The sequence below is a fragment of the Caenorhabditis remanei genome, chromosome IV, assembly GCF_010183535.1.
Source record: "Caenorhabditis remanei strain PX506 chromosome IV, whole genome shotgun sequence".
Classification (NCBI taxonomy): domain Eukaryota; kingdom Metazoa; phylum Nematoda; class Chromadorea; order Rhabditida; family Rhabditidae; genus Caenorhabditis; species Caenorhabditis remanei.
In genome coordinates, this window is record NC_071331.1 from 711,254 (window position 1) to 765,927 (window position 54,674).

The 54,674-nt window shown below is 37.5% G+C and overlaps 12 protein-coding genes across 12 annotated transcripts; 6 read left to right on the plus strand and 6 right to left on the minus strand.

Annotated features, from left to right (window-relative positions):
- Positions 1–1,975: 1,975 nt before the first annotated feature.
- On the plus strand, positions 1,976–4,253 carry GCK72_012111 (uncharacterized protein; the record flags this gene model as incomplete). The annotated part of the gene is made up of 4 exons (XM_053728852.1): positions 1,976–2,027; positions 2,076–3,123; positions 3,318–3,523; positions 3,787–4,253. 4 exons carry the CDS (start codon positions 1,976–1,978, stop codon positions 4,251–4,253), a joined length of 1,773 nt encoding a protein of 590 aa, XP_053583624.1.
- A 1,880-nt stretch (positions 4,254–6,133) lies between these two features.
- Positions 6,134–9,614, plus strand: GCK72_012112 (uncharacterized protein; the record flags this gene model as incomplete). Its single annotated transcript, XM_053728853.1, has 5 exons — positions 6,134–6,376; positions 7,583–7,752; positions 7,863–8,006; positions 8,960–9,411; positions 9,493–9,614. 5 exons carry the CDS (start codon positions 6,134–6,136, stop codon positions 9,612–9,614), a joined length of 1,131 nt encoding a protein of 376 aa, XP_053583625.1.
- A 2,860-nt stretch (positions 9,615–12,474) lies between these two features.
- GCK72_012113 (uncharacterized protein) lies at positions 12,475–14,056 on the plus strand (the record flags this gene model as incomplete). The annotated part of the gene is made up of 4 exons (XM_053728854.1): positions 12,475–12,562; positions 12,753–13,291; positions 13,607–13,876; positions 13,925–14,056. 4 exons carry the CDS (start codon positions 12,475–12,477, stop codon positions 14,054–14,056), a joined length of 1,029 nt encoding a protein of 342 aa, XP_053583626.1.
- Positions 14,057–14,600: 544 nt separating this feature from the next.
- Positions 14,601–16,303, plus strand: GCK72_012114 (uncharacterized protein; the record flags this gene model as incomplete). Its single annotated transcript, XM_003105329.2, has 4 exons — positions 14,601–14,649; positions 14,834–15,357; positions 15,830–16,099; positions 16,145–16,303. The coding sequence occupies 4 exons, from the start codon at positions 14,601–14,603 to the stop codon at positions 16,301–16,303; spliced, it is 1,002 nt and encodes a 333-aa protein (XP_003105377.2).
- A 1,054-nt stretch (positions 16,304–17,357) lies between these two features.
- GCK72_012115 (uncharacterized protein) lies at positions 17,358–18,045 on the plus strand (the record flags this gene model as incomplete). Its single annotated transcript, XM_053728855.1, has 4 exons — positions 17,358–17,403; positions 17,457–17,590; positions 17,637–17,851; positions 17,901–18,045. The coding sequence occupies 4 exons, from the start codon at positions 17,358–17,360 to the stop codon at positions 18,043–18,045; spliced, it is 540 nt and encodes a 179-aa protein (XP_053583627.1).
- An 11,841-nt stretch (positions 18,046–29,886) lies between these two features.
- On the minus strand, positions 29,887–31,044 carry GCK72_012116 (uncharacterized protein; the record flags this gene model as incomplete). The annotated part of the gene is made up of 4 exons (XM_003105337.2): positions 29,887–30,015; positions 30,062–30,358; positions 30,407–30,927; positions 30,981–31,044. 4 exons carry the CDS (start codon positions 31,042–31,044, stop codon positions 29,887–29,889), a joined length of 1,011 nt encoding a protein of 336 aa, XP_003105385.2.
- Positions 31,045–31,711: 667 nt separating this feature from the next.
- On the minus strand, positions 31,712–32,385 carry GCK72_012117 (uncharacterized protein; the record flags this gene model as incomplete). Its single annotated transcript, XM_003105320.2, has 4 exons — positions 31,712–31,811; positions 31,855–32,123; positions 32,170–32,303; positions 32,349–32,385. 4 exons carry the CDS (start codon positions 32,383–32,385, stop codon positions 31,712–31,714), a joined length of 540 nt encoding a protein of 179 aa, XP_003105368.2.
- Positions 32,386–33,151: 766 nt separating this feature from the next.
- Positions 33,152–34,421, minus strand: GCK72_012118 (uncharacterized protein; the record flags this gene model as incomplete). Its single annotated transcript, XM_053728856.1, has 4 exons — positions 33,152–33,346; positions 33,394–33,660; positions 33,715–34,244; positions 34,328–34,421. 4 exons carry the CDS (start codon positions 34,419–34,421, stop codon positions 33,152–33,154), a joined length of 1,086 nt encoding a protein of 361 aa, XP_053583628.1.
- Positions 34,422–35,524: 1,103 nt separating this feature from the next.
- GCK72_012119 (uncharacterized protein) lies at positions 35,525–36,679 on the minus strand (the record flags this gene model as incomplete). Its single annotated transcript, XM_003105395.2, has 4 exons — positions 35,525–35,653; positions 35,701–35,997; positions 36,043–36,563; positions 36,616–36,679. The coding sequence occupies 4 exons, from the start codon at positions 36,677–36,679 to the stop codon at positions 35,525–35,527; spliced, it is 1,011 nt and encodes a 336-aa protein (XP_003105443.2).
- Positions 36,680–37,251: 572 nt separating this feature from the next.
- GCK72_012120 (uncharacterized protein) lies at positions 37,252–38,423 on the plus strand (the record flags this gene model as incomplete). The annotated part of the gene is made up of 4 exons (XM_003105390.2): positions 37,252–37,297; positions 37,347–37,891; positions 37,939–38,238; positions 38,283–38,423. The coding sequence occupies 4 exons, from the start codon at positions 37,252–37,254 to the stop codon at positions 38,421–38,423; spliced, it is 1,032 nt and encodes a 343-aa protein (XP_003105438.2).
- Positions 38,424–39,034: 611 nt separating this feature from the next.
- Positions 39,035–39,949, minus strand: GCK72_012121 (uncharacterized protein; the record flags this gene model as incomplete). Its single annotated transcript, XM_053728857.1, has 3 exons — positions 39,035–39,151; positions 39,198–39,497; positions 39,545–39,949. 3 exons carry the CDS (start codon positions 39,947–39,949, stop codon positions 39,035–39,037), a joined length of 822 nt encoding a protein of 273 aa, XP_053583629.1.
- A 993-nt stretch (positions 39,950–40,942) lies between these two features.
- Positions 40,943–41,905, minus strand: GCK72_012122 (uncharacterized protein; the record flags this gene model as incomplete). The annotated part of the gene is made up of 3 exons (XM_053728858.1): positions 40,943–41,101; positions 41,148–41,447; positions 41,495–41,905. The coding sequence occupies 3 exons, from the start codon at positions 41,903–41,905 to the stop codon at positions 40,943–40,945; spliced, it is 870 nt and encodes a 289-aa protein (XP_053583630.1).
- Positions 41,906–54,674: the final 12,769 nt, after the last annotated feature.

Consider the following 54,674-nt stretch of genomic DNA (forward strand, 5'->3'; position numbering starts at 1 on the left):
GTATCAATTTTTGAGTGGTTAGACCGGAGATCTTATCCGGAGTAAGGTCGTCTTCTTGTTTCTCGGGGGGACGAACGACACAGGAAAATGAAGAAATAGGGAGTTCTATAGTCAATGTTTCAGATTACACCAATATTTTTATTAATTCGGGGGGAGGGGGGGATTGGAATTTGTGGAAATTATGTTATATTGTCAAGAATCAGAAACAGTAAAATTCAGTTGATTTTCAACTATGAAAAAAGGTGTTTCTATACACTTAATTTGTTTCTGACTACACTCCCAAATTTCAAAAGAAGATAACTTTATATTTTGTTTTGTGTCAAGATGGAGAGAAATACAACACAATTGTATTGGGATTGAATAGAATCGGAAATGTTATCTCCGGATAGAAATTGTGGGAGAGAAAAAGAGAAGTGGATTCAACTCTTTAGTTATAACTCAATGTATTGTTATATGTATGTACTTATTTTGTATCAGTTAAGGTGAACATTTCAGCGTTACCCAATGCGTATTAAAATATTTTAATTACTTTAATCCAGTTTTTCCTTCTTTTGTTTTGGCATATTTTGGAACTGACAAGCTCATGACTCCAGAATGAATAAGGTTGAAAACAGAGACTATGTAGTAATAACAAACCACAAATACTACCCGAGATTTCCAAAAACTTTTATGTTTCGAATCTTCTTCAAACACTGATTAATTAGTTTTCAGTAATTTATCACTGGAAGTGTTCATATTGCTAACTTATATGTATATATTATATGTTGGTGTATGTTATGTATATGGCAGTCTGATTAAAGCAAAAAGCTATCACGTATTTTACTGACACTTTGAAACACGTAAATTTCAATACTAAAAACCGGAGTTCAGGTTGAATTGGACTATTAGAGCTAATTAATGTATGAGTGAAAAAAACGATAAACCCAATTATGCTGAAAGTCATTAGCCAAAAATGTGTATGACCAATTTCATAAACAGTTTGAAACTAAAAGTAGTTTTTTAAAATTGAATTCACAATACTTGAAAAAAGTGAGAATCGCCATTGATTTGTAGCCAAAAATGAAGAAGAAAAATAAATATTCATTAAAAAACATAGTGAAGCAGTAAAGATTTAAATAGATTATATAAAATGTCAAGATAAGTTTTAAAGAAATATTATTATTCGAGTCTGCTTCAAATATTGGTCAATCAATTTTTAGCAGTATACATACCACTGGAAGAGTATAATTAGCATGCATATCTAAATTTGAGTTTTAAAAAGTGTGGTTTAGGTCGAATTGGACTGCCAGAACCAATTTAAAAATGTATGAGTGAGAAAAACGATGTACCCAAATATGCACTGGCGGAAAAGAAAAAATATTCAAATTTTGACAGTTTAGCCGATTCTCCGAAAAAAGTATTTATGAATGTTTCATAAAATTCATATTTAACATCTCAAATCACACCCACTAATTAATTCATAACGAAACGAGGATAAATAACGAAACTGCACAGCTCCAACATTTGATATGAACCTAATCAAATTCAAAGTCAGAACACCTGAAAATAAGAATTTGAAACGGTAATACAGCACGTGGTCATAAATAATGCTACACTTGCAGTTTTTAGTTAGAAATGGTCCACTTTGTAGGTGTGTCACGGTATCACTAATAGTCCCACAATGTCAACTCTATATGGATTGCAGAAATCAAAAGTAGAGCTTTATTTTTGTATTTGACAATTTTTTTATACGGACACACGCTAGCAAGTTATTGATTGTTACAGTCCTAAAAGGAGAAAAATCAATGAAGAATGAGCGTAGGAAATTGTAGACTTGTCATTTTCTCCGATTTTCTGCTCTGGGTGGGTAGATCAAAATTTGTATATGAGTCTGTGGCTGCCAAAACAATACAGGTGTTCAGAAAACTTTATTTTTTCTTATTGTTCCACTTGCTCTTTCATTCTCTGTACTCCTCATTCTCTTGTACTTGGAATCATGTCGGATTATTACTACGGAAGCGATGAAAACGACTGGAACGACGGATGTGGTAAGTTATTTCTGAATAATATTGAAACTTTAGTTGTGTTTATTTCAGATTTCTTCAACGAGGAGGTCGTTCTCAAAAAACGGAGTGAGGAAGAAAAGGGGAAGGTGTTCGATTTGGATCAATATCTGGAGTCATCGGAACCGATCTATGACGACGATGGAGATATTGACTGGTTACTTCCTCAAGAAGAGGAAATTGATATTTCGAGTCCAACTCGCTTTGTGTCAAATGAACGAGTGCCAGAGTCAACTACTCAGCAAGAGGCTCAACTAGGAAGTTATGGCTCAGCGGACTGGGAAAGCCAAGTCAACTTTACCATGCAGTATCCAGATGGAAATTCCTATTCAGGGGACTGCTACTTAGCTCCAAGCCGTGATGTCTATGATGTTTCTCTATGGGAAGAAAAGGAAATTCTTATTTCGAGTCCAACTCGTTTTGTGTCAAATGATCGAGTGTCAGAGCCAATCGCTCAGCAAAAGGAGTTCGAGCATTACGAAAAATCCCGGAAACAACAGGAGTACGCAGTCCAGCAGTATCCAGTAGGATGTCAGGGCTCAGCGGCATGGGAACGCCTGGACAACTTCACCATGCAGTATCAAGATGGAAATTCCTATTGGGGGGACAGCTACCCAGCTCCAATCTATGATGTCCAATGCGTCCAGGTTCAAAATCAGGATTACCCTGTGCCTTCTATTCCTACTGCAGAGAATTTGTACTCAGAGAACCGAGAACCTGCTCCAAACCATGATCATCTTGATCTCCCAATAGCCCCTTGTCCAAGTCAACCTCTTGCACCGCTGAAGCAACCTAGATTCATCCTTGTCAGCCCCAAGTCAAGACGACGACTTCAAGCCGTCCGGAAGTCTAGGTCACTATACACAATCCCTTTACGGACAACTCAAAAACGAGCGAGACGAAATCTCCCCCCGGTTACAGAATCCACTGTGGAAGTGACGATTTGGAGAAACGAGAATGGTAAAATGCAAAAAGAATTACCGGTTCGACCACCCTTTTCATATCGGACACTCGCTAACTTGGTGTGTCTCAACTCGCCGAGCAGAAGTGTGTCTCTCCAAGAAGCATACTCCTTTGTCTTGTAAGTTTTTTTCTATTTTGTGATTATTTCTATTATCTCAACACAGCACTTACAACTTCGCTCTACCGAAACTCTCTTGAGAAATGTCTCTTTTTCTCTGACTCTCTCAATTTCGTGCACAATTTTCTTCTGTTTCGGTAGAGCGCGGTTGTAAGAAACATGCCGTGCCAATACTATTAAAGTATTTTTTACAGACACCACTTCCCTTATTATCGATTCATTGAACAAAACTCGTGGAAAAGTACGTTGCGGAAGATTATGTGTAGAGGGGAACTATTCGTGAGAGTGTTCAAAGATGACTCCAGGGAGGTGTTGTACGAAATGAAAAACAAGAATGTGGATGGTGTTGGATATACAGACTATGAGATGGAATGGATCAATCAGGATCGAAGAGACATAGGTGAGTTTTTGAAGGAGATCAAGGATGTGCGAAAAAAACTGTATCGTAAATTGGTTGGAAAACTTTTTTTTTAATTTTTGACCGAAAAATTTAAATAATTCAAACAAAAACTATTTTTGTTACTAATTTTTGAAAATTTCAGCAGAAATTTAATGATTTTTTCGAACTGTTTTTTCTAAAGCTATCCGAAAATTTTTTGCCGTAAATATTTCGTACAGCCCTGAGCGACATGATAAATTTGGAATCTGATTTCCCTATTTCAGATTTCTTCCGCAGAATGCAACGTGGACAACTCGGACTTCCACGACAACTATTCTACAGCGTGATCGGCCTCGGGTGCCCAAAATTGGCAGGACCAGAGAATTCTGCGCTGTTCTACCATCTTTGGTCCCTCGGACATCGCTTCGACAACATCACGAATCTATTCAAAAGCCATAAGACGGAGTTCACTGGGGAGGAGCCAGTATTCGATGAAGAGCGTGTCTTCCTTAATCTGACGAACAATCATAGAATACATGTGGACAAGAAATGGGGATACGGTGTGAATATGGAGGATGGACTGGAATGGTCAGAGAGGGACAGTGCTCTGTTCTTCAAGAATATTTTATGGTATTTCAACGAACAAAAAGAAATGAAACGAAGGAATCTGCCGAATTGGGCGACGCCTTCATTAGTGAGAGAAAATATTCCAAGAGATCAGAATGTGGATCTAAATACTGTAAACATGTAATTATTATTGTCAAATAATGTATCTGAATGAATAACGTTTTTATTCCACAATTTTAGTCTCTTTATACTAGCGTCCTGTTATAGTCCGGTCCAGGGGTCTTACAACGAAGCGAGTAAGAGACAACTCATCTAATTCTAACCGTTTCAGCCATACCAAAAAAGTAATAGTAGCAATTGTACTCTACTCCGGCCTCGAATATTGATTGGTATTTCTGTGTTTCTAATTAGTTAATGAAAAAAATACGTACTGTCGGGTGAACATTTTTGGTGCTGCTACTGTAAAAGAATAAAAGTTTCGACAAGGATTTTCAAAAAAAATTTCTCGGGCTGACTGCGGCAGGGGATCGTAGGCGGAGCTCAAATTGCATGCGGAGCAGATGAAATTCAAGCAGATTTTTAACAAGCAACATTGAATTTCAAGATAAATTTGCATTTTAATCTATGTTTTCAACGTGTTTTGCTGTATGATTGCATATTTTTCAAGTTCAATCGATTAAAGCCGCACTTGGAATTCAGACGGCGATTTTTTTTGAAAAGAACTATAAGTTAAATTTATTCATGTAGATTTTAGTAAATTAAAACCGTATTAGTGGAGAAATAATATTTTTCTTGAGAAGTAAATTTAAGTGTGGGTGTTCCTCAAATACGTTTTGATCAGAACAGTGATTTTTCGAAATTTCATTTTGGAACTTCAGGTGTTCATAGCAATCATCACATTATGTTTCAACGTTTCCATAAAACTTTTCCACTTTTCAAGTCTTGATTCCATGGGATAAGGAACAACACATCAAGCCAGTCGAAAAATTGTATAAGATATTATCACTCGTCTAAAAACAAAGTTGGATAAGGTATGAGAATATTAACTTAATGAAACAGATTGTCTATGCCTACTGCCACGTGGATAAATTGAACTGTTTCACAAGTTTTTATTATTGTGGCCATTGGACCGTTTACTACTGTGTGGTGTAGCAAGATAACTACCATTACAGATCATTTTTCCAAATTTGAGCGAAGGACTCTTTGCGGGTCCTATAGCATCGAACTTCAGAATTTGTGCGAAATTGAAATTTAGTGATGTGAAACATATATTGTTTTTCTGGTTAAACTTTTCCTCCACATCCTTACCATTTCAATTCAGCAATTCCGTCATTTATCAGGAATATCTTTGACTTATCTTTTCAACTTATTAGAAAGTACAAAAAAACATGTACTCCGTACAGATTTGAGACTGTGAGACAATTAGATTTTACCGGGATACGTTTATGAAGTTCAACGTTTTCAGCTATAACCATCGACGTTTAAATAATTAATTAGGTAAATGTTCTTTATGAAACATTATATTTTAAATTTCTGCTCTCGTCGTCATGCTCACTGAAAACTGTCAGCTATGACGTGGAAACAAACCAACTTGTGCTTCCGGAATTTCTGCTCATGTTCAAACTAAATAATCGCAATAGAAACTGCAAATTTCGCATTCTTCATTTTTGAACGGTGTGGATAAAAAATGGGAGATGCGCTTGTTACGTGCAAGATGAGCCAGAATTTCTATCAATCTGTATTTTGATGAACAAAATAATATAAGAAGGCAGACTTTGGTCAACTGGGAGACGCCGTAATAAAGAATATTGGAAGCGCCCGATTTGGGCATCCAAACGCTTGATCCATCCATCAATTCAAATTCAGAATTACATTGACTTCCCTAACACTCTTATAATAAATTGCACTTATCTCTTCTCATTAAACTCTTTTTCCTCTTTCCCTTCTTCTGAAGAATTGTTATCCCTCCCAATGGACCACCCTCCCCCCACTCAATACTGTCTACCTACCATCCCAATAACAAAAAACTCATAACAATCCCCCTCTTCTTTTTCTCAAATCACAATGCCTTGCTCTCAAGTCTCGTGGCGTTTCCCCTCGTTCATTCCAGAGCTGATGTCGTCGCCGAGGTGTCTACAACATGTATACCAGTCATCGTGCACATTCATTTCCTTATTCTTAAACACTTTTTTGATTTATCTCATTTCCTATAAGTCGCCGAAGAAACTTGGAGATTATAAATATCTCATGATTTATACAGCCGTGTTTGAGCAGTTTTATACTGTAGTGGATTTGCTCACAGAGCCGGTATGTTGAAATCTTTTTTAGCTCTGAATTTGTCGACAGACATGAAGAGAACGTTGCACTAGTTAAATTTCCGTATAGTCAAGTTATTTTTGGCATGAAACCGCGTAGAAATTGTTATTGTTTATGTACAGGAGGACCCCCAGGGAGAGTCGGGGTCTCGAATTTTCTTGTCTAGTCTTTTTACGCAGTAGATAATAAGTTGAAGTACTTAAGAAATCAGACACCTAAGTTATTTTAAGTTGAAGATTGTTAAGCTTACCATTCTTACTAGGGAATGGTCAGGACTGACTTTGGAGTTCAGCAACGAGACCTAGCAGAATCGATAGACAATCAAATTTTAATGAGAAATCAGTTTTCAAAAATTGCTGACCCTCCAGAATCCAGATATTCAGGTCTGAAAATCCAAATTTAATACATGTGATTTACTCAATTAGTTAGTTTTTTATGAATTTCACAGAAATTTCTAATCGGTACAACCACGTTTTCTAATAAAGTTATAAACAAATAGAAAAGCAAAAACTTACAAAGGAATGCTCCAGACGTATCTAGGCTTTACAAATTGGCACATATTCTATTAAGTACTTCTCAACACGAAATATAAGTATTTTAGGTCACTTTAGGGCAAAAATTGAATTTTTCGAAATACTCAAAATCAATTTTATATCCAATGTTTCCCTTTTTTTTCTTTTCTTTATACAACAAGTGTAAATCAAGAATGAAAAAGCGAACTGACAAAGTTTTTACCACATTAATGTGTTTCAAGTGAAGCATGATTTCCAATGTGTCAAAACCATACTGGTAAGCTATCGCTTAAGTCGTTTTTAAATTTACATATTTCCTGAAAAATATGTAGACTAAAATGTAGATATTGGCGAGTTCTATGTATGTGGCCTACTACGGACCCGATGGGGAAAAATTAAAAATGGCCGCGGTCTATATTTTGGTATAGTATTCAGCTCATTAAAAAAAATTTCAAGAGAGTTATGCGGCGGTTTGCCAGTATGGTTTTGACACATTGGAAATCATGTTTCACTTAAAACAAAAAAACAAAGGTACCACAAATGTTTTGATACTTGTGAGATGTCGTAATCAAGTAAGTTTTTAAATCAATAGAATTTTTTAAATATATTTTTTTACAGTTGTAGAATTCTTTTAATAGATACCAAAGTTTTCTTTTTTTAGTCGTATATCACAAAAACATTCCAGACCGCGTACTCCTACGGCTACTCCTTTGTAGTATTCCGTCGGTACAATGCCACGTGGACAAATGCAGAAGAGTCACAAGTTCTTATAGTTGCCTGGTGTGGACTATTCGGATCATCCATGGCAGTCTTCGGAGTTCATTTTGTGTATAGATTCGCTTCAGTGCATCCGAGGTAAGCGAATTTCACAAAAGTCTTATGACGAGATACATAACGGGAAAATGATTTATCACAAATTGATAAGCCAGTCCTGAAACATTGATTAAACTTTACGTCTATTCCAGCAACTCTGTTATCTGTACTAAAATCCAATCTATCGGCAGGAATGTTCTTGTTTTATTCGCGATACCAGTTGTCTATGGTGTCTGGTGGACTTTTGTATGTATTGTCTACTGTCGGTATTCTCATGAGACATATCATTATATCAGGTATATAGTTTGCTCAAAAGGGAAATCTTTGGAGACGCGGCTTTTAAACGATCTATAAATTTGGATATAGGTACCATAGTTGTCCGGAATCCGGATTCCGGAATTCCGGAAAATCTGAATTCTCATTCCGGTTCCGGATTCCGGATTCCGGAAATAAAAAATCTCATTCCGGTTCCGGATTCCGTATTCCGGAAACTGAAAAATCGCATTCCGTTCAACTCTGATAGATACTTTCGACCATACTTGTCAACCGGGCCGAAACATGCCAACACGGGCCGGCGCGTAACTCGCGTCAAACTAAGTTTTGTGAGCTGAAAATATACCAAAATGTAGATCTCAACGTGTCCGTGGCCTACTACGGGCCGGATGGCTATTCGTTAAAAAGCCATTCTAGCCCGGCCCGCGGCACATTAACGAATAGACATCCGACCCGTAGTAGGTCACGGACATAGAACTCGTTGAGATCTACATTTTGGTATATTTTCAGCTCACAAAACTTAGTTTGACGCGAGTTACGCGCCGGCCCGTGTTGGCATGTTTCGGCCCGGTTGACAAGTATGCTTTCGAAAAAAGGGAGATCATTTCCGCCATCAAAACCGGCTAAATGTCTCCGCGAGCCGTGTTATGAGCTCTCAAACTTTGCTTTTTCAAATGGAATTCCAATAGGCCGCAAGCTATATATGTGTTCCCCAGTGGTTTTCCTGTGCTCGTACATTAAAAAATAAAAACATCTTTGCGTTTCCAAGTGAAAAAGCTTTCGAAAAGTTATACATTTAGCCAGTTTTAATGGCAGAAATGGACTTCCCATAGTCAAAGTACCAAATTTATAGATCGTTTGAAATCCGCGCCTCCAAAGATTTCCATTTTTAGCTTTGTCAAGTGTCTGTTTCAACTTTCCCATAATTTGTTTACTGAACATCTGTTGTTCATTGAGTAATTGCGCTTTGTTCCAGAAACGTTACCAAATCCCTTTACAACCTAAACATCGAAGATATCAGTTACATCTCCGCTGTCTTCTACGTCGACAATCCTCTAGATGGCTCCATCCACCTCAACATTGGCAGCTGGATAGCCCTCTGTCAGTTCTCCACTATGGTCGGCTCCTCCATGTTTTGTGTCAGCTACCTTGGCTATCGATGTTATTCCGAGTTATCAAATCAACTGTCCATGACTTCTACTCAATCGAATTCTCTTCAAAAACAACTATATTTTGCATTAGTTGGTCAAACAGTGATCCCAATTGCCTTAATGTATTTCCCTATCTGTGTATTTGTGTTTGGACCAGTTTTTATGGTAGAAATTGGAGTTGTGAGCACATTTTTGACACATGCGGTGACTCTATACCCAGTTCTGGACCCTCTCCCAAACATGTTTATTATCAAAAGTTATCGGAACACTATCATGAGTAAGTTATTTATTTCTGTCTTACTAAATCAATAAGAGATATTCCACTATATTGTTACGTTTCATTAGCGATATGTTTCAGCAATGTGGCAAAATCTGAAAAACGGGACTTTCTGCTCATCCAACAAGCATCGGATTACTGTAGAAACTGTGACAAGTGTGGGGACAACAATGAGACAATATAATTCAAGTGTTGTGTTCTGATTGCTTAACAAATATTGCTATATATTTTGATTTCATTTCCACGGGTTTTGTAGTAGAATAAATTTATTTGTAAAATTCGATCTATTGTGAAAATTTTTCAAAATTTTGAATTACCCAATGTGTGAAACCGCATAAAACTTTTATTGTTTCCCTGTGGTGTCTTCTAGCAAGATAAAAAGTCGTGCCGATAATTCTAATGTTGTTGAAACTGAGTCTGCCGTTTTATTGCATTTTAGGGGAATGTGTTTAGTTTTCCGATGATATTTACTCGAGCGGTTTTATGAAAAATATTATGTTCTACTGTATTTTTAAATAAAACTATTTTGATAATGTTAGGCTGTTCTGCTAATGTACCGTTTTCACCATCCAATACGTTCTCAGAAATGTGCCAAATTTGAAATACGTATCACTTTGCTCATCCAACAAGCATCGGGCTACTGTAGAAACTGTAACAAGTGTGGGGACAACGATGAGACAGTATAATTCAAGTGTTGTATTTTGATTATATATATATACCTATATTTGATGACAAAAGTGGAATAACAAAAGAAATACATTTAAAAAAAGAGGGAGACTAGATACATCCTTCACGAGATGGACTAGTAAAAAATATGAAGGAAAATGTGAGAGAATTGGAATAAGGGGTAAAATAACCGGGAGAAGAATTAATGGAGTTAGCAAGTTTGAGGAAGAGAAGAAAACCGGGGGAAAACATGGCAATTAATCAAAATACTAAAAACGGGTAATAGAGGAGTTAAGGAGAGTTTCGAATTTAGATGGAGGAAGGAATTGGGGGACATGGGCAGTAAACCAATTGATATTAATATTTTCTTAATGATCCATGGTAACCTGATGTTGCTGAAACTGTATTAAACATGTACTGTGACTGCTTGCCTCAGGTGGCTTCAAGCAGATTCCTAGTCGTTTGGTTGTCTGCATTCTGAGGATTACAGTTTTATCATTGATTGATTATAGTAACAAAAAATCGAATTACCTATTTTCAATATCAAAACAGATTTCACAGTTTTCAAAAGTCCGTCTGTTTGAACATTTAGAACTGAATTATCACCGATAAACATCAATTAATTCATATAAACATTAACCTCGACATAATCATACCCCGAAATAGTAATTTTTTGGAATTTTTAATTTGTGGATTGGCGACAAGCTCAGTACGGCCATGCAAAAATGCCTAATTCTGTACTAGATTGTTTTTGAAAATTGTCAGCATGAAAGTTGCCGGATATAGACTAGCAACATCAGTGGGGTCATAGGAGAAGCCTTAATTCGTCATTAACAATAATATGATGCCTAGCAAGTTCAAATTTCATGTTTCTGTGACTAAACTTTTTAGAGTGTAATTTGAAAAAATAGTGCCAAAATGTTTATCATTTTTTAAACCAGTTGCTGACACCATTGAAATTAATAACTTATACTCAATGAAACTCTTCTCAAAAACAGTTATATTTTCAACTATAGGCAGACAGTTATCTCAATCGCCTTCCTATATTTCTCTATCTATGGTTTCATATTTGAACCAGTTTTTAGGGTAGAAATCGGTTTGGTGAGAACATTTCCCACACTTGTGTTTATGCAACTAGCTTCGGATTACTGTAGAAACGTCTATAAGTGTGCGGAAAATAATGTTATCGAAATATCTTAAAAGAAAAAAATCTGAGACTGTTGAAACTGAATTCTTAATTTCGAAATATAATAGAATAATTTATTTTCGAAATAAAAGGGAAACTTTGAGCAAATGTATTTCCTACTATTCACTGTAACTTATAGCGTCCGAACCTAAGCGATATTTCTTTTCCCGTAATCCCCATTTTTTCCAAATTTTAGCGAATAATTACCTCGTACCTTATATTTCACATATGATCAAGTAGCGTATTGGTATAGTCAAGTTATTTTTGGGATAGGACGGGGAAAAATTGTTATTGTTTATGGACAGGATATCGTAGAGGTTTCCTCAGGGATTACTCTTTTCTGAGTTTTGGACTCCCCCTGAGAAATTTTTTCATCAACACAAATTATTGGATAAGGCAAATGTGTCCTGTTTCATCACACTGAAAAATAAAATTGTTCAGTAAACTTCTATTGTTCTTTATGCCCCAAAACGTGACAAAATACTAAAAATAGAGATTTCAGTTTATCGAACGAGCGTAGGATTACTGTGAAGACTGTGACAGGTGTGACGATAGCGATGAGACTTTATTCTGGAGCTTTTATGTTTTCATTGATTAGAATGTCAGGATTGGTGATTAAACATGTCGCTTTTCATCTGATGTTGCTGAAACTGAATCTTTCATCACGTCTTCTTATAAAACCGAATGGGAGCATTTCTGAAGAAAAGAAACACGAATTTCCAAACAAGGAATGTGCATTATTCACTTGATATTTGAAACTGTATAAAATTTAAATTTTCACTGTTTCCCGGTGATGATGTTTAAAAAACAGTTAGGGACATTCTAGTTTGTAAAAATATCATCAAACTAGTTGTTCTCTCCCTGTTGTGAGAATATTACTGTGAAAACAGTGGCAGGTCCCGGGACAACAATACAACCGTAAGATAGTGAAACTTTTAAGTTTCGATAATTCAACTCGAAGCATTGATAAAAAAATACGTCACTATTCCACTTCTCTTGCTGAAACGGAAAAATAATATGTTGACTGCATGATAACGAACTTTTTGAAAAAAATACGCTAATTTCTTCTTTTTTTTGGAATTTTGGTAGCCGGGTTTTAGAAAACCTCCACGTAAAGGTCATGGAGATTTTCTCCATGCGTTTCTTAATTTTCGATAAAAGTTCCACGTGTACCCAACGAAATTTCATTTTTTCGTTATTTTTCATTCCAAATGGGAGCAAATCAATCTCATCGAGATGCCGAAGAGCATGAGGATTCTGAGGATTCTGAAGACTACCAGTGTTCTTATTTGGAAGATTGTGAGTTGAGATATTTGGAACGGGACGTTTGAAACCAAGACGTTTGGAAACCATGGTAATTCAATTTTACGGATTTTTTCAAATAAAAAGAAGCAAAATGCCATGATTTCCAAATGTCTGATTTCAAAACGCCCCGGTGCCTTAAAGACTCGCTAAATCTTTTTTCTACTGAATAAAACCAAAATTTTAGATCCGAATCCACTTGGACGATTCAAGTCATCATTTATAATCAACGGAATTCGGGAAAAAATTGAAAATCGCCACAAAGATCCTACTATTTTAACAACACGGTGTCGCAGAGGGAAAATCGGGCTATCATATTCTATTAGCATGCCAATTAACGATACAAGACTAAAGTTTCATGTGTATTGCAAAGCGTATAATGTGAGTCAAGACTGGACGGTGAAGGGAGAAGTTTTATGTATTTTTCACAACTGGCAAAACGAGGAAGAGGATTCAGTTGTGCTCACGGATGCAGTTTTCGAGAAAAAAAGCGGAAGAATTCCGCATAGAGTGATTTCAGAGATGACTTATGATGAGCTGCTAAATGAGGATAATGGTTTTGTGAAGAATGATTCGATCTGGGTTGAGGTGGATTTTGAAGTGGAGGAAGTCATTGGATTCTATCGACCGATGGTTTTTAATTGGCGCCAGGAGGCAGAGACAGAGAAAAAGGGGCTGGAATTGGAGCTACGTCATTTTAATGAGAGTTTTTACTGCAGTAAAGAGGTATGAGATCTGGAAATCATACTTGCAAACCGGGCCGACATGGATCGGTGCGTAACTTGCTCAAAGCGCAATATTATGAGCTGAAAAATATCCTATAATGTGTATCTTGGCGATATCTATGTTCATGGTCTACTACAGGCCGGATGGTCAATCGGTAATGCGCCACGGGCCGGGAAAAAAGACCAAAAACCCAAAAATGGCCGAAAGGTTATTATAGTCCGACCGGCATCACATTGACGATTTGCCATCCGGCCCGTAGCTACGCGTCGGACCGATTTGCAAGTATCCAAATCAAAAATCATATTCTCTTTTTAGATTCTATCTTTTCACACCGAGAGCACTAAGTATTTGGAAATTGGAATGGAAATACGAGACGATTATTGCTTTCCATTAGACACGTTTCTTGATGTTGTTCATGGATTTCCCGTTTTTGGAAATGGACGGTGTTTTACGCAGATATCGTACATGGCACACACTTATAGAGCGCCGAACGTACTGAAACGAATGGAAACTCAGGCTATGCGTCGACCAAAACACCATATGCGGACTAACGATGCAATAAAATACAACTGGAGAAGAGTTGTTGTGAGTTAGGAAAATGTCAGAATAGATTTTAAGACGGTTTTCATTTAGCACACCTGGCTGGCTAGCCTGGAGAAGATCGAGAAAGCGGACTTCGAGAAGTTGGATATTGAAATGATGTCGGGGGAAATAATGAAGGCGATTGTGAAGAGAATAGTTTATTTGAGTGATCACTCTTACTAGTGAGAAGTAGATGCGTTTTGTTTTGTTTTCTTTCTGTTTCGAATAAAATGTTTAAAGATACTTTTTGAACAATAGGCAATGTCGGATGTAAAGAGTTTTCGAGACAAAAAAACTGAAAAGTTTCAGAACCACGATTTTCTAGGACCAGGACGTTTAGACGCCGAGAAAATAATTTCGAAACGATAATTTCGAAACGTCTGGTTTCAAAACGTCCCAGATACTAATTTAAAAGCTGAAACAGCTCAAAACAAGCCTATGTCACGTTTTAAAACGAGACGGTTAAAAATCGATTGGCTGAGTGCAAAAATATCTTTTGCAGTTTCTAATTCTCTATTTCAGTTTGGCGATCGAATTAACGAAATTACAACAGCCGAGATCCTAGAGCCTCACTCTTCAAGAATTTTCAGTCAGAGACGTTTTGAAACATGAAAAAGCCATTTTCTTAAATAATATTCTGTTTCAAACACTAAACTTGATGACCCAGGTCATTTTTTTTTGCACTGTTAGCATTCCCCCACCAATTCTCAATCATTTCTCAACAAAAATGTCTCAAGAATTCAAAAAACCGTCGAGAACTTCGTATTTAGAAAAATGTAAGTTCTGATATGCACATCACGCTTCTTACAACCGCGTTTTACCGAAACCAAAGAAAAATGTGTGCGAAATTGAGAGACTCAGAGAAAAAGAGACATTTCTCAAAGTGATTTCAGCGGAGCGCAGTTGTAAAAACTGTGCCAACCTAATATGCCACCCTAGATTCTAGAATCACAATTTCAGATCCTCACCCACTCGGTCAATTTAAATCTTCAATGATAATACATAATATCCGAGAGAAAATTGAAAATCGATTCCAAATTCCAAGACACCAAAGTCGATGGCTTCAAAAAACCAATATTTCGTTTGCACATGGCATTTTGCTCACTCCTAATGCCCAAACATTGAAAATCATCGCTTTCTGCAAATCGAACGACCCGAATTCCGATGAATGGGACATCAAAGGAAAATTAAGGTTCACTCTGCACAATTGGGTCGATGACAGCCGATCAGTCACACTGGAAAGGGAGGATGCACTCTTCAAAAGTGAATTCGGCACAGCGCCAGTCACAATGAATACTCATGTGACTTTCGAAAGGCTTCTCGAAAGAGGATTTGTGAAAGATGATAAAATCTGGATAGCAACAGATTTTCGAGTTCAAGAAGTCTCCAGATTTTATCAACCAATGGTTTTCAATTACCGCTCTATGATGAAAAACTGGGTAGCATTCCAACATTTGAATGATACGGTTTACTGTAGCAAGGAGGTAGGAAAACATCTTATAAAGTATTGATTATAACTGCGCCCATTTTCAGAAATGTAGTCCGGGAAAATAGCTACATTTTGAAACAAAAATTGTATAAGAATTCTAAAAATGGGCGGAGCTATAGACGTTTTAGTTTAAAAAACATTTTTGGTTTTAGTTTTTCAGAATTTTTAGATGTCATTTATACCAAAAGATAGAGAATCACACGGGTTAAAAAACTCGTCAGTTTTAAATTTATGAAAATGTAACTGCGCTCCACTGCACCATTTTTTCCATTATAACTCCGCCAATTTTCAACATTTCCAAGTGGTTTTTGGTTCAAAACATAGCTGAATTCATGATCTTCAAAGTTTAATGCCACCATTCTTACTAGTATGCAAGCGCCCATTTTCAATATTTTCAAATGATTTTTATGTCAAAATGAAGCCAATTTTATGATTTACAAAACTGTAGCTTTTTGATTAACTTCCAGATCATTTCTGCTCACACGAAAGGGACACCCAAAACTTCTTTCGTATATAAAAAAGTGTACACTGGGTCATTCGAGCAATTCCTGGATATTGTTCATGGTTCTCCGGTTCCGGTATTGAACGTAAAAGACTTAGTTGATGTTCTGAAAGATTCTGAGAGTTTTGGAATGCGGAATGTTATTAAACGTCTGGAACCTTTCGTAATTTATCAATCAAATTTGATTGAGTACTTGGGGCCGATTGCAGTGGAATACAATTTGAGACGTGTCATGGTGAGGCTGGTAAGTCGAAAACTGACTGAAAAATTTTGATTTCAGCATGCATGGATAAATAGTCGGAGTCTTCTTTTCGAGAAGCCAGGTCTCTTCGAGAAGGCAGATCTGGAAATGTTAGAAGTTGAGAAGATTTCAGGAGAAATGATGAAAGCGATTGTTAAGAAAGTTTTCGAGGCGGATAAGAAAAAAAGCTCGTTTTGATTTTTCTATGAGTTTTTGTGTTGAACAAAGTTTTTGAAGTTTTTTTTTTCACATGTGAGAATTCAGTTGAACAATCTTATACTATCACTACGGCACTAAGGGTTACAGATCAGTAGAAGGTATTCATAACCTGACGAAACGGAAAACTGTGAATTATAGGTCTTTTTCTACACTTTTCTCTTATTTAAATGAAATTTCTAGACCTTTCTCGTTCTTTCAGCGTGTTGTACACCGAATTAAAAAATCTTGAAGTATGAAAATGAACCTGTCGAAACGCATAAATTATGATAAGAAAATATCATATTAGAAGACCACTCCTCTTACAACTGCGCCCCCATCGCAAACGAGAGAGTATCGACGAGAGACGCAGAGTTTTTTTCTCGCGCCAACACAAAATTTCACAGTTTTCCATACTTGCAAATTTACGGCCCGGCTTCAAAAAAAGGTACCTATTTTTCACCAAATTTTTTGAATTTTTTTGAAATTTTACATTAAAAATTTCAATTTTTTGATGCACAACTATCGTTTAATTGAATTCTGAAGTATAGTCAAAAATTCGACATTTTTGGGAAAAAAATCAAAAAAATTAAAATCTTCGTTCAAACTTTCAGTTCAAATTTTTCAGCCGGGCCTTCGGGCCGGGCCGTGGAAATTCTCGTCACGGCCCGGCCCGGCCCGTTGCAAGTATGCAGTTTTCGATCTATTCTCGCATTTTTTCATAACAATTAAAAAAATACTATAAACAAATGCGAGAATAGGTCAAAAACTGTGAAAATCTGTGTCGGCGCGAGAAAAAACTCTGCGTCTCTCGCCGATACTCTCTCCCGTTTGCAATGGGGCGCAGTTGTGATAGGCGTGAACTGCTAATTACTGACAACAATAGGCATTTTAATTACACGCTGAAAAGAGAGATAACGACCTTGCCCTCATTACCATTGTATTCATTTTTTCAAGAGGTTAAATTGCTTATATGTATAAGCTGGCGGTTACTGAATCAAAAAGAGTTTAATCAAAAGATTAACGCAGTCTGAAAACTCTCAGTGCCTGTTGGACAATGAAGCTACCGATCCCTATTGGAATCCCTCTTCTGCTACTATTAGGTTGGTAGAAGACTCACGAATCAAGGAAGAAAAAAAACGAAGAATTAATTTAGCTCAATTGGTGTATCCTGCGGCAATTGTGGTCAAACGTACCACTGATACCGAAAGAAACCAATTAGTGGCTCAAGTTAACAACATGCGTTCGCAAGTGGCAACTAAAAAGAATATCTCGAACATGCACGAACTGGTGAGCAGTTAAATGTGTTCCTGGCAATCAAAAATATCAATTTCAGAGTTATGATATGGATCTCGAGAGACAAGCCCAGACAATGAATTGCAATTCGCCACCTACTGGTCCTTTCATGGTCGTTTCTGTACTGTCGAAAAAATGGCAAGCCGAAATCAATGCTGCTCCTTATGCGGGTCTTTTTGGTCCACAACAAACACGAATTGGATGCGCGAAGCTCAATTTGGATTGTTCTGTTGGTGCATGTTTGATTGGTCCCCAGTTCGTGATAGTCTAATTGAACACCTACCTGTAAACAATAAATTTTCAGAAGTAATATTTCGAAGAATGACTTCACAAAAGGAGAACCCGGATCTAACTGTCCGAATGGAAAGGCGTCGAGTGGATTGTGTAGAGGAGCAAGTGGAAACTTCAGAGGAGTCAGAAAGGCAAGACAGATTGGTTGGGAATGGTGAAGTGAAAAAAGCGGAAGAAGTCTGTATGAATATTCCTAATTCATTTCTGATACCCTGTTTTATGAATGAAATATTGAATGAAGAGACCAAGTTTTTGCTTTAAATTACTTGCAACAAGAAAGCATAGGTCTTTTTCAACCCCCTTTTCTCTCATTTACGATATTTTCAGGTGCGATAAGGAAGGTAACAGTAACGTCAATGATAGAATTGGACAACAGGATAATGATATCAAAAATCATTGTAGATCTGTGTTTCACATTGTCATGAAGTGATCTAGTGGTTTTTCATACTTGCTTGTTTATGGAAATTGAAATAAAAAGGGTGTTGATTGGTTACAGCCCATCGTAACGGATAGGAAAAGATTTTCAAAAGTTTTATTATATGATTTACACGAAACAAACAAGTTCACGTATTTAGAACGGTCAGGCTAACTATTTCTCCCATCCGAGCTCCAGAACTTTCTTTACAATCTGTGGACAATGGGGTCTAGCGGGCGTCGGAGGACCCACCCATTTCCGGGGAATTATGAGAGAATGTCTGTTTTGTGAGCGGTAAAGTGGAGATAAGCGGTGCAAGCAGATAACAGTACACAAGTGTAAACGAATCCCAATTTATTAAGGAAATATGGAACAATGAATAAAGAGCGGTCCATAATGATTTGGCCGAAGAGTTGTTCCGGGTTGGAATGTCGCGTTATTAGCGGGAGAAAATTGATTAAAACCCGATGTTTTAAGGGGAAAAATCATACGAAAAACCCTTCATGAGGGAGAAGATTATAGCGGTTTTACACACTTTTTAGGCCACAATTCAGGCTTACCTTCTACCCTTATTAGAAGGGATTTTGCCACCTTATTAGAAGGGGCAGTAGAAGTGAATAGAATATAGATCGGGCACAGATTGGGTCAGAACCATTACGGGACACCGTGAATGGGGAGCGGCCGTGACGACAGCCTGTGACTGTACGACTGAACTGAACAACTGGACTGAACTCGAGAGGGCGCGCGCCGCTGCCTTATATAGTCGGTCGGCTGCGTGGGTGCCCCTCGTTTCGTAGGTGCCCGCGCTTTAGCGCGGGCATTCAAATATAATTATTGTGAGTGTGGTTTGCTTAATGAGCAGTTTTAACGTAATTTAACACGGTAAAATGGGAAATATAGTAAACCGGAAATAATAAAAGCATTTAATGACTCTAGATTTGTGGGCAAAACCGTAGAGAGTCATTAAAGTGCTTTCAAGTTGTCAAATGAATGCTTTGCATGGTACAGTTGACAACACTCCGGGGGGGAGGGGCGCGACAGGATTTTGATGTCGGCTGTGTGAACATAATTGATGTGAGTTGCTTTGGTCCGTGTAGGGTTATAATCCTGGGAGCGGCCCGCCGGCGAATTTTCAGCATCATAATCTCTGACTATATTAGGCAGAGTGTTCTGTGGGTCTTGGTAGACTCCACCCTCAGTACTATAAGAATCCTCCAGGAGAGTCATGCTCTCTAGATCGGTGGATTCCCCAGGTGTTATTACAATCTGCTTGTAATCTTCTGACTCATCTTCAGCAGTTCCTTTATCTGCTGGATGTGCAGATGTTTCAGCAATATTGGGTAAGACATTTTTTCGAAATAGCTTTGGTGCGTATTTCTTGTCAAGTGTAATCAAGGTGGTTGGGAGAGCGGTCTTTGATAGAGTGTTTTCTGCAGAAGCAGGCTCTTGTTCCGCTGGAACCTCGACATCGTAAGACTCTGTACCCTCTCTCTTATCCTCTTGACATTGGTGGTTCAGAGATTTTAATTCAAGCGGAATAAGGTGGCATACTGGTCTTTCGATTAATTTTCCCTGACACTTGACAATGGCCGAGCGGATTTCTCCGTCTCGTTTGGATTTGTTCACTTTAATGGTGACTCCTAATGGCCATATATGTCTATTCAGCACTTGTCTTTTGACAATCTGAACTATTCGTTCATAGATACTTTCCTGCCATGGGGCTAAGTGAGTGGTGTATCTACACGTGATAGATTCTGATGCTGAGACCCATATCAACGTTTGGCTGAACTCAAAGTACTCTGTACACTTGTTTATTATAGCAGCGTCCAGCTTCAACGTACCGACATTATCTGAGTAAGTTTCAGATGAAATAGCGTCTGGTACAAGCCTTAGGAGCGCTCCACGCGAAGCTGAGCAAGTGTAAATGAGTACATCTGCTGTTTCGAAGCTTTTGTCGACATAGTTTTGATACACAACGGGACCATAATAGTCGAGATCGACTTCGGAAAACTGTTTAGATGGCGTTGTTTTGCACTTTGGCAAAGTAGCGGTAATAGGGTAAGCGAACGGATAGCTTTTTGCAATATTGCATGCTACACGTCTCTTAATTATACTTTTTGCTAACGCTTCATCTTGCGCTGTCCAATATTTGGTCCGGAGTACTGCTCGAGTATAGTTCTCAGGCAAGTTTCCGTTGATTTCGTGTGTCTCAAGGACGATCATAAAAGCTAAATGGTGATCGTCGTGTAACAGGATTGTCCCATGTGCTTCCTGTGAAAGAACTGGGTTGTCCACACGATACAGATCACTGGAGTTCTTGTAGAAGCTCCATGAGAATGGGAGTTTCGGGCCGATAAACTCGGTGTCCGGATAATGTTTTCCGATGATGAGATACCATGCGACTTTTGCCTGATGTACAGGATCTTTAGAAGCGGTAAACTGTTTCATCAAAGGTTTTTCCCATTGTTTTCTATTCAACGTTTTGCTGAATGCGCTAAGAATTATAGTGACGATTCTCACTAATTTTTTCTGAGCGGGGAGGTTTCCAGCAATCGTGAACTTTAGTGAAACTCTTGAATCACTGATAAGAACGATATGTGAGTCGTTGATAGCTCGGGAATCGGGACTTGGCAGTGACAATTGTGTCTTTGATAGTACTATAAGTCTCAACTGTTGTGTTTTTGACTGAAGAACTTGTGGTAGTGAGCTTCCTAAATCAACCAGTGCTAATATATTTTGGTTGTCAAGAGTCTCAAGGCACATGGATGTCAAGCGGTGATGTATATTCTCAGCTACTGCTGTAGTAATATGATGGAGTGGACTTGTACGAGACACAAATTGTACAACGCGGTATATTCCGTATTCCTCGAACGTGTTTGTAACGACTGTCTGAGGACAATTGATAGTTAGTTGGTCAACAACTGGAGCGGTTTGGAGCGGTGAGATAGCGGACACTTTAGAATAAGATGTATTACAGAGCGCTGTTGGCAAGTCAGCTTGTGACACGGGATTCGGTACTTTTGACCCCGTGTCTGCCGGAATGCCTCTATTGTGGGCTGTCAGTTCCAGCAGCCAGAAAAAACTGGACGATTGGTTCAGCTTCTCTTGGATAGTTTTTGGTATCTCTGTAATACTCTTTCTTTGGGCATCCGCCCATGTGATGTAGTCCACCGCAGTAACCGCAGCATCTGCGCGTTTTGCACGTGGTAATATCGTGCTTGAAGTTGCAGATTGGACATAGACCTCGCTTTGCCGCTGCCTGTCTGAAGGCGGTGCTTGACAATTTGCATCTGATCGGATTATGCATACCATCGCATGTTCCGCATTTATTGGCTTCCTCATTTTCAAATGGGAAGGATCGAGCGAGCAAATACAAGTTCACGCCTTTTTCCCCTGGAGCGTAAATTCCGTCCAGTTGGGCCTTTGTAGCAGTATCATAGAATGAATTTCTGTAGGCGTTGGGATTATAGGCTAGCGGTCTGTCCGATTGCGGTTGCTCATCAGAACGTTCAATTGGTTGACCGTTGGTGTTTTGGGGATAAGAGGAAGCTCTGGCATAGTGGATGGACGCGAAACTGGTGGGAACTTCGTTTTCAGCTATTGGTGTAACTTGACTCATGATGGTGTTTTCCATTTCAATATTGTCAATACACTGAACAATGCGTTGGAGCACTTGAGTTTGGGTGACTCTTGGTCCCATCTTGCTCAAAAAGCTTGCCAACTTTGCACGTATAGCTGGTTGGAGTTTTCCCACGATGATATGAATCGCGGACTCATCGTCTTCTGACATGTTCTTTTCTCTAAGTTGTCTGAATACCACTGAATGGGTTACTACGTCCAATCTCATCTGTCTAGTATTAGATTGATGGAATGGCAACTGTTTGAGTTTAGTCAGGAGATTGTATTTGTCATTGCATTTCCCATAGACTTCTCTGAGATTTTTCAGAGTGGTCTCGATGGCTGACTTTGAGTCAGTGGACTGATCTATGCAGGGAGTAGCTTCTCCTTTCACTAATGTGGTGAGAATAGCATATCTCACGTCGTCATTCAACCTCGGGTGTTTCATGACTGAGTTGGCAAAGGTTTTCTCGAAAATGTCGAGTTTGCCGGTGCCGTCAAAGGCTTTGATATGTTGTATTAGAGTATCAAGACTGATGTCTGTATGATGACTGGAGCGGCTTCTATGACGAGAGTGAGAGTGAGACGGAGAGCGGGATCTGGAGCAATTGCGGTGTCTTTTGTCCGTATTGGATCTAGACGTTCCGCTTGGCTCATCTGCCGTACATCCTTGTTTCTCGTACTCTTCAATGAAATGCTCTTCATCTTCAGCGTCTCCATCATGAGTTACTGAGGCATCTTCGGCCTTGATTAGATCTCGAAGTCTTTGCTCTAGTCTTTTATCAACCAGGGTTTCCAGTTTCGCCTGACCTTTTGCCATTTCTGCGAAGATAGCAGTGTTGGTCTTATTTTGGGTGATTTCAATACTGCTGAGTTTGTTCATGACATTGATGAGCAGCATCTCTTGGCTAGTTGGATTTGCCTGCGTTGTATTATTATCCTTAATGTAGGATGGGTTTGGTTGGCTCGTTGGAGTTGGTGCTATTGGTGTCGCAGAAGACTGAACAATCGCATCTTTGGCGATATTTTGGTTCGAATCCGTTTGGACCGATATAGCAGTAGGATCACTGTGCCTAGCGGTATGCTCTATGTTCGTCAGTATTTTACTGTGATTTTCGGAGCGGGCTGTGGCAAGATCCATTTGGGTCTCCTGACGGAGGAGTCTTTCTTTTTCCAACTCCAACCGTTGTTTCTCCGTGGCCATTTGGGCTAGGAGTTTCTTTTCGTTGTTGAGTTTCAATCGTTGGACTTCCTCCTGAAGTCGACGGTTTCCAGTTTCTGCTTGCTTGAGCATCGACTCGTTGATCGAGGTGGGCTCTGGCAGTTGGTTTCGAAGGTCAGATGACGTTTCGTGATAAGTCGAGCTCTGAGAAGAGTTGCTTTCCCGATGATCAGTCGGTACGGCATCTTCGCTATGAGCTGAGTTCTCATTGGGAGACTGATGTTTGTCTCCGTGATCACAGTCATCCGACATTGTCGAATTTTCAGGATTCAGTGAGATGTTTTCGATTGATGGAGTGTTGGTTGCCAAGATAATTTTCAACTTGTTGGCGTTGTGGTTAATCAATAAGATGATTTCATCCATATGTGCCTGGGCAAGATGGTTCTTGACATCCGACATGTATTCCTCTTTCTCCGGGGATGCTTGCATCTCCGGATCCGAGAATTTGGTTATGATGTATTCACCCAAGTTCTGGAGGGCAGCTGAGGTTTTGTGAAGGTCTTGTAAGATCTCCTCTGCATCCACCAGTTCTTGTTGGTGAGTTGTGATATGTTCCGCGTGCGGATCTTCAAAGAGTGCAATCGCATGATCTGAACTTTCAATAAGTTCGCCAGCGGTCTTGCATTTCTTCGTGATCGAGGTCTTGAGCGGACCCACGATTCTCTGAAGCAACGAGGTTGCTTGCAGAGGTGGAGAGTTGTGTCTCATGCGAGTCAAGAGGTCTCCACGAGAGGAGTTTCTTGACGTATGGTCTTCTGGAGACATGGAACGAGAGCGATTTTGCTGGTTAGGCAACATACTTTGGCGTTGGGAACGACAGGAACAGCTAACTGCTGTAAATTAACGTTTGTTTTTCTTTGAAGGAGGCTAGCAATCCTTCGCAGAACGTCGTCGTTAGGTTTCGAGTACGTTGAGCTTGTTAGCAAATCACATTACGGTTTCTTTTGAACCGGCTTTTAGACTTATGCATAACTATGAGCTCGCGAGTCTCTAGTTTTTGAATGTGGATGCCTGTAATGCTGGCAGAATGTGTGCCTGTAATGCTGGCGGAATTTTTGCCTGTAATGCTGGCGGAATTTTTGCCTGTAATGCTGGCTGGTGTTTGCCTGTAATGCTGGCGGAATGATGTGACTCCGTGATTTATCACAGTTCATCTACATTTTTAGTCGTCTTTCGACTTCACGTGGTTTTGTTGCCTTATTGCCCTTTTTGAGGTTGATTTCTCTTATATGAGACCTCTCTAGTCGTGGATTTCACGTTTGTAGTTGATGGCAATGAAACTTTCCACGTGACGAAATATTTCTAAGGAATATAATTCATTTCACTTAGAGAAAAATCGATATTACACTGTGAACCGATATTGACGCTCATGATTGTCTCTATGTACAGATCAATAGCTTTTTGTTGTATGTCAAGATTCAAGTAGCCAACTGGAAAAATGACGTTGAAGTATCGATTCCGACTTCTGACTGCTTAGGGTCCACTATGTACTAGAAGGCCTTTCTAGCACGAGTTAACTTTCAGCGGTGCTTTATCTCTAGCTGCCACTTTAGAGTCATTTTAACTGTCCGTCATAAACTCGTGGTATAGGGAATAAGCAGTCTTCCGTTCGGGTCTAGTGAGGTGGCGCCTCATTTGAGCCTATAATTGTCATCAACAATTATGGTTGCCACAATTCACCGTGTTGAAAGATTCTTCCCGTTAGTTCCGGGTACAATACTCCGAATCCAGATGGATCTAGAAGCAAATGTAGATGTGCTGACGATTTGTCGCGAAGTGAAGCTTAGCGGGCAGACTTTGACTAGAGTATGTCTAGACAAGCTGACTGAGCTTTGCATATTCAGTTGAGTGGACGACGCGTCATGTGTATGATGCTAGATAAGCGGACTTTGGCTAGAATTTGCCTAGTCAAGTTTCCTTTAGTTAGCTGTGAAGCGTCATTTGTCAACAGAAAACTTCTGTGGAGTAATCTCGGACGTGCTTCGCGTCTATGTAGCGAACGTATCTGGATTTCTTGTCCATCAGAAATTAGTGATGTTTTCACCAATGAGTTCATATAGTCAGTTGTGGCGCTTAATTTGCCTACAGAAATCTTCTGTGGAGTGATCTCGGACGTGCTTCGCGTATATGTAGCGGACGTATCTGGATTCTTGCCCATCAGAAGTTTTAGTGCTGTATTTACCGATATTCTTTAGTGTGCACTTTGTATAAATTGTGCTTAAGTAACTAGCGGTCGTACATGACGCCTACTAGTATAGGTTTTTGTTTGGTTTATATCAGCAGTGTCCTCGACTGAGGTTCTACTTGATATTTGAAGTGTTGGAATACAGGTAGTGCTTTCTTTGAAGTTCTACTAGTATTGTTGCATAAGTAGTGTCCTCGAAAGAGGGTCTACCTATACCATATGAATGCATAAGTTTTTTAGCTGGCTATTGCCGAAGTATGTGATGTATTAACCGCTCAGGTACTTGTTTGTCCAACTTCGACTATCTGCGAAGACTTTCTGAACTGTAGATATGAACAGAGTTTTGACTCGGAGGTGTGGAGAACGAAAACACTGAAAACTAGTTATGAACGGAGTTTACCGGGCTTTTCAGCCACAACTTTAACAATAAAAACAACGATAATAAGGTTTAACAATGTAAAGACAGTAGAGGAGACTGGGGAGCGGTCGCCATAACCAACGATCCATCCTAGTGACGTTTGTCCGAGGTGGATGCATATTGTTTGGGATCCCACGATCTCTTCTGGAACATTTCGTTCTCATGAAAGCTATCTTTTGTATGTTTTACCTGGTAGAGTCCATTACGTGGAGGAGCATTTGGTCTGTCCTTAGCGGTATTCTGCTCCTTTTTAAGGAAGCAGAAGGTTTCGCTATGAGCGGACATTGCTTTGTTTTCGACTTTCGCCGAGCAACGTGGACAGACGATGTTCTGCTGTGGGCAGTTGACGTGTCCTTGACCTTCCTCTTTGTACTGTCCGATGCACTTGACACAGATATTTTTCTGTTTTGCCATTGCACGGCGATCATCGTATCCGGTGACAGTTTTGCACTCTTCAGATGTGTGAGTGAGCTTGTCGCAGAATACACAGTACTTCTGTAAGTAATGCACTCTTATTGAAGCTTATTGTTTTGTTTTTAACTCACTTTTTTGAGCGGAATTCGCGAGGGATCTCTCTCTTTCCCATCCGTGAGCGGTCTTTGACTGGCGGCGACGACGCCGGAAACAAAGGTTCCGATGGTATTGATTTTCTCGTGGAGCGGTGAAATCAACTCGATGATACTGTTGAATTTCTTCGCCTGATCTTGTTCTTCCACCCATTTCTGCTGTGCCTTGGCCAGAGTTGAAAAATTCTGGGCCAATTGGTCGTATTTGGCGAGCAGAGTGGAGTTGAGATTCATGGCGGTCTCCACGATCGCTTTGTGGTCAGAGAGAGCGGTCATTCCTTCATCGACTTTCCCAGCCAGATCCGCAACTTCGGTAATGAAGTCAGGAATTCCGTCGGTTTGTTTCATTTCGATGAGTGACTGGAGTTTCTCATTTGACTCAGCGACGTCTGAAATAAGAGAGCCTTATTTAGAGCCTGTGTTTGGTTTGTTGTTGATTCATACCCTTTCTGAGATTCATAACCTCTGAGCAGTAATCCTGCCACCAGTGATCATGATCCATCGAAGTTTGTTCAGGTTCGTCCGATAAAATCATGATGACTTCCTCCTGTTGGACTTCTGGGACGAGAGCGGTCTTCTGGCGTTTCGGAGAAATGACGATGTTGTTTTCCTTATTGGAGTCATCACCTTCAACAACCGGAAGAGTCTCTTCTGAGTGTTCTCCGTTTGGAGCTCGTTTCAGTATCTTCACCGATGTAGCGGCCGAGTTGTCATCTGACTTCTCATCGGACTTCACATTCGAACGTCGACCCATTCTCTAGTTAACAATTCTGTAATTTTTACGAATTAGTCACCACGCTTATATAAGCGTTGAGAGAGATAGGGTGATTGGCGATAGATACCAAAAAAACTGAATCAACAATGAATATTTCCTTTATGGAATTTTTCTTTAACCAATTAATTGTTTTTTGCACAAAAATTATAAGTGAGTGTTGTTGAGGCATGTTATGAGTGAGTGCTGTCGATCGTCAATCTTATCGATTGGGGCACGAGCGGTCCTCCTCTGTCAACAACTTCTGATGCCGTCCGTAGCTCTGATCGATTGAGCGGTCTTCGGTTCCAATGGGCTTGTGCCCTTGAAGTCCTCAGACTGAATCGCAGTATGGAGCGGACGTTGTACGAGCTGGAAATAAGAATTGCTCTATTTCATTCTCGTTGCAGATGAGAGAAACTTTGTTTTTCTAGAATATTTCGTAAAGAAATTAAGTTTTTCTCACGAATTATTGGGAATTTCTGAATATTCAAGCGGTTTTTAATAAATTTTATTAAAGTTGCTTGGATTTTATTAAGAATATGCTTGAAACGCTTGAATGTTTAGGAGTTTTCAGCTCAAAAACAGCTTGCTGCTTCCCTATAAGCTTTGACCTTTCGCTGTCGTCATATTTTCGAAATTTTTCGAAATTTTTCGAAATTCGTGGGAAAATAGTCAAAAATCGACCAAGGTTGACTGAAAATAAATCAGAAAACTCATGAGCGACCTAATTCTAGATTCCGGAGAATAAAATGATGACATATCAGCGGGTTTCGCTTAGTTTTTCAGAAATTCAGAAGATTTCCCTCGAAAATAACGATTTTACGTTGTTTTTCATCGATATTCGACGAATTTTTGTGCAAATGGTTGTAATTTTTTCATAAAATTACGTATTGGCTCTATTTAACAGTCCTCGTGACAAAGTTTTCACATACTTGACTGATTTAGCCAGGTTTTTGGCTCAAAATTTAATTTTTTTGGCCAATATGGAGGGTTTTTTTCGGAATTTTGGTGGTTTTCACTCAACTTTTTGTAATTTTTACAAGAATTAAAGACTCACTCAGTTAATTTCCTCGTATGGAGGTGTAGCGGTCGCACGGAATTTTTCCATGATACCATGAGCGGTCTTCGATCGAATGTCCTTCGGCTCATGGCCGTTTGCGAGCATTTCGATGGATGAGTGATTGATCCGACAGTGATTCGGCATTTCTGAAAATTAAATGTGATTATTCTACTATGGAACAAAAAAAATTTTCAGAGAAAGCAACGAAAAGTGACGTATTTTTGCTGGAAACAAGCGCGGGAAACGGAAAAAAAATTTAGGCCGACGCGATTGCATCATTTTGCCTGTTATTCTCCGCAAACACCACGAGGTCCGCAATGACACCCTGCAGTCGCGTACCGTATTCCGCGGGAGTTTGAACGTTATTGCTCATTATAAATTCGAAAATAGATAATTTTTCGTGGAAATTGAGCACGTTCCGCAGAAATTACGGGGTAAAAATCCGAATACAACTGAAATTATGTGTATTTTGCGTCATCGGTCACAGAATTACCATTTTTAGGCATGAATTCGGACATCCAGACGTGGAATTTTACAGATTACTGATAGTTCTCTCATTCGAGAGGGGTTTTACCAGTTTTTCAGCACAAGCGGTGTTTCCAGGAGGAGTTCCGAGTACTTTATTGATGAATACAAGCAATTTTTCAGCAAGTATTGTTGCACAAGTGATTTTTTCATTCGAAAGTCCACGAGTACCATAAAATTTGCCTTTTTGGCTAGAAATTCACGTCGCCCGATGCCAGCGCCGAAGGACAACGCCAACACCAAGTTTTGTGAAGAGAATTCCTTCGAAATTTTTAGATTGGGGGGTTCAGCTCGCACAGTGTTTCTGATTACCAGAAATCCACCAAAGTACCTAAAAACAGACACTGACTCATCCGACTGGGTTCTAGTATCATGTCATCACAAAAAATCGATAAAAATCGAATTTTTGGGACAATCAACCCAATCATCTACCTTTTTAGAGGTAAATGAACCGGTTCGTATGCACCATGTGGACAATGGGGTCTAGCGGGCGTCGGAGGACCCACCCATTTCCGGGGAATTATGAGAGAATGTCTGTTTTGTGAGCGGTAAAGTGGAGATAAGCGGTGCAAGCAGATAACAGTACACAAGTGTAAACGAATCCCAATTTATTAAGGAAATATGGAACAATGAATAAAGAGCGGTCCATAATGATTTGGCCGAAGAGTTGTTCCGGGTTGGAATGTCGCGTTATTAGCGGGAGAAAATTGATTAAAACCCGATGTTTTAAGGGGAAAAATCATACGAAAAACCCTTCATGAGGGAGAAGATTATAGCGGTTTTACACACTTTTTAGGCCACAATTCAGGCTTACCTTCTACCCTTATTAGAAGGGATTTTGCCACCTTATTAGAAGGGGCAGTAGAAGTGAATAGAATATAGATCGGGCACAGATTGGGTCAGAACCAATACGGGACACCGTGAATGGGGAGCGGCCGTGACGACAGCCTGTGACTGTACGACTGAACTGAACAACTGGACTGAACTCGAGAGGGCGCGCGCCGCTGCCTTATATAGTCGGTCGGCTGCGTGGGTGCCCCTCGTTTCGTAGGTGCCCGCGCTTTAGCGCGGGCATTCAAATATAATTATTGTGAGTGTGGTTTGCTTAATGAGCAGTTTTAACGTAATTTAACACGGTAAAATGGGAAATATAGTAAACCGGAAATAATAAAAGCATTTAATGACTCTAGTTTTGTGGGCAAAACCGTAGAGAGTCATTAAAGTGCTTTCAAGTTGTCAAATGAATGCTTTGCATGGTACAGTTGACAACACAATCGCCTTCATAATCTCTCCTGACATTCTATGAACACCCAAATCCACAACGTCTTCTTTATTGATTGATTGCTTTCCGATCAACCAGCGGTGCTGAAAAACCGGATGACTTTTCTCAAATAGAATCTAAGTAACTCACGACGACTCTTCTCATGTTACGTTGAACTGCTAACTTCAAGAATTCCAAATTCACTTCATTTACACCCGCGTCGTGGATCACCGCAGTGGCAACTCTTTGAGTAACTGCTCTCACCAAGAAATGATCAGCTATATTCAGAAAATCTTTAAGCCCTCCTCGACCATGAACCGGTATTGGGGCGCCATAGAGGCAGTCAAGGAACTCTTCGAGGGGTCCGCGAGATGCTATTTGGAATTGGATTCTTCCACTTGCAGACACTTTCTTATCACCATTCAATTCGCAGAGAATATCCATTATCTGGAAAAACCCCTATAATTTTCATTACGGGTGCAATAGTTCACTCACTTCTTTGCTGCAGTACAAGTTCTCATTTGGATAGGCGAAGACAAATCGATTCTCAGGATTTTCCGGTGGCACACGATGATTCATAACAACTGGTTGATGGAATCCTTCTACCTCCAGAATCCTGATATCTGTTCCGATTATCATTTGAGTGCCTCTAACAAATCCAAAATCTTGATTTAGTATATCATTTGCAGTAAGGAAAGTTGTCCGTTGAATAAAATTAATGTTGTTATCAAACCAAACATCTCCACAGTCATAGATTATTGAATCATCTCTATGATTGTAATCGTTGATAGTGAACTTCAAATTCGCTTTGATTCTCCATTTTCCAACATTCGGATCATTCACTCGACAATAGGCGGAAAGAACAAGTCGTGTGTTAACTATGGCTAACGCATGAGAAAAACCAATATTCATTTTGTTAAAGTACTGTGAAATGAGGGCGTGGTCATCATTTTCGAGAACTGGGTGAATGTTTTGAACGATGAAAACCGTTTTGAAATGGCCGAGTGGAGATGGATCTATAAACTCTGACTTAATATCGGAGACTTGACTATGTTTTTCTAAAACTCACAATATTCTAAATACGATTTTCTCTCTGAACGAGAAATAAGTGACCAATGCTGATTTAAGTCCATTTTGACAAAGATGGTATGGTAGGAATGAATTTGAATGAGTTCCACGTTTGAAAAAAAATATTTTGATGCCGGGGTCACTATGTTTTTAGTTTGCAAATTTTCGGTACGTGAAAATTTTTTGTAACTTTAAGGTGGTTTATTAAAGTTAATGGATGAAAAGGGAGAGTCTTAACTCTCAAAATAAAAGTACTCTTGGGCTTAAAGTGGCGATACGTTGCCGGCGAGTTTTAGACGTTGCTCAATAATTGGAGAAGGGTCGCATTTCGGCTGAAAATGTGGGTTATTATTATTAAAATTAAACGAGATAATTTTTAGATAATATTATCAAGAAAATTGTAGATCACATTACGAAAAATCAATTATTTGTGTAAAAAGGAAGGACCGGCCGCTCAATTATACCAAGATTGGCAATGACGTCGAAGAAAGAAAAGAGTGAAATGTAGGGAGCTAAAAAGGGATTGCCCTGAAAGAAGAAGAATTAAAGATTGTGACTGATTCGCCTTCACTGTGTTTTTATTATATGTCTTTTGACTTGATAGACTAGTTTTAGAACGTATTTCAATAGTTGTTCATTTCGGGAGTTCAGTTCAACTTATGGGAATGACAGTTTCCACAATAGTTTGTAAGTTTCCAAATACACTTCCAATACAAAAATATTCATTCATAATCAAACATAATATGCCTTGCACAATCCATTAGCTGCCTTCCCATTTGGACACTGTGATCCTGGTGCTCCCTTCTTGATATCCCCATCATCTCTGCTGGTTCTGAAATTAACTTCTAAGTTACAGTACACCCCTCTCAACTCACTTCGGTCCGACAAGACAAAACGAGACGATAGAAGTTCTGGTATGTGGGATAGGGCAGACTATATCGGGAAGATAGCATCCGATTTTTGATTGTCCGGGAATTGAATTGACATGATAGTCCAAGTTAACCATTGCTTCTATAACATACTTCTTCTCTGTTGCATTTCCAAAAAAAGCGGGATACGCGAGTATCATGTAGTTTGCTCCTGGATTCTTGTAGTTGTCGCATCGAAGTCCTTCGGCTATCTTCTCGAGATCGGTGTCCCAGTGCTGGAAGATATAAATTAGGAACATCATGACTTTATGTAGTACTTACCACTTCTTGCATATTAGCTATTTGTTTTTTCTCAGCTATTTCTGCACGTATTCGATTCGTTTGCTTCACCAGATGGGCTTTTTCAGGGAATGTGTCCCGTTTGGCAATTATTGGAGCGGAGAACCCATTTTCCACTAGAAATTATAAACGATTTTGAGGCGATTTCAAATCTTAGTTACCAAGGATAAGGAAGAAAAGTCCAATGAAGAGATGCATATTGGTTAGACAGATTTCTATGGAGTTTTTGTTCAGCTTATATAAGGAAATTTGGGAGATCTTATCTAGCAAAAAACAAAGAAAAATAAGCATAGTTCACGAAACAAATTTCCTATTGACATTTTTGAATTCTTGTTGTCTTTTATAACCTATTTCTCTTCAGCCTCAAATAATAGTAAATAAAGATTAACTGTTTTACAATTTGCATGAAACAGTGAGCTTGTTTTGAACTTTAATATTTGAACAGCACGGAGTTTATTTTTGTAGTTGACATTTTTTCTGTACAAGCACGTCTAAAGACATTATCAATCGTCAAAGTAATTGCTCGCAATTGTTGCCCTTTTTCAGTGCTAAAAGTAGAGATTTTTGAGTTGTTTAATTTGACTGCCTGTAACTTTTTAGAATGTGACCGTACAAAAAACTTGTCAACTACAAAAATGAAGCTCTACTTGTGATCTATACACACCATAAACAATCGATATGGTGATACAATCAAGGAGGCTGTGATGCAGTCACAAAGTTGACAGTTTTCAACTAAAAACTGTACGTATCGCATTTTTTATGGCCAGTACTGTATATTAACCCCTTATAATTTTTTAAGTTTACAACTGTTTTCTCCTAGTTCTGTCCCTGTTTAGAACCGCTGCTTTCTAGGTCTGCAATGCTCAGCTAGTGTTTTTTCTAGTTTCATTCCCTGAAAACAAGAACAAATGGTTCTGAAACGGGTTACCAAAAATAGAACAAGTTCGGTAATTTCTGCACATGTTCATTTTTTATAAGAGCCCCAAAGAAAAAGTTCAGACATCATAAGTTTTTCTTCTTCAGATTCATCTTCCATTTTCCATCCAACCTCAAGAACTCTCTTCACAATTGCCTTCATAACTTCTCCTGACATCTTCTCAACATCCAAATCTTCCACATCTTTTTTCTTGATCGACTTCTTTTTGTTCAGCCAAGCGTGCTGGGGAAAAACAATATTGTTGATAGTCGACTCATAAAATAACTGACCATAACTCGTCTTAAATTAAATCTAACCGCAATCTTCCGACAAGAATGATTAATCTTTGATCTGTGGATAATTGTTGTTCCCACTCTTTGAATTACATCACTCATATTTGAGGCTATCGCATATTTAAGTAGGTTTCGAACACTATTAGGATTGGATATTGGAATAGGAAAACCATACACTGAATCCAATAACTCCTCGAATGATCCACTTGACGGTTGCTTAAAATTCATACGGTGACTTCCAGATTTGACAAAAGCTTTTAAGATCTAGAAAAAATCTCCGATTATTAATTTTTCTATAAACTAATCATTATAACTTACAGCTTTATTACAATAGAAAATTACGTTGGGATGAAAGATACGAAACCAATTCTTCGAGTGTATCGGTGCTAATCGATAATTAATGACCAATGGCTGATAGAATCCCTCCACTTCCACAACTCGAACATCCACTTCAACTATCATTTCATTATTTCTCACAAATTTAGAATCTTCATAGATGAAATCAATCAAACTGATACTGGTACGCCGTTGAAGAGCTTGCGTAGCAGAATTGTAACTGGAGAAATCAAGTACTCCACAATAATGTATTATTGAATCTCTCTGATCGTTGAAATTTCGTACTTTGACGGTGACATTTGCTCTGACTTTCCAAAACGAGTTATTCACTTTACAAGCAACAAATACATAGAGAAATGCATCTGGATTGAGAACACTAATTTGGTGTGAAAATGCAATATTCATTTTCCGAAACCGTTTAGAGCGATGCGTCGATTCAGTGTGCGTAGCTATAATTCTGTCGACATCTTTGATGACGTGAACTGATTTGAAATGACCAAGAGGGTTGGGATCTGAAATTTAATTTTATACATTTTAATTTAATTTATACATTTCAATTAAATTTACAAATTTTATTTAAAGGAGGATATCTTACAATCTTCAAGATATGATGTTTTCTCCATCGAAGAATCAGAGGAACCAGAAGAATCAGAATCATCGCTTTCTGTATGAGATTGGTTTGCGCCCATTGAGATGCAAGAATGATACAAAATGAATTATAATGAGTTTGAGGAAAAGGAAATTCATTTTTAAAGGTTATCCGGTTATTATATATTGGTTCACTTAAAAATCAATTAATTTCAAATTAAATTAATATAAATTGTTTATGGAGTCTTCAAAAACAGAAAAATACTGTGTTTTGATTCTCCGGAGTGTGAAAGGCAATTAATGTTCTTTACCCATAATCTAGAAACTAAATCAAGTTTTGAAAACATTAATTTTTTAATCATGACAGATTTCTGATAGAATAAATAAGAAGAAATCGGTTTGGAGAGCTGGAACAATGTTTCGATAGACTGACGTAAATCTGAAATATTTTGTTTTTATCGATGTTACAAAACGGAAAACTATTGAATCCAGCAAAAGTCCAGTCAACGACAGAAAATTCAGACTCTTACCCCATTTCTGCCAAACAATTACTTTCTATAACATATCTTATCAGAAACTGTATCAGCAAAGCTTTGTGAAATATTGGAAACCGGTTTCGGCTTTGAAAAAGATTAGTCTGCTGTAAATTCGCAAGGTGGAAATGCATGAGTCTAGCGACAAAAAACAGAAACTAAATAAATCTTTCAACTTTTTAGAAATGTTGCAAAGAAAACAGTAGATATTTTCAGTGACGCGATATATATAATCGTGAAAATGTGCTCACTGTAGTGATTGTTCTAGTTCAAGTTCGGTTTTAGAAAAAAAGTTAATTTTGGGTACAGACTTCAACAAACACGGGTCTTTTGTCCAGTGTGCGCAAATAAGTTCTCAGTTACGAAACGTCGTAGTTGCGAAATCCCTGATTGCGAAGTGACGCGGAGCCATATCAGCTAGTCCATGTATTTAAAGGTGCAGGTTCAAAGAAGCGGTGTGACTCCTAATCTGAACCGTCCGGATCAGAACTGATACAAATCAGAACCATTAAAACAGGGAAGGTATGATTAGAGGCGGCAACAAAGTGTTAAGGCTTTCTTCTCAAACCAACAAAAATACTATTTCAAATAATAGGAAATGATTTTCACAAGTTTTATTATATGATTTACACGAAATAATCAAGTTCACGTATTTAGAACAGTCAGGCTAACTATTTCTCCCATCCCAGCTCCAGAACTTTCTTTACAATCGCTTTCATAACCTCTCCAGACATTCTATGGACACCCAATCTTTGAATTTGAATTTTATTGATTGATTGCTTTCCGATCAACCAGCGGTGCTGAAAAAATTGGATGACTTTACTCCAATGGAATCTATATAACTCACAACGACTCTTCTCATATTACGTTGAACTGCTAACTTCAAGAATTCCAAATTCACTTCATTTACACCCGCGTCGTGGATCACCGCAGTGGCAACTCTCTGGGTAACTGCTCTCACCAAGAAATGCTGAGCTATATTCAGAAAATCGTTGAGCCCTCCTCGACTATGAACCGGTATTGGAGCGCCATAGAGGCAGTCAAGGAACTCTTCGAGGGGTCCACGTGATGCAATGGGAAATTCGATTTGTCCGATTGCAGATACTTTGCTATTACCATTCATTTCGCAGAGGATATCCAATATCTGGAAAAATCATCTAGAGGTTTAAAAAGGCGGAGCTTCACTCACTTCTTTGCTGCAGTAGAAGTTCTCATTTGGGTAGACGAAGACAAATCGATTATCAGGATTTACCGGTGGCACACGATGATTCATAACAACTGGTTGATGAACCCCTTCTACCTCCAGAATCCTGATATCTGTCCCCATTATAAATCGAGTGCCTCTTACAAATCCAAAGTCTTCATTCAGTAGATCATTTGCAGTAAGGAAAGTTGTCCGTTGAATAAAATTGATGTTGTTATCAAACCAAACATCTCCGCAGTCATAGATTATTGAATCAATTTTCTCATTGAACTTGTTGATAGTAAACTTCAGATTCGCTTTAATTCTCCACTCTCCAACATTCGGATCATTCACTCGACAATCCGCAAAAAGCAAAAGTCGTGTGTCAAACATGGTTACCCCATGAGAAAAACCAATATTCATTTTGTTAAAGTACTGTGTAACGATCTTGTAATCCATATTTTCGAGAACTGGGTGAATGTTTTGAACGATGAAAACGGTTTTGAAGTGTCCCAGTGGAGATGGATCTGAAAACAAAAAACTCTTTGGAGACTGGTCTAAATTTTTTCTAAAACTCACAATATTCTAAATACGATTTTCTCTCTAAACGAGAAATAAGTGTCCAATGCTGATTTACGTCCATTTTGACAAAGATGGTATGGTAGGAATGAATTCGAATAAGATCCACGTTTGAAAAAAGTTATTTTGATGCCGGGGTCGCCATTTTTTTAGTTTGGAAAATATCGGCACGTGAAAAGTTTTTTTTGAAAGTTTTGGAAACTTGTTTAAACATTTCACGGTGTTCCAAACAGCGAGTCCATTTCAGACTATCGGTTACTGACGCGTTTTACGTGCAGCCCGCGAAACTTCCCGCGTTAATAATTATTGTGATCTCTAAAAAAATTTGATCTAAAATTTACGTGGGAACGCTTTTTTGACACATGAAGCAAGTTTTGAGTTTTTTTTGGCTTAAAAAGAGCTTTTTCAGAAAAACTCAATTCATATTTTTCTAAAAAGACCTCGCTATTTCAAAATCAGAATTTTTCCATTATATTTTCCTCCTGCAAAATCATATAAAAACATGAATTAATTGCGTGATAATTTTGAAGTTCCACTGCCCCTGAACTTTATTTGAAACGCGTGGCAAACACTTTTGTTTTTTGAATGCGTGGATTCAAATCCCTGAATTTATTTCAACAAAACTCTTTCTTCATAATGGGTGCAAAACAATCTCAGGAAAGAAAATCATATTTAGAAGACTGTGAGTTACAATTTTCTTGCCATTTTTTCTATTTCTTTCCAAATTTCAGATCCCGACCCCCTTGGGCATTTCACATCGATATATAACATTGAAAACATCAGTTCCATAGTCGCAAATAGACACCAAAACTCATTGACAACTGCGAAATGGTTTGTCAAAATGAATATTCATTTCACACATGGTATACGGATGCCGGAGGGAATGGAAGACTCACTTTTTCTAGTCATTTACTGTGGAGTCTTGTGTACAAATTCCAAATATTGGAGAATAAAGGCCAATGTGAAATTCGTTTTACACGATTTGAATGATGTACAAAACTCGGTGGAATACCATTATGGGGATGTATGGTTTGATAACTACAATCACGAGATGCCAGTAATTTATCAAGATACTAATATTAGTTTGGACAGTCTTCTAAATGAAAATCTTGGATTTGTGAAGAATAACGAGATGAAAATGAGTACGGATATTCGAGTTTTGAAAGTAGAAGGATTCCACCAACCAACTGTTGTCAATTATAGAGTACCTCCAACTGATCCGTTTTATCAACTGATTTTTGCATATCCAAATGAGAACTTATATGTCAATAAGGAGGTTTGTTTGCAAATTATATCTGTGAATACTATCCGTCATTTTTTAAGATGTTGAATGCCCATTGCATATTGGAATCTCATCATACACAGGTCCGTGATCTCGACGAGATAAAGTTCAACAGACCATCACCTGGAGAGATTGAAGAGTTTTTAGATTGTATTTATGGCTTTCCAATACCGTCAATCTCTCGCGGAACGCTTCCCTTTTTTCTTAGAAATGCCAAAAGTCTTAGACTGAGATCACTGGCACAAAGAGCAGCTCAAACTATTGTCAATGATAAGGCAGTTGATGTATTCACTAAAGCGGAAGTGATCATTGCGGTTGATTTTGATATGAGAAGAGTTGTTGTGAGTTCTTTTATTTAAAAACATGATTCAAATTGATTTTTTAGCATGCCTGGCTGAATAAAAAGAAATCGATCAGTAAAAATGATTTGGAAGATTTTAATATCGAGAAGATGTCCGGAGAGACAATAAAGGCTATTGTGAAGAGAGTTCTCAAGTTCGGTGGATGGGAGAAAGAAGAAGAATGAATACTTGTTTTCTGTTCTTTTTTATAGTGTAATAAAGAATGAATTTTATTTGATTTTCTGGTTTTATAAAGAGTTTGCTGTTTTTGTCAAATACCTTATCCAACTTTATAAGCCACCCGTTCTGTCGATACGTAGTTTTCCAGCCGCGTTCGGATTTTTATGAACTCGAGGTTCTGATCGTACTGTTGAAAGAAAACTTTCTCAACTTTCTCTCGGCCAGGACACAAAAATGGGTACTCATTTTTAACAAAATTTTTTGAAATGTTTCTGAAAATTTAGAGTAAAAGTGCTTAAATTATAATACATATTCACCTTTTGATTTAATTTTAATTTCCTGCCAGATACAAGACTTTTTTCGAAAGTATCCGGGGTCCGGAGTCAGAAAATAGTTTTGATTTTGGCCCAGACCGTTAAAATTTTGAACAAGCAAAACAACACTTTGTTGGTTCTACGCTGCTATTACCATGTTTTGAAACTGATATGTATGTTTCTTCCGAGACGTGAAACACATGAAAATGTTTTATTGAATTATAAAATCGATAGAAAACAGCAAGTATCCATAAAATTACCAAGTGACGTCGATTCTTCTACTCTCCCTCTCTTTCTTCTCCTTACAACTCGAAAATTCTCTTCACAATAGCCTTCATAACCTCTCCTGACACCTTCTCGATATTCAAATCTTCCAAATCTTTCTTACTGATAGACTCCATTCTATTCAGCCAGGCATGCTGAAAAATTCAATTCAAGTTCAACTTATAAAATGTGAACACTCACAACAACTCTTCTCATGCTGAACTCTATTCCAAGATTGATTACTTGTTTCAAATCTTTTTGAAATTTTAAATCATGAATAATAGTTAGAGCTGCTCTTTGTGCCACGGATCGCATTTTGAAAAACTTTGCACTACGGAGAATATCACGAATCCCTGCTCGAGTGACCATTTGAATTGGATAGCCATAAGCACAATCCAAAAATTCTTCCAGAGTCCCAGTTGACGGTCTTGGAATATCGAGATCCAGGAAATCGCGGATTGGTCGATTATAAGGTCTCAATATCCAATGGGTGTTCATGACCTGGAAAAGTATATTATGTTCTCTACTGTGCCAAGTTGCAAACTAACCGTCTTATTAATATATATTTCCGCGTCTGAAAATTTACAAAGCTGCTTATAAAACGGATCAGCTGGAGGTACTCTATAATTGACAACAGTTGGTTGGTGGAATCCTTCTACTTCCAGAACTCGAATATCTGTTCCCATTCTCATCTTATTATCTTTCACATATCCAAAATTTTCATCAAGAAGACTATCCAAACTGATATTAGTATGTTGATAAATTACTGGCATCTCGCGATTGTTGTTGTCAAACCATACATCACCATAATCGTATTCCACCGAGTTTTGTTCATCATTCAAATTGTGTAAAACAAATTTCACATTGGCCTTTATTCTCCATTCTTTGACTTCTGGACACAAGACACCACAATAAACGGCAAGATAAAGATGGTCTCCCATCGCATCCGGCATCCATATACCATGTGTGAAATAAATATTCATTTTGACAAACCATCTATCTATTATCCTTTTTTCTTGGTGTCTATTTGCGACTATGGAACTGATATTTTCAAAGTTAGATATCGATTTAAAATGCCCAAGAGGGTAGGGATCTGAAATTTAATGCGACCAATAGAAAATTTAGCAAGAGAATTGTAACTCACAGTCTTCTAAATATGATTGTTTTGCATCCATTATGAAGGAAGAGTTTTGTTGAATTAATTTTATGGGAGTAGAATCCACGCGTTGAAAAAGCGAAACGAGTTTTCGAGAAAAACAAAGGAGCGTGGAACATCACGTTATTGGTTTTTTTCGAAGATAATGAAGGCGATTGTGAAGAGAGTTTTCAAGTTCGGTGGATGGGAGAAAGAAGAAAAATGAATACTTGTTTTCTGTTCTTTTTTATAGTGTAATAAAGAATCAATTTTATTTGATTTTCTGGTTTTATAAAGAGTTTTCTGTTTTTGTCAAATACCTTATCCAATTTTATAAGCCACCCGTTCTGTCGATACGTAGTTTTCCAGCCGCGTTCGGATCTTTATGAACTCGAGGTTCTGATCGTACTGTTGAAAGAAAACTTTCTCTCGGCCCGGCCCTGCCCGGTCGGCCAGGATTCAAAAATGGGTACTCATTTTTGACAAAATTGTTTGAAATGTTTCTAAAAATTTAGAGTAAAAGTGCTTAAATTATAATAAATATTCACCTTTTGATTGAATTTCAATTTCCTGCTAGATACAAGACTTTTTTCGAAAGTATCCGGAGTCCGGAGTCAGAAAATAGTTTTGATTTCGGCCCGGACGTGAAAAGTTTAAACAACACTTATCGTTGGACGCTGCTACTAGGATGTTTTGAAACTGATATATATATATATATATATATATATATATGTTTCTTCCGAGACGTGAAACACATGAAAATGTTTTATTAAATCAAAACATCGATTGAAAACAGCAAGTATCCGTAAAACTACCGATTGAAATCGATTCTTCTACTCTTCCTCTCTTTCTTCTTCAACTCAAGAACTCTCTTCACAATAGCCTTCATTGTCTCTCCTGACATCTTCTCGATATTCAAATCTTCCAAATCTTTCTTACTGATCGATTTTTTCCTATTCAACCAGGAATGCTGAAAAAGTCATTTCGAAATCATCTTATAAAGTGCGAACACTCACAACAACTCTTCTCATGTCGAACTCTATTCCAAGATTGATTTCTTGTTTCAAACCTTTCGGATATTTTAAATCATGAATAATAGTTTGCGCTGCTCTTTGTGCCACCGATCGCATTTTGAAAAGCTTTGCACTACGGAGAATATCCCAAAACCCTGCTCGAGTGTCCATTTGAATTGGAAAGCCATAAGCACAATCCAAAAATTCTTCCAGAGTCCCAGTCGACGGTCTGGGAATATCGAGATCCCCTAAATCGCGGATTGGTTGACCACCAGGTTTCAATATCCAATGGGTGTTCATGACCTGGAAAAATAATTAATGTTTTCCACTGTGTCAAGTTGCAAACTAACCGCTTTATTAATATATATTTCCTCGTCTGAAAACTTACAAAGCTGCTTATAAAACGGATCAGCTGGAGGTACTCTATAATTGACAACAGTTGGTTGGTGGAATCCTTCAACTTCCAGAACTCGAATATCCGTACTCATTCGCATCATATTATCTTTCACGTAACCAAAATTTTCATCCAAAAGACCATCCAAACTGATATTAGTATCTTGATAAATTACTGGCTTTTTATGATTGTAGTTATCGAACCATACATCCCCACAATGGTATTCCACAGAGCTCTGTACATCATTCAAATCGTGCAAAATGAATTTCACATTAGCTTTCACTCTCCAGTTTTTGCCTTCTGGACACAGGACTCCACAGTAAACGACAAGAAAAAGTGGGACTCTCGACCGGCATCCATATACCATGTGTGAAATGAATATTCATCTTGACAAACCATTTTGCAGTTGTCACTGATTTTTGGTGTCTATTTGCAACTATGGAACTGATATTTTCAATGTTATATATCGATGTGAAATGACCAAGGGGATAGGGATCTAAAATTTGGTGAGAAATAGAAAATATAGCAAGAAAATTGTAACTCACAGTCTTCTAAATATGATTTTCTCTCTTGAGATTGTTTTGCACCCATTATGAAGGAAGAGCTTTATTGAAATAAAATTTAAGATTTGAATCCACGCATTCAAAAACAAAAGTGTTTGCCACGCGTTTCTGAAAAAGTGACCGTGGAACATCACGTTGTTCTTTCCTTTCTTTTCGGATACTTTAATAATTTTGTTTGAAAACGTGCGTTTTGTTTAACCACGAGCAGGCAAAGCCCGTTAACTCATCATTTTGCACAAAAAATGAACATAAGATGCTCCTGTTATGCCATGACAGGGTTATCAAGTTCTTTAAAAAAATTTATTTCAGTGCGACAGATTCTGGTCATTAAACCAAAACTTTCACTTAAGAAAACGAAGAATTCGACTGATAATCAACAATCACATTTTGTTTTCATAAATTTTTTGAAACAATAAATAACTAGACCGAAAAACAAGGCAGTTACCTAGTAGATTTAAATATATGTCCTTCCTATTGAATTGTGCCTATACATAATCGCTGTACTCTTAACATCGCAACAAAAAATGAAATGTTTCACAATATTCATAAATAATATCTGAATTTGCGCTATTTGTTCTAGTCGCGAATGAGATATCAAACCAAGCCAAGAAATTTTTTAATAGAATTGAGAATAAAATTGTTATTGTGAGTTTTACAAGAGATACAACCAACTGAAAAACAACGATCATATTTGGTTTCTATCAACATCGTGAAACGGAAAATTACTGAAACAAGAAAAAAAATACAGCAAAAATCAGATATCTTTTTATAAACAGTCCATTTTTTTTCAACATGCCCCAAGAGAAAATAAACGGTTTCATCATTTCAACATATCCCTTTGAGATCTGAGTTTGCGATTTGTTTTGGATTTTCGCACATTTTGAAGAAGCACGCGTGATTGGAGGGATGAAATAGCTGATAGACGATACCGTAACAGAACTTAACCATTTTGAATGCGGTACATTTCCAATTCGTTTTTTTATTGTGTTGTAAAAGATTTTTTAACTTCTCATTCACGACCCTTGTTCATGATTCATTATTTGTAATTCAAGAAAGAGTAATTGGTGTTTGACGCATGATGTGTGTTTGCAATTTCTGAAGAGTTTTAGCATTCGGAAGTTCATGATTACCTCAAAGTGTCCATGAGTCATTTCTTGGCTGAAATTGTGAAAGTGAGACATCGAAAACTTACTAGTTAGAAACCTAGAAACGATTTATCTGCGGAGAAGTGATGCAACATGAATTACTAACTGATTTATTACCTTCTTAAAACATTTTTTTGGGTTTTTTTGTTGAAAAAATCGTTGTTTCATTAAGGTACGAAATTTTAAACAATAATAAGCTTCCAGTTTAGCAAACTAGGATATCACATTCTATTATAGCCCACTTTCCAAATTAAAAAAAATATATAAATTTCAAACTCGAGTACGTCCCGTAGCAGAATATGGAAATCATGCAAAAATAATTTCACATCTTGAAACAGAAAGAAAAACATAAAAATATATGTTTCACTATCTTAACTTCAAACTCGAAAACTTCTCAATATGATAGTTCACGCTGATGTTTCCTATCACATCCTATTTGTTCAAAAGTATTCATTGGGTCATAATGAAATCATATTAATACATCACTTCTCCTTTTCTAGTTATCACTTTCTTTCTGGAGCAATAATAATATAAATAACGGATAATAACTGATTTCTAAGCATTTTTGTTAGTTTGCTATGTAATTTTTGTCAAGATCAGTAAATTTACCCAATGCAACTGTTTATTGACAATGTCTGTGTCTGTCCAAACGTCTCTGTTTCACTAGTTTATGAAACAGTATCCGGCTTCAAATTCATTCAGTGATAAATCGTTTCTATTGACCTGTTCAAGCCTTTTTCCAGAATCTTATGACTTGAATATTCCAGAATCCCTTATCACATTTGATCCAGAAGGTCAAAATATATTTGAATCATCCAATAACAAAACTCCTCCAGATTCTCCTACAATCCATGTCTCATGACAATCAGACACACCTTTGATTGTTTACCAATAGACACCCCAGTTTTTCAATGTTTTCGAGTAAATACTCTGTCAGATTAGGAAGTAGAATGAGGAGAACAAAATGTAACTACAATACTTTGGAAAATTTCAATAATCACGGATTCAGAATGCTTTCATATTGCACTTTCAGGATTACTGCTCGTTTGATGTGCCAGTTTGTTTGAAACAAATTTACATCACACATTTTTGAGAATGTATTCTAATCGGACACTTCACTGGTGTATATCATATTATAGATGGAAGATAATGAACATTGGTTTTGAAGGGTAGTGACAACTTTCAATTGTGATTAAAACTGTAAATTTCTGTAATTACTTTAATTTGTTTGATATCAATTAACACGAATGATTCCATTATTTGATACATTTCAGAAATAGGGAAACAAAGATCACAGATCCCTATTTCAAAAATCAGATTCCCAATAACATAGCATTAGGCCAAATCTAGATGAATGGGGTACATCCAATTCAGGTATTTCAAAAGTTGGTGTTTTTTGAAAAACTGGTTTCATCATTTTCCAGAGATCACTCGTTCAATTAGAATTGCATTATTTAGTTGGTAGACAACGTCATTCATGATTTATGAATAAGTAGAGATAGGTGTTTGGAGCATGGTGTGAGTTAGCAATTACTCCGTACGAAATATGAAGATTGTATAATAGATGAAGAAGGAAATAATCCGATTTGAATAATTGGGCATTATGAAGATTATAAAAATTCTGGAGGTTAAAGAAAAAAAGAAGTTGTGCAATTAAAGACCCGGTTTCAGAGTTATCTAGCTCACATTTTGAAGAAAAACTTATGTTTTGAGAGCGCACATTCATAAATCCAGTTTCAAATCTATTCCAAGTTTTCTCGAAATTTAAAAATTACATTGATCTCAAACTAGCAATTTTCGATGTCAGCTCTCCAATTTCCATTTTTTAAAATGTCGTTACCACTTTTTGTCTTTGTGAGTACATTTTTCCTCAAATTTCTGAAAATGTAGTCTAAATCACTAATCTATAAGTTTATAGAAATGACAGCAGAATTAGAAATAAACCTTTAATGAAAGTTTTTGGAACAAAACTGAAACAGAGGTTTTCTAAAAAAAGAAACGGTATTTCTTACGGTTTTACAAAATCTTAATTGATTATTGCGTTGATTTATTTGATTATACCGACGATAATAATCACGAACCTTGATTCCGAATTGCTGATCTTTATTTTACCAAAAGCACAATAGAACCTAATCGACATGAATCGTCCTATTCATGCAGTATGAAAATTGGTGTGTTTTTTAAAAAAATCTTTTTTTCTGATCTTATTGTCGATCAAGATTATGTACTGTGTTGGCCATAGTGAAAAAGATATCACAGTGTTTCGGAAGAGAATAATTTCAAGAATACTGAAAACAGTAGTTTTTTTTAATTGAATACTTTCATTTTATCGAAAAGACGATAGACAAATCGATGCTAAAAATCCCAAAAATTAATTGAAAAAAATACATACACTTTAAAAGTGTTAGATTTTGAACTAAAAGTTGTTTTCTATAGTTTTCAACTGTATCCTAATATCATTATCGACCATGTCTCATGCGGATTTCTGACATCTTTACTATTAACAAACACCAGATTCTGTATGTTTGTTTGTCTGTCGCCGATCCTACCGCCCTTCCTACTGAACCGATTTTCTTCAAATTTGGACGAAAAGATCAGAAATTTTCTCTTAATGATGCCCGTCTTTTTCTTTTTTCAAAATTCTCAAAATTACGCCTTCTGAGCCAAAAACACTGATAAAGCATGGGGAATGAAAAACGGAAAAAGTGGCGTGAAACTGTCGGCCTAAGCATTTCTTGACTTTTTTCGACTTGCATTTTCCGTGGTCGCACGTCGAGGGTTGACGGGTCGGCGCGTCTGATCTGGCAAGTTAAGCGTCGTTGACTACAGTTAGTTTTAAGTTCGATCCCGGGTGACGAGAAAAGTTTTTTGATTTTTTGTTGATAGGTTCGGAAAAATAGAAGTTTCCGAACATGTCGTTTGTTTCCAGTGAGATCTACGTCACGAACAAATGCGGACCGTTTCTTAAAAAAGGGACGACGACAAACATTTTTTGTTATCATCGGATTCAGAAAAATAATTGAGGACTGAAAACGTTTCGTTTTCTTCCAGATTGATAGGTATCACAAATAAATACGGGCAGTTTTCAAGACACAGGTGGTGGATCCATATGGGTCCACATTAAAAAAGTATTGATAGCCATTTTGGGCAACATTTCCCTTCTTCTTATCACTGTTTTCGCTCCTCCCATTTTTAAAATATAATAACGAGCGGAAGCCGCGTGAAGTCCTGATATGGGCCACGTAAAATCCGTTTTTTCCAACCGCTGATAACTATCATTTTCTTTCTAACTACTAACTGTTCCCGCCGACAATTCACTGGATGCTCATGGTGGTGCTTCTCCTGTTCCCCGTGATAACACCTCCACCTCGGACGCTGTTCCTCGGCTTCGTGATAGTCTGACTTTCGGGTTGAATGGTCTAAGTCTGATGAGTACAGAAGAAGAAATAGATGAAGGTGTGTTCCATCTATCAGAATCAGATGGGAGAGTGGAGCTCGGAGAAATTGATGGGGTAGAGGACACGACACAGAGATCGACAAGAAGAAACGTCCGGTGAAGCTATCCGGACTTGATATTGACAGGATTCCATAGCAAATGTTGTTGACCTGACGGCAGAAAGAGACGAGATGAATATAAGTACGGATATCGGCTCGGATTCAGATGTGAGTGTAAAATTTAACGGAATTGACGGGATCGAGGGCACTCAGCTGATGACACAGGAGCCGGTGAAAAAATACGGTGAAAAATATCGACAAAAAGGTGACGTCGGGCACTGCTTTCCGGCACCCAAGATTGTCCGGATCTTTACTATCTCTGAGATTGAAAATTATGGCAAATGATACATCAGTCCGACGATTTCTACAGTCTGAATGAGCAGTCGACAGTCAAACTATAACAGAACCAACACCAAACGAATGGAAATCAGCAGGAAAAATGAGTCCGAAGATCAAACAAAATCTGGACGGACTTCATGATTTCCCAGGCTGCTTTCAGAAGACCCCGAAGATGTGACGGCGGGAAGAACAAGAGCCAACACCATCAGAGCATCTGTAACTCAAGTGAAAGAGACAGGCAGACCACGTCGAGTTCGGAAGTCGACACGTCAACGAGTTGTTTCTCCAGTAGGTGCCACTGATGCACAACCAGATCCTCACAACATGGGAAGGATGGATCAAGTTAATCCGTACTGCGAGGCGATATATTTCACGGCTAAGTTTCACTTTCAAATGGTGAAGGGGGTGTGTTTAGGAATCCGATCTGGCAAGTTAGGCAACGTTGACTGTAATCAGTTGGATGTGTCCCATGTGGAGACGTGGAACATTTTTTCTTATCGCTAGATTTAGAAAAAAGAGGATTAAGGGAACGAAATTGTATCAGAAAAGTAGAGATATCCCAATTGTGTTTTTCCGGAACGGTCTGCTCATAGCTAGAAAACTACTAACAAGTTAAGAAAAATATTACGATCCATAAGTTGGAGAGAATTCTAAGACCTCGATAGTCTCAACCGTTTGGGAAGCGCCGCAGGCGCTGTAACATCCAGAAGGGTGGTGTAGAAAAGGAGGTTTAGTCGCCGTTAGGCGACGTGAACCGACTGGTTTCTGAAAAAGTGGAAACATTCTTAAAAACCATATATCCTGGACTTAACAATTCCTATTTCCACCCAGACATTTCACACATTCTCGAAAAAGTAAAAATGCACGCAATTTCTTTTTTCATTAGTCAGTTCTGCTTGTGGTTTTTGACCCCCCTTCATGTCCCAAAAATAGTAGTCGTAAATTAAGCATTCCTTCTGAATACTCAGTGGATTAATGTTTCAAATGTTTCTTTTTTTATTGAGATGCGTGGGTAGGTTTTGATAAGGATATGAATTAAGATAGTGATATGAATTGAAATTTAAACGCTAAAAATCAGTGTTTAATGAAGACGTGTTGGTTGAAACCGGAAAATTGAGTTTGAAAAAAAGTAGGAACATGATGATTCTTTTGAGTGTTCTACAAGCTAAACTCTATGATAATTGCAACAGTGTACTGCACTATCATTTTATAATATTAATAATGATTAACACAAATGAGCAATATACAATCAGACTAACGCTGTACAGCGAACGTTAAAAAGCACTTGAAACAGTGATTGTTAACTGACTGCGCAGAAGATGCCAATGATAAATCAAATGTCTGAAATATATGAAAAATTAATTCAAATACACTTTCAATAATCTCTTTTCGACTTTTTAAATAATGTATTTATAACCAATGGGTCAAAATAATATAATCATATTAATACATCACTTCCCCCCTTCTCTAATTATCACTTTCTGTCTGGAGCAATATGATGATGAGAGAGAGGAAAACGTGAAAGCTGAAATATTGCTCAGAGCCTTTTGAAATAATAGACAATCACGGGTTTTAGGATTATTTATGACTTTTTAGTCGTGTCATTCTCATCGTGATCTTAAACACTTAAACAGAATAGAATTTCATAGATATATTTGTTTTGGTCAGTTGTCGGAACGGAACCAATTTGCATTTATTTTCATTCTAGCTGTATAGTCTTTATTGTTGCTTCTTTTAACAATCGCGTTTCGATAATTTTTGAAAACTGGTTTGATATCTTGAACATTCGAGAATTGGTTTTGATGCGGCTCTTATTAATTTTCGTGTTTTACTAGGTTTAAAAAATATTAGAAACCTATGTAACATCACTGTCCCTATTCTTTGCTGACACTTTGTTAGCCAAAATACATGCATTTAAAATCTCGTGATCTGAATCCTCCAGAAACCTTTATCGCATTTGATTTAGAAGGTCTAACAATTTGAATCATCCAATATCAAAATTTCTCAGAATCCACCTACAATCCGTTGTCTCGTGACAATCAGACACACCTTTCATTGTTTACCAATAGAGACCCAAGAATTGTGAATCTTTTCCAGCTGTCAGATTAGGAAGAACTACAATATATTGTGGAGCCATGACCACAGAAGGCAGTGAGAAAAAGAAGAGGATTCTGAAGAGATTGAGAAAGAAGTTATTCGATTTGTGTAATTGAAATTGAGATTAAAACGAAGAGGGGATTCTGGATTGCGGAAAAAGGCAGATCTCAACTAGAAACAGGTGCACTGCACTCAAAATTTCTGAAAAAAAAACATTTTGATCGGTCTCGTCTGAATTGTTGTCTGCTAATTGAAACTTCAGTAAGAATCACTGATGTTCGTATCCACATTGCACTTCCCATAAGATTATTGACCATTCAAAGTTATAACCAGTTTTTTGTCTAGTCGGGTACATTTATTACTTTACAATATTTTAAAAATGTAGTCTAATTGACTAGTCTACCATTTCAATATACTAGAGATGAAAAACTGAGTATTGAAATGGTGGAGTCATAGAGAAATCCAAGTTGAAATACATTGAAAGGTTTCAAACAGAACTGAAACGGTAAGTTTTGATTAATCAGTTTTCTCAATTGTTCTTGCTTAATTTTCATTGAATAATCCATTAAAAACCCCCACAAAGATGACGAAGCCAAACAATTCAAATAGATGATTTTCAATAACGCCTAATCAACATGAATCGGGTACATTCTATTCAAAATAGGTCTGTTTTTTATTAAAAATCTGCTCGTCATCTTTTTTTTTGATCACTCGTTCGATCAAATGGACCACTTTTTATTGTTACCTTTCTGAAAATGTTATTTATGCATCACAGATAAGTTACTGATATTAGTATGAGGAATATTTGGTGTAATAAAACAGTCTCTAAAGAAATTATGAAAATTTATAATATTTTTGAGACAAGCGATAATGAAAGTGAATGGATCATAAAAGTTAAAATAGTTTAGTGTAACAGGCTAATATGTAATAAAGGTAAGGCTATCTATACTAATCGAAAAATGAAAAAATTGCTTCTCAAAAATTGAAACATTAAAAAACTATTCTTAAAAAAGAAAATTTTCTATCGATATTTGTGGCCTAATTTTGCAACAAATGCGCCCTAAGGATGACATTTAAACAACACTGAAAATAAGGAGACACGGAGAAAGGTTTTTTTGGCCGAACTGTCTGCTATCATTCGGAACGATAATGTTTTTGTGAAATTATTACCGATCATTGTATCCGTATTCAACTTCCCATAAGACCATTGCCCATTCTATGTCATTACCAGTTTTTGTCTAGTCGGGTACATTTATTACTTCACAATATTTTTAAAATGTAGTCTAATTGACTAGTCTACCAATTTGATGAAAGAGAACGTCAAAGCAAAGCCATGCAAAGTTTAAAAACAAAATTGAAACATAAGTTTATTTAAAATGAACTGCGACAGTAAGTTACCGATAAAAGTGTTGTTATTAATACGGTTTCACTAAATCCATTTATTGTTTTCTGCATCGATCATACCTGTCCGCAAAATACACCGCAAACACCCTACTTCAATAAACCTGTTTTCAAAAACTCAATAGAATCTAATCAACATGAGTCAGGGGAAATCTTATTCATGTTATTTTGAAATCTGCTCTTCATTATTTTCTGATTCGATTAAATGGCCCATTTTTAATGTAAGCGTTATTCTAAAATCGGATATTCATGAATCATGGAAATGTGATTGATGTTTGGAGCAGGACTTCGGCAGATGAGTAACGCATAGAATAGTCTCCGATGAGCGAAAAGACAATTTCCGACATTTATGACCTCAAAAACAAAAGTGAATAAATGATTTATGTCAAAATATTTCAGTGTAACAGAGTGAAATATGTAGTGAAGGCTAGGCACTATTTGCTAAATAGATAAATTTCTCAGGCATTAAAATTTTGCATCGAGAGAGATTTTTTCGATGTCGTGAAACACGAAAAATGTTTTTAGAAGATTTCCACGGACACTGTTTCTATGAAATCATAAACTATAGTAAATCCAGAACTGCTATTGCTCACAGGTTTTCCGATAGTAATTACATGAGGCTTCCCTGCCAAACCCATGGTATTTATAAATAGCCCTCGATCTATCGAAATTCGAATCTACCCTGTTCTTTCTCTGTTTTACATGAACCTGAAAATATCATTACTATCTCATTCTTCTTTAATAATTTAGGCTGTTCAAAATAATGAATTTAATGAGCATGAAGTCAACAATTAGTATACCCACCCAGACATTTCACATATTCTCAGAAAAGTAAAAAATGTGCACAATATTTTGCTCATTATTCTTTTCTCCTAGTGGTTTTTGGCCCCCCTTCATGTCCCAAAAAAGTAAAAGTGTTGCTGTAAATTAAGCATTCTTTCTGAATACTCCATGGATAATGTTTCAAACTTCTCTCTTTTTTTATGTGATGTATGGGTGGTTATTATTGCTACCAATTCATATCCATTGCAAGCCTTCACAGTCACAAATGAAGCTTAAAGATAATTTTTTATAAGTCTAGTTCGAGTACAGCGGCTCATCGTGATGGAAACTGAAAATGAAAAAGAGAAGTCGTGACAGTTTCTACATAGATGGCCTCCTACAACATTTTATTAAAGATCCAGATAAACGCAGCAATATGAAATATAGCAATTTCGACAATTGGAACAGGATACAAGATAATTTTTGAGGCCTATATCGATCATAGCAGAATATGGAAATCATGCCAAAATAATATCCAATTTTGAAACGGTAAGAAGAACATAGAAACTCTTGTTTCATCAACTCATTAAAAACTTCAAGCTCAAAAACTTCTCAATGAGATATAACAAAGAAATGGTAGAAACCGAAATGATCAAATCGAAAAACGAAGATACGTACAAATTTATGGATTGAGGTCTATAAGCTAAACTTTCGATCAAATTTGGGAAAGTTTGCAGCAAAACTATTTTTCTAACACTACAAAATCAGTAGAGTTCTTCATACTAAATTTATCGACACACTAGTTGTACAACGAAGGTTCCAAAGCGCACGAAACAGGGATTGTCGAGAAAAATTTCATTCAAGGAGTGTGCACCGGCTGTGCACGATAAGCCACTCATAAATCAAATATCTGAAGCAGTAAAAAATTGAAAACTCCTGTTCCACTGACTTTCAAAGTGCTTCAAACATATAAAACTATTAATGAATTTGTTTTGTTGCTCTTTAAATGTTCATAATACCCAGTGGGCCATTATAATGCAATCATATAATACAGGTGATGGTTGAAAGTTCAACATTTAATCATACTTTTTTAAAGTATACAACAGTAGTTTCGAATTTATGCACAGAAAATCAATCAGAGTCAAATAATATGAAAATACAAAGTCACAAACAAGTTCTCTGAAACAAATTTTAAAAATTGTTTCACCTAATTTTTAAAAAGGTTCAAGCAAGGAAACTTTTAGTAATTCTTCTTATTGTTCTTTAATTCACATCACATCATTATTGTTCAAAAATACCCAATGGGTCAAAATAATATAATCAAATTAATACATCACTTCCCCCCTTTCTCTAATTATCACTTTCTGTCTGGAGCATTATGATGATGAGAGGGAGGAAAACGTGAAATCTGAAATATTGCTCGGAGCCTTTTGAAAATAACAGACAATCACGGGTTTTAGATTTATTTATGACTTTTTAGTCGTGTCATTTTCATCGTGATCTTAAACATTGGATGATGGAGTTTAATAGAAAATATTTTTACATTTTGGCCAGCTGCCTAAATTAATTTTTAATTCCGGCAATAGTTTGCGGTATATTATTGTTTCTTCTAACAACCATGTTTCAATAGTTTTTGAAATTGTAACCGGCTTTAATAAGATTCGGTCGTTTGGAATTTTCATGGCTCATATTATTATAAATTCACGACACTGCGCCGCATGGCTTTTGGCGCCTCTAATTTGGTCAAAATGGTCTCGAAGCGAAAAACATTATTTGCATTTATTTTTAGACCTGCAAAGCTCGAAAATAGGGTATTTGATCTTTTTCAACTACGAGACCATTCCGCGAAATTTCTAATAAATGGGATGCGCCTTTAAAGCCATGCGGCGTAGTGTTGTGAATTTATAATAGGTTGTCCCATAAGTTTTCGAACATTATTGAGATCAAATTTATTCAAAGCCAGAATATTACAAAAATCAAACATAGTGACCACCTTTATCCACGACTGCTTGCCATTTAGTAGGTAGAGATTCAATACCTTTCCGCCAAAACTCAGGCTGCTTCGAGTCAAAATACTTCTTCAACCATTTCTCGACCTCTGACTTTGTTTTGAAGTCCTGGCCTTCAAGGGATCGATGCATGTCGCTGAACAGATGGTAATCCGAAGGGGCAAGATCAGGGCTGTACGGAGGGTAAGCAAGGACTGTCCAGTGGAATGTAGCCAGGAGAGGCTTGGTCGTCTTTGCGGTGTGTGGTCTTGCGTTGTCATGGAGGTAGTGGACTCTGTGACCGTGTAGAGGGGAGGTTTTCAGTTTGGACTTCACTTTTTGTAATTGAGAAGAATAGTAGTCGGCGGTGATAGTTTTTCCCTCCGGAAGCAGTTCCCAATAAAGCACTCCATGAATAGACCACCAGACGGAGAGCACTATTTTCTTAGGGTGTAACTCCTGTTTGACGACATCCTCTGGTTGTTTATTAGCATCAACCCACTGGGCTCTCCTGTGGTGGTTTTCGTATAAGACCCACTTCTCGTCCGACGTAACCAAATGATCCAGCCAGTTGAAATTAGGATGGTGGGTTAGAAGTTGCAGTGACATGTCCACTCGGCGCTCAAGGTCAAAGTTAGACAATTTGTGTGGTATCCATCTTCCCATTTTTTTTAACTTGCCAAGAGCTCCCAGTTCTCTTTCTACCGCAGAGTGAGTAGAGCCCATTACTGTTGCCAGTTTACGAATGGATTGAAATGGGTCACTTTCCACTACCTCCCGTAACTTGTCAATGTCGAACTCCACTGGTCTTCCAGAACTTGCTTCTTCGGTCAAAGAAAAATCATTATTTTTGAAACGATGAACCACCGGCTAATTGTCTGCCGTTAAGGGGCATTATTCTTATAAACTGCAACCATACGTTCTTTAATCTCAGTGATTTTGGAGTTAGATAGAAACAAAAATAAAATCACATGACGAATATGAAGTCGGTCGGGGACAAAGATTGGTACCGCGTTCATTGAGAGAAGGCAGCCAGAAGAAATGAATGTTATAGTCAATACACCCGACGTCTTATATAATGGAAAACATGCACTGTTTGGTTTGATTCTTGCTCTCTGTCCTATAGCAAATTAACAAAACTATGTTCGAAAACTTTTGGGACAACCTAATATTAAATTTTCATTTTCTTACTATCTAATTGTCTGAACTGAAATAGTTTTTTGTGATTTTTAGTTCTGCTAGCACTACGTCCATTGTTGTTTCTTCAAACAATCATATTTCAATAGTTTTTGAAGCAGTAACCGATATTTATAAAATTCAATTCGTGACGAACAACTTTGCAATTT